Source organism: Lacerta agilis, chromosome 4 (assembly GCF_009819535.1).
Source record: "Lacerta agilis isolate rLacAgi1 chromosome 4, rLacAgi1.pri, whole genome shotgun sequence".
Lineage (NCBI taxonomy): Eukaryota > Metazoa > Chordata > Lepidosauria > Squamata > Lacertidae > Lacerta > Lacerta agilis.
The window spans coordinates 18,438,772-18,503,999 of record NC_046315.1 but is presented as its reverse complement, the minus strand read 5'-3'; the positions used below and the strand labels follow the sequence as shown (position 1 = coordinate 18,503,999).

At 43.0% G+C, this 65,228-nt stretch overlaps 3 protein-coding genes across 3 annotated transcripts in view; all 3 read left to right on the top strand.

Moving 5' to 3' along the window:
• The window catches only part of LOC117045282 (stromelysin-1-like), a 9,500-nt gene extending 5,972 nt beyond the window's left edge, over window positions 1-3,528 (top strand). Inside the window, exons 7-10 of the mRNA XM_033146192.1 lie at window positions 145-278; window positions 1,113-1,272; window positions 1,697-1,800; window positions 3,335-3,528. Coding sequence (XP_033002083.1) covers window positions 145-278; window positions 1,113-1,272; window positions 1,697-1,800; window positions 3,335-3,438 — 502 coding nt within the window. The 3' untranslated portion in view covers window positions 3,439-3,528. The remainder of the gene's footprint in view (window positions 1-144; window positions 279-1,112; window positions 1,273-1,696; window positions 1,801-3,334) is intronic.
• Window positions 3,529-18,719: 15,191 nt separating this feature from the next.
• LOC117045280 (stromelysin-1-like) lies at window positions 18,720-31,731 on the top strand. Its single transcript, XM_033146190.1, has 10 exons — window positions 18,720-18,955; window positions 20,601-20,845; window positions 20,951-21,099; window positions 23,020-23,145; window positions 24,183-24,344; window positions 25,325-25,484; window positions 25,990-26,123; window positions 27,540-27,699; window positions 28,599-28,699; window positions 30,451-31,731. The coding sequence occupies exons 1-10, from the start codon at window positions 18,857-18,859 to the stop codon at window positions 30,555-30,557; spliced, it is 1,443 nt and encodes a 480-aa protein (XP_033002081.1). The 5' UTR covers window positions 18,720-18,856; the 3' UTR covers window positions 30,558-31,731.
• A 17,524-nt stretch (window positions 31,732-49,255) lies between these two features.
• On the top strand, window positions 49,256-59,066 carry LOC117045281 (interstitial collagenase-like). The gene is made up of 10 exons (XM_033146191.1): window positions 49,256-49,430; window positions 50,521-50,765; window positions 51,971-52,119; window positions 52,227-52,355; window positions 53,671-53,832; window positions 55,204-55,315; window positions 55,846-55,976; window positions 56,710-56,869; window positions 57,770-57,873; window positions 58,703-59,066. Exons 1-10 carry the CDS (start codon window positions 49,311-49,313, stop codon window positions 58,804-58,806), a joined length of 1,416 nt encoding a protein of 471 aa, XP_033002082.1. The 5' UTR covers window positions 49,256-49,310; the 3' UTR covers window positions 58,807-59,066.
• Window positions 59,067-65,228: the final 6,162 nt, after the last annotated feature.

Sequence of the window (65,228 nt, the reverse complement as noted above, 5' to 3'; positions counted from 1 at the left end):
CCTGCATGCTAAGCTGGTGATCTACCACTGAGGTTCCTGCATTGTAGGGAGTTGGCCTAGTTGGCCTAGATGACCCTTGGGATCCCTTCCAATGCTGCAATTCTATGATTCTGTGTTTCTAAACATTCACATTGTCTCCCCCAGCTTTTTCTGGAGAAAGAATCCCCAAAGAAGAGATGTTGAAAAGGATCCTATTTCTGCTTTCTGGCCAGCTTTAAGCAAGGGCATAGATGCTGCGTATGAAGTCAAAGCTGATGACACAGTGTTCCTCTTCAAAGGTAAATGTTCCGAGTCCCTTGTGAGTGTGGAAGAATGGCAAATAAAGAAGCTAAGAAGGAGTTGAGCAGAGGGTGTCGTGTTATTAAGCAGAAATAGCTGTGTAAGAGGCTACAAATGTTACTTACCAAATCCTAAGCTACAAAGTGTGGCTGTTAGAATGCGGTTTTAAGACCTTGGGAGGCTAGGGATGAAGTCCTAACTCAGTCCTAACCTATCTTACAGGACTGCTGTCAGGGTATTAAAACTCTTGGAAGTAAAAAGTGGAATATAAACACAATAATATATGAATAAAATAAATTTTGGGATGCTGTTAGTGGAACTACTATGCGTGTCTTAGAATATCAGTCTTATTATTATTATTATTATTATTATTATTATTTATTTTTTGTACTGCACCCATCTGACTGGGTCACCTCAGCCACTTTTTTTGTTTACTAAAACCACGTCATTGCCAATTTTGACATACCCATCATGATGTTTTGAAGAAACATTACCTCAATATGACCTCAACATGTAACTTGCAAAATAAATAGATGAGCAGCCAGCATTAAGCCAAAAGAGATGTATTATTATAGTCAAGTGGTATCAATATCCTGGAAATCAATAGGTTTCTACCAAGGTACACAAATACCACCTGTATTGGGGCCTGCCTTGATTCAGGGGGAGGATGATTCCAAACAGGATCTTTCTCGTGTAAGCCAAGAAAGGCTAGTAGATCGCAGGGTGCTTCACAGCATCCAGGAATCCTGGGCTCTCTCATTCAGACTTGTTCCATCTTCATGCAAAGCTCTCTCTCTCCATCATTTTCTTTCTGTCTGTCTTTTGCTTAACAGGACACAAGTATTGGGCCACCAAGGGGAATATTATACAGAGAGGCTTCCCCCAGAATATTCACAGCCTGGGCCTCCCCCAAAGTGTTAAGAGCATTGATGCAGCTGCTCATGACAGCAACTCAAAGAAGACATATTTCTTCTCTGGAAACAGCTACTGGAGGTAAGGGGAACTTACCTAGCTCACGTGGAGCGATCCGGAATGTTCATTGAGAAGCTCTTTAAATCAGAAATGATGAACTAGTGGTCTTCAAGATGCCATTGGACTCCAAAACCCATCAGCCCCAACCAAAATTGCCAGTGAGCAGGGATGTTGAGAGCTGTAGTCTCAGTGACATCTGGAGGAGCAATCCTCCTTTAAATCCTTTGCAACTGAAATGCAAATAATGTATCACGTGCTTCTTGCTGCTTTGCCACACATCCCAGAACCAATGGAAGACACCTTTGTTTAAAAATCCCCAATGAAGGAAAGTCCTTTCATAATGCTCCCCACTGTACATATGTAGCTTCACATATAAGGAGTTTTCAATGTTGCTATTTCTGCTGGTGCAAAGAGCAATGAATTCTCAACCCATTCATTTCTTTAGATATGATGAAGCCCAGAAGTCCATGGAGAAAGGCTACCCAAGAAAGATAGCAGCTGACTTCCATCAGGTTGGCTCCAAGGTGGATGCAGCTTTTCTGAATCATGGTGAGCAGATGACCATCTTCATGGTGCTAGCCTATTAAACAATGTTTTCTTCAGTGTGATGGTGAGATCATAGGAGGACTTGACCACATCTGCAAATGTGGCAAGTTGCTCAATGACCTGAGCATCTCAGGACTGCTCCCTTGCCCATGGTCGATGTCAGGATCTAAAAAGCAGGTCCTAGCTCTCAGAGCCAGGTTGGTAGCTGAGTACCAAAGTTCGCAGGTCCAATCCCTGGTGTCTCCCGTTCGGCCTGGGAAAACCTCCTGTCTGAGACTGTTTTCTTGCGCACAAGGATAATTTTCAAAGTAACAAGAAAGAAATGGAAGGGGGGGGGACATTATCTTTTGAGACCAGTTCACAGACCCCCTGAAGCCCGTCCATGGACCACAAAGGACAGGTTAAGGAACCCCTGTCATAGAGGACTCTGTGCAGACTACAGCATTTGCTTAGCATCAGTGCTAGTGCAACTGAGTGTGAAAGTTCCCCAGAGGCAGAAAGTTTCCCCAGAGGCAGTACGTTTCCGAGCACAATTCAAAGGGTTGGTGCTGACCTTTAAAGCCCTAAACGGCCTCGGCCCAGTATACCTGAAGGAGCGTCTCCACCCCCATCATTCAACCCGGACACTGAGGTCCAGCGCTGAGGGCCTTTTGGCGGTTCCCTCACTGCGAGAAGCAAAGCTACAGGGAACCAGGCAGAGGGCCTTCTCGGTAGTGGCGTCCGCCCTGTAGAACGCCCTCCCATCAGATGTCAAGGAATAAAACAACTACAGTGGTGCCCCGCTAGACGAATGCCTCGCTAGATGAAAAACTCGCTAGACGAAGGCATTCGTCTAGCGGAAGCCTGCCCCGCTAGACGAAAAAGTCTATGGGGCTGCCTCGCAAGACAAAAAATTTTCGTCTTTTTTTTTCTTCGTTTTGCGGAGTGCGGCTGTCATTGCCGCTCTGCAAGATGAAAAACCCGCGAGACGAAAATTTTCGCAGAACGAATTATTTTCGTCTAGCGGGGCACCACTGTATCTGACTTTTAGAAGACATCTGAAGGCATCCCTGTTTAGGAAAGTTTTTAATGACTGATGTTTTAATTTATTTTTAATCTTTTGTTGGAAGCCGCCCAGAGTGGCTCGGGAAACCCAACCAGATGGGAGGGGTATAAATAATAAGTTATTATAAAATTATTATTATTATTATTATTATTATTATTATTATTATTATTATTATTTTGAAAAACGACTGATCAGCAGAATATCAGCTTAGGGGAAACTCAAGGTTTGTAGAAGTACAAAGGAATAGTTGGAGGTGGGGGGGGGGAGGATACAGAACAGCCCAAGGCTGAAATGGGAAAGGAGGAGAAAAGGAAATTGGCAGGGGGAGGTTGGGTCGGAATGGAGCATTGTGGTGGAGCAGAGCAGTCGGGACGCATGTATTCCTGGAAAAGTGAGTAGACTCATTCTGCACTGAGGTGTTTTGTAGGGTTTTGAGAGTTTCCATCATCCATTAGATCCACAGTTTTCACTCTCCCTCTTTTTTCTTTTCAGGACATTTCTATTTATTCATTGGCTCAGAACAATATGAGTTTGACAGCAGAACCAAAAGATTTATCGGCATCAAGAAGAGCAACAGCTGGTTCGGGTGCCAATGATACGGGACAAAGAGTGATGCAACCCAGAAGAAGGGAATCTCCTGGGCATTGTGCTTGTTGGCCTGTCCTGTGGTTGCATGAGCCACGGAACAAGCTGCGCTTTGAATAAGGAGCTTCTAAAATGGAAATTCCCCACTGTAACTTACCAAAGATCTTATTTTATTTTTTAAAAATAATAATCCTGTTTCTCTCTTTGTCTTTTATATCAACGTTCATTTTACTTTTTGTAAACTGTTTATAGGTTTTATTTAAAATCAAGAAGTATATAACTTTTGTTACATAAATTAATAGATGTTTAATATAAATTATTGCAGTGAAAATATGTATGTTGTATGCTACATTGTAATAAAGTGAATTTTTATTACTATTGTTGCTGTTGCTATATGATTATTACTGTTATTGTTATTCGTGGTTTATCACGAGGTCTTAGGGCAAGTTGCAATTATTTAAAATACAATTTGAAAATCAGTTAAAATTATTTCATTTGTGAGAATAGGGTGGAATCTGAAATACGTATCCCAGGTGTAACGGGTCAGGGTAAGGTGGGTCTTCAGCATATGACAAAACTACATAAATGAAGGTGTCAGAAAGATTTCTGCCCAAATGGCCAGCGCTGGCTCTCCTCAGTCTCTTGATGGGATCTAAAATTAACTCAGATTTCTAATCTTAGTCTTAGTCTAATTTAGTCTAATTTAGTCTTCCACATTCCTGATGTTAGCTTGACTGTGTGACTTCTCCTTCCCTGTAGGGTCGTGGATGAGCTTCTCCTGAATCATCACTTTATCTTTTTGCTAAAAGAGGAAACTTTTCTTTCAAGAAAAAAGGAAATGTCTTTAAGTTAAAGAAGTAACCCATGAGACCATACCATTTATGGATGTATGAAATATATTACACAGAACAGCCCATAGGCTGTACCAACAGCTACCAGTTACACATATTTTTTACATTGGGAAAAAAGGTGTTTTTCGTAATAAAATTTCATTAAGTTCATTTCAAGCAGATGCTCTACCACTGAGCTGTAAGCAGCTAGGAAGAACGGATTAAAACTATGTCATCTTTCTAAGCAGCTGGTTAGGCTTGTTTAGAGAATAATATTTTTCGCAAGTGCCGACAAGAGGTGCCTGCTTGATCTCAATAGGCAGGGAGTTCCAAAGTGTAGGCACTGCGACACTAAGCAATCAAGCTCTTACAATGCAGAACGGGTATTATTTGTAGTAGTGCCAACTCTGCCGATCGAAGTGATCAAGAGTGGCACATGTGGGCGTAAGGCCTTGCTTTCCGGACCAGTGACAACACATGGTTCCACCAGGCGACCCCACTTAACAACCTAGCAGCCGTGTTCTGCACTAGTAGCAGCCTCCAGACCACCTTCAAGGGCAGCCCCACAATACAGTAATTCAGATGGGAGGTCGCATAACATGAACAGCTGAGGCTGGGCATCAACATATGTGCACATGTGTTTCTATTCTTTAGGTTTTCATTGTTCAGTCACATTCGGCTATCTTCTAGGAAGTCATTAACGAACTAAAGTAGACTTCTGCATCCTTTCATTACATCTTTTTCTTCCACTTTACTATGAGTCTGAATTTGCCCCTGTGCCTGTTGAGTTTTTCTTCAATTAAAGTTGCTACAGAAATCTTTTTTTTTTTTTTTTGGTCACCCCACCCCAAGCTTTTGTTTTTAGGAGGGATCGTTCCAAATAGTCCATTATTGGCAACTGCAAAGTTTCCACATGACCTGGAAGCTGTACGCCAGCTCCCTCGGCCAGTAAAGCGAGATGAGCGCCGCAACCCCAGAGTCGTCTGTGACTGGACCTAATGGTCAGGGGTCCCTTTACCTTTACCTAAATAATATCTAAACACTGAACTTTTTATGTTCTAATTCAAAGTCAGGCCCCACCTCCAAGAACAATTGTACTCAAAGAGTACTCTGCAAACAAAATGAATCAGCAATGACTTTTCCCTTATGATGCAAATAACCATCCATACTAAGCTCAACATACTGCTCATTAAATTCATTCAACATGCCCTCCTTGGCGGGTAAGGTAAGAACAATTGCAAATAGTACTAGTCAGTATTGACTGGGCATCTTGTAGTTTTTTGTGGTGGTTCTGGAGATGGCTTTGTCTAGGGTGACTCCCAGATTATTGAATGCTCTCCTTTCCATGGCACATTTGACTCCATTTTTGGCTCTCTTTCTACAGTGGGTCAAGATGCATCCTTTTTTACCCAGGTCCTTGAGGCTGGAAGATGATTTCTAGATGCTCCCTCTTCCTTTGCTGGTCTTTTTTTTTTTTTTTGCTATTTAAAATAGTTTTAATTGCTTAGTTATAATAAGCATTGTATGGCTTCTTGTGGGTAACCTTCCTTGAGACTGCTAACAATATGCATAACAAATAAATAGGCCCAAAGGTAGAATGTAAACCTTATACACAAAACATTACCAAGAAAGAATTTTGATATAGTGAAAATAAGGAAACAGAGGAAATTGTCTTATACTAATTCCAGTCATTGGTCCACATAGCCCAGTATTGTCTACATTGACCACCAACCACTCTCCAGTGTTTTATACAGGAGGAGGGTCTTTTCCAGCCCTACCTGCATGCAAAGCTGATGATCTACCATTGAGCCACTGCCCTTCTTCTGTAAACATTCATATTCTCTTCCCCAGCTTTTTCTGGAGAAAGAATCCCCAGAGAAGAGATGTTGAAAAGGTTCCTATTTCTGCCTTCTGGCCAGCTTTGAGCAAAGGCATAGATGCTGCATATGAAGTTAAGGCTGATGACACAGTGTTTCTCTTCAAAGGTAAATATTCCAAGTGTGAATGAACAGCAAGCAAAGGAGCTAAGAATGATGGAAGGAGTGTCTTGCTATTAAGCAGGATGACCTGTACAAGATGCTGGAGTTACAGAATGTCAATGACCAAATCCTACCTGTTCCAGTTCAATAAGTTACACAGTATAGCTACAAAGTCTATTATTATTATTATTATTATTATTATTATTATTATTATTATTATATTGAGAACTGAAGCTACAACTGGGGTGTGGGTGTGTGAAACTGGACAGATTCTCTCATCTCTATCCAAACAGATTTTTTTATTTCCTTTATCTATTTTTTCTTCCATCATAGAACTCAAGGTTCTTTAAATAAGTTTGCCAGGTAGTTCCCCATCAAGGCACTGACCATACCTCAACTTGCTTAGCAGCAGCAAAGTGGTCACATCATGTGCCCTCAATGTGCAGGATATTGCTTCCAAATCCCCATTATCCTGAGCAGAAGGAATAAGGTGGATTAGGAATGGCCCTGCCCTACAATTGTCTCTGCAGGGCCTGGGCTTTCTCATTCAGGTTTGTTCCATCTTCATGGAAGGCTCTCTCAATCTCTTTTTTCCCCTTTTTCCCTTTTTACTGTCTTTTGCTTAACAGGAAGCAAGTATTGGGCCACCAAAGGAAATACAATACAGATCGGTTTCCCCAAGAATATTCACTCCCGAAAAGAGTTAAAAGTGTTGATGCAGCTGCTCATGACAGCAACTCAAAGAAGACATATTTCTTCTCTGGAAACCGCTACTGGAAGTAAGGGGAACTTACCTATCTCATGTGGGGCAATTCTGAAAGTTCATTGAAAAGTTCTTTAAATCAATGAGTTCTCAACCCATTCATTTCTCTAGATATGATGAAGCCAAGAAATCCATGGAAAAGGGCTACCCAAGAAAGATAGCAGCCGACTTCCAGCAAATTAGCTCCAAGGTGAATGCTGCTTTTCTGCAACATGGTAGGTAGACAACCATCTTCATTAAACAACCCCCCCTAATCCAGTATGGCCATATATAGTTGTAATGGTGAGATAGAAGGACTTGACCACAGATGTGAATGTGGCAGGTTGCTCAACCACCTGAGCATCTCAGGACTGCTACCATAGCCATGGTCCATGCCAGGATCAAGAATGTAGAAGATGGGACAGACCTTAACCCCTGCCATAGCTCTGTCCAGGGTACATATAGATTTGCAGAAGCAGAAAGGGAAATGTGACGGAGGGGGTGCAGAACAGACCAATGAGGACTGAACATGCTCAGTGGCTTAACTTCAACAGTGGGGGAATAGGATATCTGGTGTGGTTGGGTGTGGAATGAACCATTGTGGAGGAGCAGGGGTGCTTGACTTAATGGAACAGTGACTAAGAGCATTCCACACTGAGATATTTTGTTGGTTTTTGAGAATTTCCTTCATGCATTCGATTCACAATTTTTACTCTCACTCTCTATTCTTTTTAGGACATTTCTATTTATTCAGTGGATCAAATCAATATGAGTTTGGCAGCAAAGCCAAAAAAGTCATTAGCATCAAGAAGAGTGACAGCTGGTTTGGGTGCCAGTGACACAATACAAAGGAAAAAGTGATGAAGCGCAGAGGAAGTGAATCTCTCTTGGTCTGGGCATCGGGCAATGCCCACTGGGCACCATCTTTGTTGGCATGACTTGGTCTCTCCATGAGCCATGGCATTTTGAATAAGGAAGTTTTTATATATTTGTTATTAACCGATGGTAGATTGCAACTATTCAATGATTCTTTATTTCTATTTTTCTATTTTAAATTATTTTAAATATAATTTTTAACTCTGCCTTTATTGATAGTCTTAATGTTTGTTTTACTTATTTGTAAACTACTTGAGGATTTTATTTAAAACTGAGCAGGACACAATTTTTTAAAACAAGAATATATATATAATATAAATTATTGCAGCAAACCATATATTTTTGTACAATACTGTGCAATAAAGTGATTTATTAATATTACAATCAAAGTTGCTGTTGCTATTATTGTTGTTGCTATCATTATCCACACTTCACCATGAGGCCCCAGGACAGGTTGCAACCATTTAAAAATACAATATTTAAATCAGTTAAAACAAACAACAATCAAGGAAATAGGGTGGGTCCTGAAATATATCATGTGGAAAATATATCTCTCATGTGCAAAAGACCTGGGTAAAGTGTGCTTTCAGCATATGAGAAAACTACATAATGAAGGTGTCAGATGCACCTCTGTGGGAGGCACAATCTGTGGGAGGGAACTCCACAATTTAGGGGCCACCACAGAGAATGCCCTCTCCCTGGCTGCCACCCTGTGAACTTCTGAGGGCTGTGGAACTGCCAAGAGGGTACCCGATGCTGATCTTAACACCTGAGAGGATCCATAAAGAAGGAGGCAGTTTTTCAGATGGGGCATCAACTCCAGGGGACTGATTGTTTTTTGGGGGGGGCCTCCATAATTTTGGGGGGAGGATCCCCCAATGTTCCTTACCATCAGTGAGTGGAGTGCCAAGCACAAGAGAGGAGGAGCCCCCACCCACTGCATTCGGCTTTGTCCCTGGCTCCTCCCGAAACGTCACATGACATTGCATGCTGCACACATGACATCACCCGGTCACCTCACTCTTCGGTGTAAGTTGGCACCTGTGCTTTCAGATATGTGGGGCCTAAGTCATTTAGGCCTTCAAACACTAACGTGAGCACCTTGAGTTGTGCCCAGAATGATAATCAAACACTGTAACTGTTTAAGAGCATGCATTATATGAGTTCTAGATGGAACCCAAGGCAGCAATCTGGCTTCTGCATTTTGGGCAAGTCCCATGTAAAGTGTTTGTAGCAATAATCCAGTATGGAAGTTACTAGAGTACAATGGCAGCCATAGTTGGAACTAGGCACTCCAAAACACCAAGACCACCTGAGCCTGGATCCAGGAGTTTTCCCAAGCTGCGAATCTGATCTTCCCAAGGGAGTGCAACTCATGATCCTTCCAGGGGAGTAGTATACTGCTACTGTACATGGGGGGGGGTCCATTTAGCAAGCATGGATTTGCCTGGTCCTACACATTATCACATTGAGTAGTACTGAATTCGGCAATTGCTCATTTCATGTTCTCAAGCTACTATCAACAGCTTCCACTGCTTTTGTAGGAACCCAGCCATGGAGACATAACTGAAGAGTCAAAACAAAATAAAAAAAAATTATTTCCAGTAGCACCTTAGAGACCAACTAAGTTTGTTCTTGGTATGAGCTTTCGTGTGCATGCACACTTCTTCAGATACCTTCACCAAAGCTCATACCAAGAACAAACTTAGTTGGTCTCTAAGGTGCTACTGGAATTTTTTTATTTGGTTTTGACTATGGCAGACCAACACGTCTACCCACCTATAACTGAAGAGTGTAAGCAAAAACAGCTCTGTGGATTTCTGATTTTATTGCCAACGATAAAATCAAGTTCTTCCATGCCTGCTTTCTCTTAATTCGCAGGTTGCATTTCGGTCTCTGTTTACTGATCTTGGGTTAAAGTCTAAGAGACCATGCTTCAATGCATAGAATAATCAGTCACTCCTGCAAGATAGGGGTATCATCCTGCATGAATGAGTTTCACCATTGGAAAGGAAGAACTACATCTGGTTTGGTTATGAGCAAAGGGAAAGGGAAAGCGTAGTCAAGAACAATAGTTTCTGTATTTCACTTTGCATCAAACATTGGTCATTTTGTCCGTCCACAAAAAGCTAAAACTTTCAGTGGAAAATATTCTTTTGAACTATATACCTATTGTACGGAAGTTAACAGGACAATGAAAATGGATTCTATGCATTCTAATGGTAGACAAGAGATTGATGCTGATGAATTGGAAGAATAAAGACATGGTCCCTTTTAATAAATGGATTGACCATAAGATAACACACACAACTTATGAACGGACAGCTTACAGATGTAGACTTTGCTTGGATAAATATGACAATATTTTGAATGAGTTTATACAAAATGCAGCAGGCTATCAATATTTACAAGTGTATTAGGATAATAATATGAAATTTATATGAGAATGTATGGGTTAGGGTATTTTTCGTATTTGGTACATCGTTTCTTTCTGCACATTTTGTGCCTTTTAATTCTTCTTTGCTTTCTCTCTTTTTTTTTCTTTGCCTGATTTCATTTCTTTAGAATCGAAACCTTTTGAATAAAATATAAATGGCAAAACAAGAACACTGGTCATTTCGTTGCCTCGAGGCATAACTGAGTTCCCTGAGTTCTCCTGAACTACAGGAAAGCTGCATTGTACATTGGAGTGCATTGACGTGCTAGCTTAATGGATATGTTAAAAACAAGATATGTAAATATATATAATGATTTATTTATTTTTTGCTGTGTTTGCTGTATAAAGATTTAGAAGTGCTCTTAGTCCTCCACAGCACTGGAAAACTGAAGAGACAATTTTTCTAAAGCTATTTGGTACTTAGCAGCTATGGGATTGGTTATTGGTGGGGGGAAGGGGGCTTCACCCTTCAAATTTGGTTCCCCGGTAAGCTGTTTCGTAAGCTGTAGTGCCGTCCACACTAAACATGCTTTTTATTGGTCTTAATTTTATTGGTCCTGTTCAGGCATTTGGGGTACGATGATACCCACACCTGCATTAGGGTTACGGGTAGACCATTTTATGTCCTTACAGGGACTCACCTGCTGCTGAGGGCCTGAAGGGCCTTGCCTGCCTCCTTCCATCTGGGCAGAGAGGGCTCTGTTGTTGTTTTTTAAACTGCTTTTATATTTTATCTGTCATTTTGTTTTTGTTTTGTTTTTTAATTAAAGATATTCTTGATTTACAAAAGTGTGTGCAATGTCTCTCTCGTATTTTTTTCCATGTAACATTTTTACAAATCAGATTTGGTTGTTGAGACATTTGGGAGAGAAGGCGGGAAGGAGGTGGGTGGGGTGGGGGGATGGGTGAGGTGAGGTGAGGTGATGATGTTTCTATTTTCCTTAATATGTGTAGGGTTTGGTGTCAACATTGATTGTGTAGGTTCTCTGTTGTTCACTTGTGTTTCTTTAGCGATGAGAGAGGTCTGTATTGGCGTAGGGCGTGATTATTCATTTGTGGTTGGCTGTGGTGATCTTTGGTTTTCTGTGTGAGTGGGGTTGTTGGGTGTTTTGGATCAGGTTAGCCATACAAACCTGTCATTTTAAATTGTAATTGATATTAATGCTGTATTCTTAGTTTCAGATTTTATGATTTGTGTGGAAATTGTTTTCCATTTGGTTGTATACCTTTTGATGTGTTTTATTTATTGCTTATGAATATTGTTACATTGGCAATTATGTAAATCTTGTCATGCATTGCTGTAAGCCGCCTTGAGCATTGTTTTAAATATGGAAAGGCGGCATACAAATAAAATGATGATGATTACAGGATCAACACTTTTAGTCAATTAATGCTCTTTTATCTTTTCAGTATATAAGCAAACATGATGCAGAATTTAAAATATAAGTCACTTTGAGATATTTTGCAGTAAGTGCCAAATAAATGCTAATAATAATAATAATAATAATAATAATAATAGTTTTGAGCAGGCATAGGCAAACTCGGTCCTCCAGATGTTTTGAGACTACAACTCCCATCATCCCTAGCTAACAGGACCAGTGGTCAGGGGTAATGGGAATTGTGGTCTCAAAACATCTGGCGGGCCAAGTTTGCCTATGCCTGGTTTTGACATTAGTAGCAGGGCAAGGATATAAAATCACTGGAAGACCCAGATGTATGAGCTATGGCTCCTTTGTTATCACATTGACCTATAATTGTTATTGTGACATCACCAATCAGAGACATGGATGGAAAATGCACCCCTTTGTGGGATGTGATTGGGCTAGAAGGATCATGAGACCTCACACCATTTCCTACAGGCTAAAATCTGTTCCTTGAGGATGGCAAGTCATGTTCCTAGAGGGGTCAGAGAGGCCAAAATATCCACCCACACAACCATCTCTGATTGGAGAAGGGACTCAGAGCCAATCCCAGGTTGGCAGAGGAATTCTGACCCTGGCACATGGATTCAAGGGTGGGCTTTCTGGTGTCACAAGGGCCATGAATCATCCTTTAAGGTTGATGTTCCAGCAGTTGGACATAAATTATCCCATCTCTGCTACTCAGATTCTATCTCTACTTCATGCTTCGTGTGTATAAACAAATATTATTTATATGCTATACACAATCTCTTGTCTTTTCTTCCCCTCACCTTTCTTTGTTGTTGTTGGCAAAATTAAATTACAAATAAATTCCAGTGGTGCAAGTCATTAACACCTTGTTGCACCACAAACCTGGATGATATTCCCGTTTTAAATGAGAAAAATGGCTGTTCCATGTCTTGAAGCATAAACCTTCCGTCTTTATCCCAAGATCAGTTACTTAGTCATAGAAGATATAGATATACAACCTAAGGGCAATTGTATTGCAAAATACAAGGAAGCAGGCATGAAGCCAATGGTCTCCAGCCCTGCAGCTTATCTTCGCGTTAATTAAATCTGAGATCCTTGACACACTTTTTAAAAACAAACCACTGAGCCATGTGCTAACATTTCAGTCTGTTGTGGTGGTGTATTTGATGCCCAGCTCGCCATTTTGCTTTGCCAGAAATCAGCACATCGCTCCTGGTTCCTACTGTGAAAAATGAGTCTGTTGTTTTATCTGAACATTGACTTTCATGTGCGTCCACTCATCCTCTTTAGCAAGACAGGTTTTATACAAGTACAGAACAAATGAAATGGTTGCAACCATAAAACAGAAAAGTGAAAACAATTAGAAGCAGTTTGTTTAGAAAAAATATTTCTATACTGCTGTATCATAGAAAGGTATTCCAGTGGTTTGCAGCAACATAAAAACATAAAGTTCCATATATAAAACAGCTAAAGGCAATGTGATCCTTTAAAGACACAACACAAATGCTTCTATATATATATATATATATATATATATATATATATATATATATTTAAAGAAACAGTTTAAAAATATTTCCAGTACAGGTGCAGACTGGGATAAAGATCTCCACTTAAAAGTCTTGGTGACTCCAGCGGGCGCCAGGGAGGAACAGAGACGCTACCTGTAAATATTGATCCTGCAAATATGTGGATTTATTTTTTTACTGTAGTGATTGCAAGCTGCTTTGTGGAGGGATTTTCAATAAAATAAAATCAACAAAGGCAAGGACGAGGGGAAACAATTTACGTCAAGTTCACTGTAAATACACCAGGTATTATTAATGGTGCAAAGCAGAGTATGGAGGAAGGGAGGTGTGGGGGAGCGGAGATCAGAGAATTTCCCAAACAGATTGAAGAAAAAAAATTAAACAGGGTTGCCATGCAAGTGATAAAGAAACCATATAGAAACTTGGTACAGTGTTGTGTCGTGGTTACAGTGTCAGACTTGGATCTGGAAGACCAGGGTTCAAATCCCCACTCAGGCATGAAGCTCACTGGGTGACACTGGGCCTCTCAGCCTAACCTACCTCACAGGGTTGTGGAGATTAAATGAGGAGGAGGAGGAGCACGTATGCCACCTTGAGTTCCTTGGAGAAAAAGATAGGATATAAATGGAATAAGTGATAAATAATCAATGAATTTGTAGGAAAAACAAACTCATGGCACATTTCGCATGGTACATTTATATCCCACTGCTCTTCCATCAAAGAACTCACTGATTCCCAATTGGGCTCCTATACAGGCACTGAGCAAACCCAAACCAGCTTGGCTTCTGCAAGCATCATGAGCGCTTCTGCCATGCTCCAGAGGGTAGGATTCAAGAAGATTCTGATGAAACATCTGGAAGTAAGAGCTGTTTAACATTGTAGGTTTTGAAGTAGAGGTGGGGGTGGCCTTCTGTCACGGATGCTTTGCTTGAGATTACTGCATTGCAGGGGCTTGGACTAGAGGACCCCCAGGGTCCCTAGCTTCTGCCAACCTAGCCCAGTGCTGTCAAGTATCCCGTTTTCCCCGGGATTCTCCCTTATTTCAAGCAGTTTCCCGCTGCTCTCCCTTATTTTTTATTTCCCTTAAATTTCCCGTTTTTAATGGAAGCAGCTCCTCCCCTGCTGGCCAGGGATTGGGTGGGAAGACCTCACCTACTTGGAGAGAAAAGCCTCAGCCCTCAAAGCAAGTGGGAGCCATTTCCCGTGCTTACAGGGGGGTGTATTCCTCCCCCTGCATCAGCCCCTATCCGTTGCCGCCGAGCCCCTCAGCTGGCCAATAGGGTTAGCTGGCGGGCGGAGCCTGGCTGCCTTTGAGCAGCTGCTGCTTCCTGTCCTGTTTTGATGGGATCAGACAAGAAGACGATGGGGCTCCATCACGCAGAGCACATGGCTGCCCTCCTCTTTGCTGGCTGCCCTCCTCTTTGCTCTGCTCTGAGCCCGAGCCCGCTTGGAGTTTACATTGCTGCTCCGCCCACTTTTGCTTCTGGCTCCGCCCACCACTGATATGTGACTGTCCCCGGGATAGGTGAGGCTGCTGATCCCTTATTTTCAAATCCGAAACTTGACAGCTATGACCTAGCCGTTTGAAAGCACACCAGTGCAAGTAGATAAACAGGTACCGCTGTGGCAGGAAGGTAAACAGTGTTTCCGTGCGCTCTGGCATTCATCACGGTCCTCCTTGCGCCAGTAGCGGTTTCGTCATTCTGGCCATATGACCTGGAAAGCTGTCTGTGGATAAACACTGTCTCCCTCAGCCTGAAAGTGACATGAGCACTGCACCCCATAGTCACCTTTGACTGGGCTTAACCGTCCAGGGGTCCTCCACCTTTACCTTTTTACCAGGGTCCCTTCCAAGTCTACAATTTTATAATTCCACGCCATTGACAAAGCATGCAGTATGCCTTTACTGTGGAGGCTGGTTCATTAGAACAGGACACTGCCACCACCAACCTCAATCTGCCCACAGTAAGTCCCCAGTTACCTGTCTTCTTACTTGCATCCAGCAGTGGTGACCCTGTCTGTCATTGGCTCTGGCTCCACCTGCTGTCCCCTTCTCTGCTTTACAGCCTATCAGTCCCAATGGGTACCAGCCATAGCTGCATGCTAATAATAATAATAATAATAATAAATTTTAAAAATCCAACCCGTGCCATCAAAGTGCTGAACACATTTTTACTTCAGCAATTTGATAGATGTTGCTTGATGTTGCTCATCCAAACTCATTATCTGGGAGAACAGCTTGTGCCAGATGAAACAATGTTTAATTTATTGTTGGGTAGGTGGGCTGAATCAGAGAACATCAAAAGGTGTTACAGGAAGCTCATGGCACGGAGCAGGTCCCTGCTTGTTAGTAACTATTAGGCATACCCTGTTGTATAACTAAGCCACAAGTTCTTCACTCTATTGCAGTTTTTGTAAGCAGGCATTTTTATTTAAAAAAAATTGGCACAAACCTCCCATGTGAATGAATAACAGATTTACTTGGAATGCTTACAACGCAAAATGTCTATTTTAGGGACATAGATGGGAACATCATCAAACTATGACATGTCGGTTGTTTCCAGCCTCTGTCATGTAGGGGTCCACATTGCCTGGAAATTCAGGATTGATCAAGTTGCTAATTTTCAGGATTGAAAGGACAAATTCTATAATGAGTCACCCGAAGCCCCTCTTAGCTATGATTGTGCTATGAATCATGGCCATCCATGATGCTTCTAATGGATCACTGAGTCTCAGCAACAGCTTCCTAGTTCTTATAAATGGTAAGGAGAAATGACAAGGAGTAAGCAAGCAAAAAACAACAACCAAAAAAACAAAACAAAACCCCAAAACATCTGAAGATGACAAATACAGTTATAAGGAAACATTCCCTGAAGATTCATGTTCTGTCACATCATTCTGCATCTATTCATCACACGATGATCCACTATAGGGAAGTGTCCTAGATGGATATGGTCAGCTCTTTTTTCTGGAAAAAGTGGGGGAGGTCACATGAAGTTTGTTTGTTTGTCACGGGCCCAGTTGCAGTGCCATACACACACACCCTGGGCAGTGCCCAAATGTAATATGTGATTAATAAACTCAAGCAGACAATGATCTGGATTAGAAATGGCCACAACTTTATTGATTACAGACATACAGGAGAAAAGCAATGACAAACCTAGACAGCATCTTAAAAAGCAAAGACATCACCTTGCCGACAAAGGTCCGTATAGTTAAAGCTATGGTTTTCCCAGTAGTAATGTACGGAAGTGAGAGCTGGACCATCAAGAAGGCTGATCGCCGAAGAATTGATGCTTTTGAATTATGGTGCTGGAGGAGACTCTTGAGAGTCCCATGGACTGCAAGAAGATCAAACCTATCCATTCTTAAAGAAATCAGCCCTGAGTGCTCACTAGAAGGACAGATCCTGAAGTTGAGGCTCCAGTACTTTGGCCACCTCATGAGAAGGGAAGACTCCCTGGAAAAGACCCTGATGTTGGGAAAGATGGAGGGCACAAGGAGAAGGGGACGACAGAGGATGAGATGGTTGGACAGTGTTCTCGAAGCGACTGGCATGAGTTTGGCCAAACTGCGAGAGGCAGTGGAGGATAGGTGTGCCTGGCGTGCTTTGGTCCATGGGGTCACGAAGAGTCGGACACAACTGAACGACTGAACAACAACAACATACAGTGGGTGGATTTTTGGCTCAGGTATTGGGTATATAGCCATTCCAGCCCGCCCACCCCCCTGCAGACAAATAAGAACAATAATTTCATTTTTAAAAGGTTTAAAAACCCTGGAGGTTGTGAATGGCTCAGATGTTTACCCACCTCATATTTAGCCATTCAACAGGGAACTGAAGTCTCCAAAGAAGGCCAGAGGACTTAACGTAAGGTGTCCTTGTAGCTATTAAGTTATATAAACAGAGCATATTGCAGTGGTGTCAGACTAAGATATGGTTACCAGACGTCCCCGCTCCCCAGGGACAGTCCCTGGATTTACAAATCTGTCCCCGGACAAAATCCATCCCCGGAATGTCCCCGGATTTCATTTAATGTCCCTGGATTTATATTTTAGGTGTTGTAGATTTATTAGTAGGGAATGAATGTTGTGTGATTGGTTCAACGGCACAAGACACATCATATGGGGAATTCCAGTGAGGCAAAATGGCGGGTGCCATGGCAGCGAGCAGCTCCTGAAGCCAGCCAGAGCCAACTGCGCTATCAGTCTGGCTCCAGGCTGCTGAGACTGCCGCTGCCACTGCCAAGGGGGAACCGGGGACACCCGGCACGTCAACAGGCGGAACCGCTGACACACACACACACACACACACACACACACACACACCGCGACCCAAATCGAGCCAGGTGCGAGAGCGCCCGGCCGACTGCCTGGAGCCGATACAGGGAGAAGGAGGAGAGGAGAAGGAGAAGGAAGAGAGAGAAAGAGGAAGGACAAAAAGAAGGGAGCCCCGAGCTTGCCGCGCTGCTGCTGCCACTGAGGAGGAAAAGTAGGAGAGCACCAGGAGGGCAAGGACATGTGGCAGAGCCCAGGCCCGACCCAAGCCTACTCCACAGTGGCTAACGCTCCAGGAGAGTAGGCCAGGGCCCAGAGGAAGGCCACGCGACAGAGGAGACCACAGAAGAGAAGATACTACTTCTTTTTTAATAATAATAATTATTATTTTTAATAACTCCTCCCCCCTCTTTTTTTTAAAAAAAGTGTCCCCAAATTCTTTGAAAAAAGTCTAGTAACCTTAGACTAAGAACCAGGAGACCAGGGTTCAAATCCCTGCTCACATACCCTCCAACATTTCTCCGATGGAAATAGGGATGTCCCATTCCATAATGATAAATTTACTATTTATACCCCACAACATCTTACTGGGTTGGCCCAGCACTCTGGGCAGCTTTCAACATATACAAAGACATTAAACATTTTAAAAAACTTTGCTATACAGGATTGCTTTCAGATGGCTCAGGGGTTGGATAACTCCATACTCAGAAACCAGGATGGCTTCTCTAATCATGCAGCAAACTTAAAACAACTCTCTTTCTTTCTTTCTTTCTTTCTCACTCTCTCTCTCATTTCTGAATTCACTTGATTATATTTTGGTGTCATTTTGACAGCCCTTTTGAGCTTGAAATGCATTTGTTCCAGCAGTCTGGATTCATCTGATTGTGTGTCATTTTAAAACAACCAGTCATTTCAAGCTAGGAATTGGTCCGAAATGAATAGAATCAAATAAATGTATATGCCTATTTCTGGATTATAAACAAGAGCCACCTTGTCTGTGCCCCATGAAATAAAATTAATGAAGTCTCGGATAAAAAATGAAGAATGATTTGTCACCCTGAAGCATGCTGTCAGCATCCTTGCGGCTAATCGACGGACAAACGTAGGCAACGGTTTCCTAAAACAAAATTATTTAAGATTGCAACATCTGCCAAGGTGAAGAGTGAAGCAACTATCTCCAGGCCAAAGCATACTCTCTCTTTTTCCATGCCCTCTCCTGCTGATTGGGTAACATTCTTAACTGAGTCAGAACGCAGCTTATTTTATGAAGCCTCAAAAATGCTATATAAGCAGGGACGGACAGTAAACAGGAGCAAAGACTGAGCTTTGGAAACTGAAACGTGCGTAAAGGAGCAACTGGATTCAGAATGAAAACCATCTGCTTTATGCTGCTGTGCCTGGCAGTGGCATATGCAGCGCCAGTCAGTTCGCAAGGAAGAAAAGAAGGAAACCTGCAGCTCGTTCAGGTAATGGTGGCTAGGTGATGGGATAGAAACAGAGCTTTTTCTGGGGGGACACAGGGGTACGCATACCCCTAAACATTTTCTGAATCTTTGTACTTTTGTCCATTTACTGTATCTATTTTTCCCGATTTGAACTATAAAATGGTGATTTCCTTGAGTCAAAATGAGAGTACCCCTAAATTATTATTATTTTTTAAGGAAAAAAAGCACTGGATAGAAATTATTTGTCCATCAATAACAAGGAGGAAAGCGGGTCTCCCGAGAATCCTATGCATTGTGCGCTCTGTTGGACTTAGGGTGGTCTTTAACAAAGTTTTATTCAGAGCAAACCCACTGAAATTAATGAACATGGCCTCATTAATTTTAGTTACAGGTAGGTAGCCGTGTTGGTCTGCCATAGTCAAAACAAATTTTTTTTAAAAAATTCCTTCCAGTAGCACCTTAGAGACCAACTAAGTTTGTTCTTGGTATGAGCTTTCGTGTGCATGCACACTTCTTCAGACACACTGAAACGGAAGTCACCAGACCCTTAAATATAGTGAGGGAGTGGGGAGGGGTATTACTCAGAAGGGTGGTGGGAATGGGTGATTGGCTGATAGGTGTGGAAAACCTGTTGACGACTGTTAACGGCTGCAATTGGTCTAGCAGGGAAAGGCAGGGTGTGAGATGGCTAAAGATAGCTTTGTCAATGTCTTTGTTCAGACCAGGTTTCTCCATTAATTTTAATATGTCTACTCTAAGTAAAACTTTGTTGTTTATTGTTTAGCGTTATGGATTTACTTTACAGTCAACAACAAACTTTATTATGGTCGCAGACCAGCATAAGGTGCTTTAGAATCTAGACTGCAGAATTATAAGGAAGTTTCTGCATTTGTGATTTCTTTTTTTTAGGTATACTGGCACGGAGAATTTAACCAGATATCACTGCATAGAATTGCTATGTTTCAAAAATGAAATGGACCTTGCTAGCATGTAAAACCTAGCAATGGAGAAATATGTCAATTTCAGATTTCTCTCAGTGCATTTTTTTCTTTCATTTCTTTCCAGTCTTAAATTCCCCTTCCCCGCATTTTCGCAACAATTTATGACACTTTAAAAAAAAATCATCAAAATTTAAAATTTCAGTGTGAATTTCACATGCAGTCAAGCCTTGGTTGTTGAACGTAATCCGTTCCGAAAGACCATTCGACTTCCAAAACGTTTGATAACCGAGGATCAAAGGGCGGTTGGCAATGGAGAAAAAAGAATAAAACTCCCCAGAAGCTGTTCAGCTTCCAAAAATTGTTCAAAAACTGGAGCAGTTACTTCTGGGTTTTCAGCATTTGGGAGCCGAAATGTTCCAAAACAGAGGTGTTCGGAAGCCGAGGTTTGACTGTATACACATCTTTGTATGCAGTTTTGAACAATATGCACATCAATCAATTAGCAGCCAAAATTAGAAAACCGCCCGGCATCATGTATGGAACATCAATTTTATATGTGCAGAAGCTGTTTGTTCCTAGCATTTCTTGAAAAGGTTTTTATTGTTTCTGTGTTTCAATCTGTGTATCTTGTACACCACACCAGTGGCTTTATGCTATGAAGCAGAATATACATTTGTTAATTAAAAATAAATAAATACATGTGCGCGTTTCTCATTCTTTATCAGAAGTACTTGGAAAAATATTACAACTTCACATCAGATGGGCAACCAGTTTTTAGACAGAAAGCCAACAGCCCTTTGGTTAAAAAAATCAAAGAAATGCAAAAATTCATGGGGCTCCAGGTGACGGGCAACCTGGATTCTAATACGCTGGAGGCGATTCAGAAACCCAGGTGTGGAAACCCAGATGTTGGGGGTTTTGGCTTCTTTCCGGGACAACCCAAATGGGAGAAGACAGACCTGACCTACAGGTAACCTTTCAGCATCGGGTCTTAAGGGTGAAATCCACACATTTTATAGTGATTAACCATGATAGCCCGCTTCTGTTTTGATTTGTGCTGCCTTCTTTTTCGAAGGATTGTGAACCACACGCCAGATATGGACTCAAGCGATGTGTACGAAGAGATTGCGAAAGCGTTTAAAGTGTGGAGCCGAGTTACACCCTTGACATTCAAACCCGTTCAAGCCGGCGATGCAGATATTATGATCACTTTTGCTGAAAGAGGTAAAAAAGGGGGGAACAGGTTGACCCATTAAATATATTAAGGGCAACCTAGAAACTCTGGATGCATATGACAACAACAACAATAATAATAATAATAATAATAATACCCTGCCAATCTGGGTGGCTCCCAACAGAATATTAAAAACACAATAAAACATCAAACATTAAAAACTTCCTTAAACAGGGCTGCCTTCAGATATCTTCTGAAAGTCAGATTGTTGTTTATTTCCTTGACATCTGATGGGAGGGTGTTCCATAGGGCAGGCTCCACTACCGAGAAGGCCCTCTGCCTGGTTCCCTGTAACCTCACTTCTCTCAGTGAGGGAACCGCCAGAAGGCCCTCAGAGCTGGATCTCAGTGTCCGTGCTGAATGATGGGGGTGGAGATGCTCCGTCAGGTATACTGAGCAAAGGCCGTTTAGAAAGGAAGTTGCCATTTACGGAGTCTGACCATTGGTCCATCTAACTCAATGCTGTCTATACTAACTGGCAGCCGCTCACCAGGGTTTCATGAAGGAGTTTTCCCAGCCCTACCAGGAGCTGTCAGGGATCGATCCTGGGAGCTTCTGCATGCAAACCAGTTGCTCTATCACTGAGCTATGGCCCTTCCTCTTGAACCAATTGCTAACAGTACTTCTGAACAACTTGTGATGCCCCAAACTGAAGCATCTTCCAATGTAGCTTTTCTAGCAATTGGACATCACATGCAACACCTTGTTTTTGCAGTGTTTTTGCAGTGCCGGGGGGCAGGGAGAAGGCAGGAAAAACTGGAGGTGCCTGGTGCTCCATGTTGCATTAGTGTTATGCGATATCTGGTTTCATGGGTTACATGTTGGTTTTTTTATTTATAATTTTTATTAAATTTTCTGTTTTACAATTTAGAATATTCATTTAAACAACCTTAAAATATCAATGACTTCCCTTCTTCTCTTTCCATCGTTTATTTTGCATAACATAAATCCCTGCATATTTTATATAAACTAAATCATTCAGCATTCCATTATTACAACCATCAAAACTTATTTATACTGTTGACTTTACCTTAATGCTGTCACAACCCCCCCCCCATATATTCAATAAACATTTCGCATTCTTCTTTAAACGTACAGTGGTGCCCCGCTAGACGAATGCCTCGCTAGACGAAAAACTCGCTAGACGAAACAAAATCGAAAATTCTTTCTAGTAGCACCTTAGAGACCAACTGAGTTTGTTCCTGGTATGAGCTTTCGTGTGCATGCACACTTCTTCAGATACCAAACAAAATCGAAAATTCTTTCTAGTAGCACCTTAGAGACCAACTGAGGTTGTTCCTGGTATGAGCTTTCGTGTGCATGCACACTTCTTCATAAGGCATTCGTCTAGCGGAAGGCAGCCCCGCAACACGAAAAAGTCTATGGGGCTGCCTTGCAAGACGAAAAATTTTCGCCTTTTTTTTTTTGTCTAGCAAAAACGTGGTTTGCATTGCCACTTCGCTAGACGAAAATTTTCGCAGGACGAATTATTTTCGTCTAGCGGGGCACCACTGTATGTTCTTATTCTCTTATTCTGTAAGTTAGGTCCACAAGCTGTGCATATTCCACCAGTTTAAGTTTTCAGTTGGGGCCTCGCTCGTTTTCCATTTTTGGGCTAACAAAACACGGGCCGCAGTAGTGGCATACATAAATGACCTTTTTTGACATATTTACTAGCATGCTAGAAATAGTTACAGCGTATTTCACACATTCTTGTTTTGTAAAATCCTGCTTCATGTTTTGTGAAGCTTCAGCAGAGTTTTATGAAGGAAGGGGGTTATCAGTGTGTTGATGATGTTGCAACTGGAAACTCTGGAACGGAGGCACAATTGCTGAGTAATAACTGTAAGTGCAGCTCAGCAACTATGGCCGGCCAATGGGCAACCAACTGTTTCTTCTTGTGTACTTAGAGCATGGCGATTTCAATCCCTTTGATGGTCCTGGCGGGACTGTTGCCCACGCCTATGCTCCCAGCAGAGGTATTGGAGGAGATGCTCATTTTGACGAGGACGAAAAATGGACCAACAGCTTGGAAGGTAATTTTAAAGAATGGAAAACTTTTTAAAAAAAACAAAAAACCACACAGATTTGCCATGTCATATCGGAGATCTAGTGTGATATCCCTATCTCCAATTGCAAACACAAAAGTATGCGTATACATCTAGAGGGGGAATTACGTGGTGTCAGCTGACTCAGACATGTTCATTTGCTACTAAGTAAGTTCATAAAAGACCCTGATGTTGGGAAAGATTGAGGGCACAAGGAGAAGGGGACGACAGAGGATGAGATGGTTGGACAGTGTTCTCGAAGCTACCAACATGAGTCTGACCAAACTGCAGGAGGCACTGGAAGACAGGAGTGCCTGGCGTGCTCTGGTCTGTGGGGTCACGAAGAGTTGGACATGACTAAACAACTAGACAACAACAGCAAAGTTCATAAAGGAAAGAGAGACCGCTGTCTTACATTTTTCAAATCTCTGTGCACCAAACAAGGTTCAGGAGGCAGGGAATCAGTCAGCCTCTATGCTCTACAGAGTGCTTATAGATAACTGTGGTTTGCATGGGGATGGGGGATTTTTTAATCACATCTTACTTTTGCCATCTGCTTGCAGAAATGCGAAGTTACTATAGTGGACAATATTTGAATCCGTATTTCCCTGAAAGCTCTCAGTTGTTATAAGATATCTTCTGAGCAACACTGGGAGACAGAGTGTGCTTAGACAGATTATAACTGTTAGAGGGGGAACAAAATAAAAAAGTTCCTTCCAGTAGCACCTTAGAGACCAACTAAGTTTATTCTTGGTATGAGCTTTCGTGTGCATGCACACTTCTTCAGATAGAGGGGTGTGTTTTGTTTTGTTTTTTAAAAAAGCAACTGTGTTATTATTTTAACATTTTAATCTACAAAGGAGTGTTGATTGCTGCAGTAGGTGCTGTTGCTACCAGATTCTTCTTGCATGCTTACCATAGGAATCTGATTGGCTACTGTGAGAGCAGGATGCTGGGCTATGATGGGCCATTTGGCCTTGGAGATGCAAATCTGTGACGTGATGCGTTTCTCTTCTGCCTTTCAGGTTCCAACCTGTTTTTTGTTGCTGCTCATGAATTTGGCCACTCGCTTGGGCTCTACCATTCCCAGGACCCCCAAGCCGTGATGTTCCCAGTGTATAACTACCCCCAGCTCACTCAAGATGTTCTCTCCCAGGACGATATCGAAGGCATTCAATTCCTCTATGGTAATTTATGTTCAGTTTATTAACTAATTAAGGAATTGGTAATACCTTCTTCGAAAGGCCACAGGATGACTGACAACGTAATAACCTTAAAACACACACACTCACAAACCTCAAGCAATTATTTCAGTACAACTCCTAGTAAAAGCATCATCATCAAACTATTCATAAATTACGAATCACAGTTCCCTTCACTCAGCTTGCTGGAAAAGGTGCATCTTTACCTGTTTCCTAACAGAAAACAATTATATGACTAGGTGTACCTCATTGAGGTACAAGCATCACTCACTCTCTCTCTCTCTCTCTCTCTCTCTCTCTCTCTCTCTCTCTCTCACACACACACACACACACACACACACGGCTGTGTCCTGCTTACTTCATGCATGAACCCCACCCTTTATACCTCACCAACTCCACCACCATAATCCTGTGGTTTGTATGGATCACCCACCTGCTTGTGTCTCCATCTTCTGGTCCCGTCCTTCTCACCTTGCCTGAGCCTGCTGGTCCATCTTCTAGAACTCTCCTTCCCTTCTCTCTTTGGCTGGGCTGCCTGCCCACCCACTGGCCCAGCAGCGTGACATGCTGTAGATCTCTGTGCCACCTATCTGTGGCTAAGCAAACTGCAATGTGACAACATCCTTACAATTTCATATATGAGAGAGAGAGAGAGAGAGAGAGAGAGAGAGAGAGAGAGAGAGAGAGAGAAAATCTAAAATAGTGTAGCCTCTAATAACTTTTGGGAAATGAAAGTTGACTGGTGTTTATGTTGGTCTTTGTAAAAGCCACTCTTTAATGATATGTTACAAAGAAATACATTCTTCTTGGTCCTGCTAGCTAAAAACTTTGTTTACACATGCTCTGTGCAAATTAATGTCAACACATAATTAAGGAAGTGTTCTTTGTGCAAATGTTTGAGTATTCTTATATTCAGACAAAGAAGGCCGTGCTCTACTAATTTCAGACTATTCAATATCTTTAAGGATCAACACCTAACCCACCTGAGGAGGACCCAGTGGAAGACGATATACCAACAGTACCCGCCAGGCCAACCCAACCTGCAATACCAACTGCCTGTGATCCTCATTTGACGTTTGATGCTGTCACTAACTTTCGGGGAGAAATGTTGTTTTTTAAAGACAAGTAAGACAGTAATCTTTAAGCCCCCTACCATCCAAAGAAAGTAAGTTGTGCCCAAGTCCCATAGAAATGAATGGGGCTTAAGGTGGCCATAATGGACTTGGCCCATTAATTACAATCAGATCTAAACGCAGGTTTGTTGAGTTGGAAGGGTCATCTAGTCCAACCCCCTGCAATGCAGGAACATGACTCATAGTTCAATCCTAGCCATGTCTCTCAGAAGTAAGTCAATGTGGCTCACTCCCAGATTAGTGTTGGTTGGAGTGCATCCTAACAGTACAATCTTATACATGTCTACTCAGAAGTAATTTCAATGGGACTTGCTCCCTGGCAACTGGGTTCTTCTATCACACACACAAACAACTTTCCATTCCATTTCCTCTCTTTAAGCCCCTCTCCTCACTTACCGGGGAAAAGTTGCCATCATCATGCTGTCTAGATGGTACAAGTACAAAAACAGTGTGTCCCCAGGCACATTATATAAAATAAATGTATATGTTTCTTTCAGGTATTTCTGGCGAAAGCACCCGCGTTATGCAGAGCTTGACTTTAGTTTAATTTCCACATTCTGGCCATTTTTAACATCGGGAGTTGACGCCGTTTCTGAAAATAGTGATAAAGATGTGGCGTTTCTTTTTAAAGGTAAGGATGCAAAAAATAATGATGATGCTGTTACACATTTACTATTTAGAGCTTTCAGCCCAGACCACTATAAGCAGATGAAAACATTAGCAGGATTTTAATTGCACTTGTAATGTAAAAAATACGATGGATAATATGGATAGATATGAAACATAGACTATGATGTAATACACAATTGAAAACGTTGGACATTAGGACCCACTGAGGAGGTGGGTCGCGAGATTCAGAGAAATCTCTGTATATGTAAATGTATCTGGTTTTGTTATAAAGCTATATTTGAAAAATCTAATAAAAATGATTGTAGAGCTTTCAGCCCACTCCATCTTGGCGATTGCAGATAGTAGCAAAACGAAGATGGGCAAGCAAGTGGCGCTGCATTGATGGCATGCGCTTGCTGTAGCGAGAGGATTAGCCTGCCCATTTCCCCCCTCGATCTGATGCAAAAAAGGGGACAGTGGTTTCAGTCCCTTTAAAAGTTGTAGCTGTTACAAGAAGGGTCATAACTCAATGGTAGAGCATTTGCTTTGGACACAGAAGATCCCAGATTCAATCCCTTAGTTGGGCTGGGAGAAAACCATGTCGGAACAAGACAAGAGCCAGACCGTGTAGACAACTCTGAGGTCTATAGACCAAGTCTGACTCAGAATCTCCTTCTGGTCTTAATTCAGGGCCGGATTTAGGTTTGATGAGGCCCCCTAAGCTACTGAAGGTAATGGGGCCCTTTATATGCCCAGCTGTCCTTTGTCAACAACAAATTGTCACTGTTTTTTGTGTTGAATATATGCTATATGGTAATTTATGGACCTAATAGGCACCCTATATATAGAAATGAGCAAACCAGTGATATTTTAGGGAGCAGGCTAGCAGGCAGGGTCCATTATTTACATCATAGGAGCCTACACTGTTGTTGTATGTTGGTTTTATTTTATTTGTTTTTTTATTTTATATTTTGGAAATGTACGTCCAGTTTTTTCCCTTTAATTTTTGGGGGGTGTCCCAAGAGAGTGGGGCCCTAAGTTATAGCTTGTTTAGCTTATACATAAATCTGGCACTGTATAGACCAAGTCTGACTCAGGATCTCCCTCTGGTCCTAATTACTTTTTCTTCACAACTACTAAAGGTATGGGAGCCTTGTCTCCTTTGGCATCCAATCCCCCCTATTTCTTCCACATGTGTAACTGGTATGAGCAATATCAGAGGCATGCAGGGATGGGTGCTAATGCAGTCCCCCCCTCTGCCCACCCTGTTGCTGAACCCCTGCAGTTATTGGAAGGGAAGGCACATCTCACTCACGCACTGTCCCCCACCCTAAAAATCACTTTCCACCTCCTATGCTGTCCTCAGCGTTGTTTTTCTTCTATTGCCACCACTGAAAAGCGTTGGCTAAACTATGTTCCCTCACCTGCTTCATCTCAGGCAACCAATTTTGGGCCGTGAAAGGAGACTCCAGGCTTCCTGGCTACCCCAAGCGCATCCATACCTTGGGCTTCCCAAAAGACGTCAAGAAAATCGATGCAGCTTTTTACAATAGCAATGAAAAAACGACATACTATTTTTCATCTGACAGATACTGGAGGTAAGAAATCGTGTCAGATGCAGTTGGTAGATACTCGTCGCTGGTTTGAAAAGAGCTTCAGAAGAACCACATGATCAAGCATGTTAGATGATAGATGATAGATAGATGATAGATAGATGATAGATCGATGATAGATCGATAGATAGATAGATGATAGATAGATAGATTGTTGTTGTTGTTCAATCGTTCAGTTGTGTCCGACTCTTCATGACCCCATGGACCAGAGCACGCCAGGCACCCCTATCCTCCACTGCCTCCTGCAGTTTGGCCAAACTCATGCTATTCGCTTTGAGAACACTGTCCAACCATCTCATCCTCTGTCGTCCACTTCTCCTCTGTCGTCTCCTTCTCTTTCCCAACATCAGGGTCTTTTCCAGGGAGTCTTCTCTTCTCATGAGGTGCCCAAAGTACAAAGGATAGATTGATAGATTGATAGATTGATAGATTGATAGATTGATAGATGATAGATAGATTCAAATATATTGCTCTCTTTTATTGTTCAAGTCCCATTTGTTTTGGGAAGATTGACAGAATTGAATGTTCCTCATGGGCTGTCCCCAGGATTAAGTTCCACACATTTATTTGAGCCGGTTTAGACCCTTGGGGTGTCTTCATGAGGTATGGCCTGCAGAGGAAGTAGCATTGAATGAGACCCACCCACAAAAACAGCCAGTGCTTTCTAGCAGTGATTTGCATGAGTGTGACAGCCAGAGATCACATGGCTTCTTCCCACATGGCTGTAGGAAGGAGCAGTTCTAAGATGGGTGTTGCTCAGGGATTCACAAATCACCCCCCCCCCAAAAAAAAGAATATTAGATGATGGGCAAAAAGCATTGCTATCTCAAATAGTGCTTTGTTCGTGTACAAATGCCTTCCTTATTTATTTATTATTGACTCAGATACGATGAAGCTAGCCAAACCATAGACAAGAAACCCACGAAAATAAGAGATGGCATCCCAGGTGTTAATGGGAAGGTTGATGCTGCCTTTCAGCATAATGGTAAGTAGCACCTGTCATGATGTCATATGAAGTGATTCCAGCCTGGTGTGAACCTTCCTGTAGAAACAGGAAATTCCCATGCTCTGGGTCAAAGTACCCATATTTTATTATTCATTTTTTAAAAGGGGGCAACTCCATCCAGGGGTGTAGGAAGCTGATTCAATGATATACCCATTGCATCTGGGCAACCCAGTCAGATGGGTAGGGTACAAATAATAATAATAATAATAATAATAATAATAATAATAATAATAATAATAATAATAATATTTATACCCAGCCCATGTGGCTGGGTTTCCCCAGACACGCTGGGTGGCTTCCAACAGGATATGAAAAACACAGTAAAAGATCAAACATTAACAACTTCCCTAAACAGATCTGCCTTCAGATGTCTTCTAAAAGTCAGATAGTTCTTTATTTCTTTGACATCTGAAGTGAGGGCATTCCACAGGGTGGGCGCCACTACCAAGAAGGCCCTCTGTGTCCGGGCTGAATGATGGGGGTGGAGACACTCCTTCAGGTATACTGGGCCAAGGCTGTTTAGGGCTTTAAAGGTCAGCACCAACACTTTGAATTATGCCCGGAAACATACTGGGAGCCAATGTATTATTATTATTATTATTATTATTATTATTATTAAGCTAAAAGTTCTTCACACTCCCTCCTCTGTCTATATCCAAATCCAGAAGTTCCAAACCACTTATGGTTATCTCTGTACCCCTTTATCTGATTCTGATGGAGGTTGTATTCCCAAGAGATACTGCAACATTAAACACAATCAAAACGCTTTTTAAAAACATCCCTGATGGCCAGTCAAGCATCCCATAACTCAGAAGTGGAGTATCTGTCTTGCATGCAAAAGATCCCAGGTTCAGAGGTTCATTCCCCAGCACAGGATTGGGAAAAACTCCTACCAAAGATGGACCAAAGTTCTGACTCAGTACAGTGGTACTTCAGGTTAAGAACTTAATTCGTTCTGGAGGTCCGTTCTTAACCTGAAACTGAAGCACCATTTTAGCTAATGGGGCCTCCTGCTGCCGCTGCACCACCAGAGCACAATTTCTTTTCTTATCCTGAAGCAAAGTTCTTAACCTGAAGCGTTATTTCTGGGTTAGCAGAGTCTGTAACCTGAAGCGTCAGTAACCTCCCTCTGTTCCCAAACTAAACCATAGAATAGGCCCCTAATTGCTAATCAAGGTCTAAAGGGCACCATAATAATGAGTAACTCCCAAGGCTGGATCTTCAAAATTTATCTATGAAATTTTAATACTTATCTGGATCATGATATGAAGTTTGCTGTGCATATAAGTTGCAGCTCTAATTATGCCATTTTATCCCCTTTCCACGAGATTAACAGCAGATCTATAAATGTTGTGCCTATAAGATCATAGAATCATAGAATCATAGAGTTGGAAGAGACCACAAGGGCCATCCAGTCCAACCCCCTGCCAAACATAAGATAGTGCTTATCGATGGCCATTGTCTTCCAGGAGGCTCCTCTGAGCTGTCACCCAGTGCTATGCAGATGTAGCAGTTAGTTTGACAGCAAACAGGGTCAATAGCAGGAAATTATCCCTTTCGTGTTCACCATCTCTCCACCCCCTGCAGGACTATTATGCCCCATGAAGCCAATGTCCCAGCCATTGCATTTTGCACTAGCCAGAGTTTCCCAATACCCTCAGCATGTTTTTCTTTTCATATTTTCTTCCTGCATGTAACTTATAGTAACTTGACTTTGTGTTGTTTTATAGGATTCTTTTACTTCTTCAGCGGAACAAATCAACATGAGTTTGACCCTAATAGCAAGAGAGTTACACGGATCACAAGGGCAAACAGCTGGTTTCCATGCAGAGGTTAAACCACTGACGATACAGAAAGCAACTGTTCAGAAATAACCATATTAGCACTGGTCCACTGAAGCTGGTTATATATTTATAACACATACAAATGGCAGCTACTTTTTATGACTACATGTGCAGGAGATCCAAACAGATGCAGCCAGAGCTGTCCTTGAAATTTCAAACTTGGAAACTGGCATACCAGTTAACTTGGACTCCATTATCCATATTCTGGTTGCTTCCAAGTGATTTAGACTACTGTAAAGTGCTTTGTGTGGGGCTGCCTTTGAAGACTGTTTTGAAACTGCAGTTAGTACAGGACCCAGATGCCATATTACTGACTTGAGAATGTGTGTTAAGGTGATATTATACCTGTATTGGGCCAATTGCACTGGCTCCCAGACTCCCAGTGCTGAAATGTATATCAGTACTGTCTTTTCTGTATTTTTGTGATGACCAGTGTTTTTTTATCAGATAAACCTGACTGACTTTCATCTATGTTAAGTGCAGCATAAATGTTCAGTCTGTGAACTTTGTGCCTGAGACTTGCATAATATTCTCATCTTTGTTATTCCATATGTTGACCACTGGCGTTCACATATACAAACCTTCGCCAACATGGTGCCATCCAGATGTTTTGGACCACAGCTCCCATAAATGACAGCTGGCTGGGGCTGATGGGAGTTGTGGTCCATCCAGGTTGGTGATGGCTGATCTATACTAATAGCAATTTCAATTCTCCCCATAGCCAGAACAGTACCATCCATACAGCAGAATGGTTTTAAACACGTTGGAGTTGATTTCCCCATCCCCTGTTAACCACTTGGAGATCCTGGATGGGGAGCAGTCTGTACATTATTTGAGCTACTTAAAAAAAGCAATAAACCCAAATTTTTGCAAAAGGACAAAAAATGTTTTTGTTTTTTTAGGGGGGGGGGGAGTTGAAGGGGAGAGAAACCCCCTAAATGAAGACTGAGCAATTTCAGTAGCCACAAAATGGGGGAAATGGAAATCTGGGTTGAGAGGGGAAACAGTAGCCTGGAACCAAGGACAATCCATACTGCAACATTTTGTTGCAGGCCCCATTTCTTTGTTTATCAGTGGACATGTGGATTTAGCCCAGCTGTTTGTATGTACTTCTTTCTCATGTGATGTTTGATAATTCATGAATAAAGTATTTTTTGTTCCCACATATTTTTGTTGCTGTTAACTACAACATGGCCATTTCTGCATATATTTCGGAGTTTATCAAAGCAACTGAATATATTACCCTAAAGAGCTGGGGCCTCACGGGATGTTTAAACTTCCATCCACTCAAAGCATTAAAAAGCATGAGTTATTTTCAGACACATAGATTATGAAAACCAGAAGGAAACACTAAGGCCATCTGGTGTGATGTTCTTTTTAACATATTCATAACATTTTGCCCACTGTTTCCTGCAGTGAATAGAGATTAGTGCCCCCCCATATTCATAAACAAATTATTTCAGACCCAATAAACTTGGGTGAAAAGCTAGAACATATAATGTAGAAGGGTATCTTCACTTCATCTAACAATTTTAAGTTAGATGAAATGACCACTTCCGCAGTAGAAGTAATCCAGTAAATAATTCTTCTTCCTTAATAAGCAAAGTTTAATACCAACATACTGCCAGAGCCACAAAACATTATACCAAGCAGAACTTTCCATACGTCAGTTGTGTTTGTTTGTGCTGACAATTAAATGCATATTTTATTATTGGCTTGGTTACCTTCTATATGGGAACTGTAGTTTGCTAAGGCTCCTGGGAATTGTAACTCTGCGCAGTCAGCACTCTTAACGAACTACAGCTCCCATGATTATTTGGAGGAATCCATGACTGCTAGCGGTCTAGGAGTGTTTTAAATGTCTGGTATCAGAAACAAATTTAACCATATCTTCCCCGTTGCTATGTCCCATTATTTCTCATGAGAGAAAGAGGAAATTTGTGGTTTACGAAAAGCTATTTCACTATTTGTTTTGAGGAGACTCTTCCTGAAGGCAGCTTTCGATTACGAAATCATTTCTTCAAAGTCTCAGGCACCGATTGCATCCTGCCATTTCTCTGATTCACATAGCTGTCACTTTTCTTCAAATATGAGTTGATTAGTTTATTTCTCAGACTTGAGCTTCGGATGAGAAAGTCAAAGTGCAAAGGCAATCCACGCACCCAGAACCTCTGGGGACATTTCATTCTAAAAGCATAGGATTTTCATGCAGAATCTTGGAGGGCGAGCCCTAACCCTGCAGGGTTCCAATCACAGCAAGTGTCTATGTGCTTTCCTCTCATTTCGACATTTTTTTTGGTTTTTGAAATGAAAAGACACAGCAGGCACGTCTGTTACTTTGGCAGGACAGAAGCCGCTGCAAAATGGCTTCTTGCACAGAAAGAGATCAATAAAAGTAGCATTTCATAGCTTACAAGGAGCTGATTATTGGGAGTCAGAGACCTTTATCAATTGATACAGAATGATGCTGTTGGTCAAGGCTGCCTACGAAAAGAAAGGGTGTAATGAAATGAGTCCTTGCAACACAATCTTGCAGCATAGAAAGATATACAGTGGTACCTCTGCTTATGTGCTTAATTTGTTCCAGAGGTCCGTTCTTAACCTGAAACTGTTCTTAACCTGAAGCACCACTTTAGCTAATTGGGCCTCCCGCTGCCGCTGCGCCGCCAGAGCACGATTTCTGTTCTTATTCTGAAGCAAAGTTCTTAACCTGAAGTGTTATTTCTGTGTTAGCAGCGTATGTAACCTGAAGCGTATGTAACCCAAGGTACCACTGTATATGTACAGTATATATATATATATTAAAACCTTAACCACTAAATTAAAATGTGCATGTTAAGACATTGGCCACTAGATTCATTCAGAGCTTGTCTCCTTGGTTTTATAGCAGCAGCCCAGAATTTAGCCACTTTTAAGGTAATCTCTGATTCCCTGTCTTCTATTAGATATTTTCATCTGCTTGGTTATTGTGTGTGACATGAATGCTTTAAATAAATAAGAGATTTGTTTTGAGATTATTTCAGGAGGGCGACAACGTTATTTCCTCAACGTTTCAGAAACAGATGGCTACATATCGTCTCCTCCATAGCATGTCCCATCAAAATCTGCTCATGAGAGAAAGAGGAAATTCGTGGTTTACGAAAAGGCTATTTCACTGTATGTTTTGACTGTTTCTCGGAGCAGCTTTTGATGAGAAGATTATTTCCTCAAAGTCTCAAGAACAGATTGCGTCCTGTCATTTCTCTGATTCACATAGCCGCGAAGTGGGTTGAAGTATGGATAATGAGTTCGTTTCTCACACTTGGGCCTTGGGTCTCATTCAGCAGGGCTCTCCTCGCATTCTTAGGAAAAGGTCAAAGTTCCTAGGTAGTGCACACTCTCGTGACCCTTGACCCTGCAGGGTCTGATCACAAGGAGTGCCTAAGTGTAATTACCATGTCTTGTGTAGGTGCATTCCTGTAATGCACGGGGATCAAGGGACGTACCAATGGTATCATGCAGTGATGGAGGAAGAGCCACGAACATGGCCCCATTTCTAATTACATGCATGGAACCTTTTCATGTGAAGAACACATGGTAGAGACTTAGTTTGGTCCTTGAATTATCGACTCATCCAGTTTGCCCAACTTCCGGTTCTTCAGTCCTCCATTTTTCTTTCCCCAAGGGTAGAAATGAAAGATGGCCATAGAAACAATGGAGAAATCTGGACTTTTGATTTATCTGTGATTGGGCCCCAGCATGCTAAAAACAAACAAACAAAAACAAGGCATACATAGTAACCACTTTTGTTTGCCAATGACACAAAATCCATTCCCCCCAAAAAGAAATGGGTCTGACAATTTCAGGTTCTCTCCGGTTCTCATTATTCCAATTGTAACTTTTATTGTCCGTGTTTCCACATCAGTTTGCAAATTTTAAAAAGGCAAGTCCCCATGAAAATTCATTTTATGTGAATTTCTCCTAACATTCATATTTTTGCAAAGCAAATTCCCCTAATATAATGAAATTGTGGATTTCAGTCTCTCTCTCTCTCTCTCTCTCTCTCTCTCTCTCTCTCTCTCTCTCTCTCTCTCTTAGTAGTTTGTCGGAAGATGACTATGGAGGCCAATTCTGGATCCGCACAACCTTCCACAGTGAGGACATAGGTTTCTGGGTGGGAGTTGATCACAGTGAGGATTTTCCAAATGTGCCTTCCTCTTAGCTCGTTATTCCCGTTCATCTTGAATTTGTGCTACTTCAAAATCCATGATGCCTTTGTAGAGGCTATTCTCACTAATTGTGCACTGTACCACAGTATATGCAAGCAATCCAGCTTCTTTCAGTTAATGGTGCCATGACTGGATGCAAGTGACTGATGCAAGACACGGTGTGTAACATGTCAGAAGATGGTCAGGTGTTGTTTTTTTCCCTGACTACAGCAGATTAATTATGTTGACAACAGTTTGTATAATAACTCAGTGGTGTATTCTTTGCCCATGGGCAATACTGTCTCATTGTAAAGGTGTGACTACTCTTAAGAACATCAAAAACAATAGTGCCTTGTTTTAAAAAAGAAATTACCCAATTAATCATTTTCCTAAAAATAGAATCATTGGTGTGATTTGTTTGGAAACATAATGAATCATTTCTTTGCACAAAGGTACCCAAGGTTTAATACAACAAATTATATCAAATAACCCTTTTCTTTAAGAGAGAGAGAGAGAGAGAGAGAGAGAGAGAGAGAGAGCGCAAAAGAAAAACCCTCCCGGATCATGCCCATCTAGACCAGCATCCTGTTCTCATGGTGGCCAACCAGATGCCTGTGGGAAACCTGCAAGCAGGACTTAAGCACAAGAGCCATCTCCCCTCCTGCACTTTCCAACAACTGGTATTCAGAAGCCTGAGACTGATGGATGCCAACATCACTGCCTCCAACTGTGAAGGCAGAGCATAGCCATCATGGCTAGTGGCCTTTGATAGCCTGGTCTGCATGGTTGGCATCCGTCTGTCTCAGGAGACAATACAGGAGTGCAGCTTTGCGGCTGAAGTCAAATTGTGGGAAGGTTGCTGTGCCTGCTGTGGCTGGAGAGACCAATGCGGGAGAGAAATGTTTTGTTGCAGCTGGGGCAGATGAAGGCGTTCGGTTGTGCTGATGCAGGTGCACCATGGCCTTTCTTCTCACTGCGCTTCTCTCAGTGGTCATTCCTCTTCTGGTCACTGCTGTGGACACACAACCTGACTGTCTGTCTCCAGGCACTGTGGTCACCTGCAAGGGATTCCCACATGGTTGGTGTTGCCAGCCTTCACGCCACATTTGCAGACATCTTTGTAATGAAGAGTTGGTCCGCCAACAGGCCTAGCGTCTGATTTGTCGTTCAAGTTGGTTGGCATCATTGACACCTATGGAAGTGAGTTCCGTAGTTTAACTATGGGCTGACGCTCACACATGATTATTACATTTCTATGCTAGCTTTCTTCCAAGGAGCTGGATCAGGCCAAAGATATGAAGGTGCACATTCCAATGTAAACCTCTAGCTTTCCTTGTGATGGTGCATTATGAAGCACATTTAGCTGTGTGGCAGGATTTGCACTGGGATGTAGAAATGATGCTCATCTTAGTGAGTGAAGACTTCTTGTCTCTGCTCTTCTTGTGCCCATGAGAAAATAAGGTTTGCCCTTGCCTGAATCAGACCAAGAGTCTACCTAGCCCAGCCTTTTGTGTTGAACCATAGTCAGCCAAATGTGTCTCTAGAAATGAAAAGCAATCCTATTGTCTGCTCCCAGCAGCAGCTGCTTTGGAGAAAAGCTCATCATCCTACAATGCCTTACCCAATAATGAATGCTTCAGCTTCTCACATTTTGCTATCTTTTAAAATCCAGCCTCAGCCTGAACCGATCTTTCCAATGGACGCTGGCACCAGACTTCCCCACAAGTCTGGGATATGTCACAATGATGTGTTAATGCCTACAAAGATAAATAGCACATATTTCAGTTCATCCGTCCCGTGCTGTCTGTTCATGCTTTCCAAAAGCACGAAGGGCTTATACATTGGCCGGGTTCGGATGGTGATTCAAGACTTCATAAGCCATGATTTATGAAGCCTTAACCATTAGGGCAGAGTTGCTCCCCTTCCCCCTCCTTCCTCAGGATTTCCCTCCCACCATGTGCTGGATTCCATGCCAAGAACCATGAACCTTGGTGAGCTGGATGTCGTAAAAAATGAGCTCTGAATCTACTTGTACTTGTCCCCCACTCTTCCTCAGTAGCATGTTGGATGCCTTCCGACCTGAGGGGCTCATCTTCCAGCGTCATAACTTTTATATGCCTGTTGTCTTTGTCCATGGAGTTTTCTTGGCAGGGATACTGGAGTGGCTTGCCAGTTTCTTCTCCAGGGGGCTCACATTGAGCCTAAACTCTCCGCTATGACCTGTTCATCTTGGGTGGCCCTGCATGGCATAGCTCATAGCTTCCCTGAGTTATTCAAGCTCCTTCGCCACGACAAGACAGTAATCCATGAAGGAGTATAATGTAGTATAAACACTGACAAGTGGGAAACACTGGCCTGTGAGTGCTCCAGTTGGAGAACAGCCTCTACAAAAGGTGTCATGGACTTTGAAGACGCTCGGACTCAGGACAAAACGGAGAAATGTACTAAGAGGAAGGCACGCTTGGCAAGCTCTCACAGTGATCAACTCCCACCCGGAAACCTATGTCCCCACTGTGGAAGGATGTGTGGATCTAGAATTGGCCTCCACAGTCATTTATGGAGTAACTGCTAAAATCGTGTTTATGAAAGACCATCTTACTCGGCTACGAGTGATCACTAAAGAAGAAGATAGGAACATACGTAGGAGCTGGCCCACGTGCCCATGGGAAGCCTGCAAGCAGGACCTGAGCAGAACAGGACTCTCCCTGCCTGCCATTCCTAGCAACTGGTATGAAGAATCATGGCAAAACTTGTGCAAAAGAGGAATGCAGTGTAGGGTTAAAGTAGAATATAGCACTCCTGCCAGAGCTAGGAAACTTGTGAGAGAGTGCACCCCCCCAAAAAAACAACAACACCAGGTATCTTTGTGGGGCATGCTCTTGTGGGAGCCAAAACAGGACATCCCAGGATCCAGTCGGAAGCTTCTGTAATTCTGGGGTGTCGTCATCATCATCATCATTATCATCATGTATTTACAGTGGTGCCCCACTAGACGAAAATAATTCGTTCTGCGAAAATTTTCCTCTAGCGGGTTTTTCGTCTAGCAAAGCGGCAATGACAGCCGCGCTTTCGCTAGACGAAAAAAAAAAGACGAGTCTTGCGAGGCAGCCCCATAGACAAATTCGTCTTGCGGGGCAGCCTTCCACTAGACGAATGCCTTTGTCTAGCGAGTTTTCCGTCTTGCGAGGCATTCGTCTAGCGGGGCACCACTGTATATGGCACTCATCTGACTGGGTTGCTCCAGCCACTTTTGGCTTAAAACGAAACACTTGAGGGGTATGCTCTATCTGTCTCTTGGAGCTCAACCAAAGGCACACCCTCTCCTCAGGCCACACCCCTCACTTGGCACCTGCCATGAGCATTTCTCCCTGGCCGGTATTTGCTAACGAGCTCTGCTCAAGTCTCTCGCTTGCATGGATGGAGGATCGAAAGGGCTATGTGAATTTACAATCTTTGCTCTGCTCACTTTTGTCTCTACTGCAGGCTTTCCCGAACTTGGGTCTCTAGCTGTTGTTGGACTACAACTCCCACCATCCCTAGCTAGCTGGACCAGGGGTCAGGGATTATGGGAATTGAAGTCCAAAACCAGCTGGAGACCCACGTTTGGGAAACCCTGCTCTACTGGCATGTGGCCCCAAGAAGGTTGCACAGGAGGAAAATTGGCCCCTGGGTTTTACAAAGTTCTCTCTCCCTCCCTTGCATATAGTTGGGGGGGGGATATTTTGCTGAGTCAGAGAGCAACAGCGGGATGTGTTCCAGTGCACGTAGACCTATTTTTATTGATTCATAAAGTGTCACTGAACGAAGAGGGGATTTAAAGAGCTTTTTGGGGAAATGGAGGGTATGCAAGGCCATGATGTGAACATACGTAATGATCTACTTCTGCTTGTTCCCAGAAATTTAAACACAAGGTTGTCATGGCTGTTCTCAGGCATCCTTTCCTCTCGTTATTGCTCAGAGGAAAAGTGATGAAATAAATCAGGATACTCTTAGAAATTTGTCACCCCCATTTATGGTTTTAATGACTGATGATTGTTATCGCATGAAGTCTGGAGGAAGCGGAGTTAGTATAGTCCTTGTGTGGTCCAGTAATGGGGATGCTGTTCCCTGGGTGACCTAGGTTCAAATCTCCCTTCAGCCACAAAGGGCTCCTGCAGATAACCAATCAATTGAACATTCACCCTGATTTGCTTACACAAAACTTATGCAGAGGTAAGGTTATATCCAGACTTCACTGAGCATTTGCTCTGATTGCTTTTGCAGGGACCTTATGTGGCAATGAACATGCATCCTGAATTACTTGAGGGTGTTGGTACATTTCCTGTTAATCACTGCTGCTTCCCACACTTTTCAATGCATTGCCCCATCTCTTGCCTAACCACAAAATGTCTGTTGCTTTTTTTGAAAAAAAAGTGGATTTGTGATGGCACAGAATGTCTTGATCCAAACCAAAATTTCCTAGTACGTGCCTGAATCCCGCAAAATACCAACAGTTTAGATGTACCCAAAGTCTACTGCTGATTTGGGACCTGTCACTATCTTTCAGTCTGACCTACCTACTCCACAGGGTGGTTTTGAGGATAAACAGGGCAGATCCTGAACTCACTAGTGATGATGATACTAATACTAATACTAATAGTTACCAGTAGGTAGCCATGTTGGTTTGGCATAGTCAAAACAAAATAAAAAAAGATTCCTTCCAGTAGCACCTTAGAGACCAACTAAGTTTGTTATTGGTATGAGCTTTCATGTGGTATCTGAAGAAGTGTGCGTGCACACAAAAGCTCATACCAATAACAAACTTAGTTGGTCTCTAAGGTGCTACTAGAAGGAATCTTTTTTTAAAATTTTGTTTCTACTAATACTAATACTAATTTATTATTTATACCCAGCCCATCTGGCTGGGTTTCCCCAGTCACTCTGGGCAGCTCCCAACAGAATATTTAAAATAGAATCAAACATTAAAAACTTCCATAAACAGGGCTGCCTTCAGATGCCTTCTAAAAGTCAGATAGTTGTTTGTGGGAGGGCGTTCCACAGGTCGGGCATCACTACTGAGAAGGCCCTCTGCCTGGTTCCCTATAACCTCACTTCTCACAGCGAGGGAACTGCCAGAAGGCCCTCGGCTCTGGACCTCAGTGTCCGGGCAGAACGATGGAGGTGGAGATGTTCCTTCAGGTATACTGGGCCGAGGCCATTTAGGGCTTTAAAGGTCAGCACCAACACTTGGAACTGTGCTCAGAAACATACTGGGAGCCAATGTAGGTCTTCAGGACTGGTGTTATATGGTCTCGGCGGCCACTCCTAGTCACCAGTCTAGCAGAAAGGCAGAGTTAAAATATGAATATTTATTTATACACAATTTCATATACCACATGATTGGGTTTAAAAAAAACCAACCCAAAAGCTTCTAAGCAGTGTACCAAGACTACACACACACACACACACACACACACACACACACACACATATTATTTGCCATAGATCAGATCTGGGAAAATGAAGATCCCCACATCGGCATATGTTGAATGGTCTTCATGACATAGGAAAGCAATTAAATTTACATACTTATTTCTACAAACTATATTTGTAGGTGACAAGCTTTTCCAAGTCAGGTTTTGAGCCCAACTTTTCATTCTCTAACTTGGAGGAAAGTTGGGCTCATGGAAGGATGTATTCCGCGAAAGCAACTCTACTTCTTGGAACGGAGCAAAAAGTTGTCTGGAAAAACAGCCACGCAAACAGTTTTCTAAATAAAGGAGGCATCAATCTGTGGGGATATAATTTCTGGGTGTGATCCCCCCCCCAAAAAAGATGGTGCTATTTTGTAAAAGGCAAATGTTGCTTGAATGCTCCCCAAATCCTGAAAGCTGTCTTTGCCAAGATATCTGTCTTTCATTAGTTTTCCAACTGTCTAATTTCCTGCACCAAGCAACATTTCAGCTGTCTCATTATACTCTAACAACCATGCCTCTCGATTTCATGATCAGCAATTATTGCTTCCATGGAGGGGCTTTTTAAACGGAGGGAATAGCAGTATTACACTCATTTCCATAGTTTTAACTGGTAAAAGAAGAATAATTGGTGATAGGAATGGAAGGATCTGTCAATTCAAGTTCTCTCAGTTTTCTTCTCATTTTTTCCAATCTTAAATTCAGTTATCCGCATTCCAGCAGCAATCTGCTTTACAAAAAACAAACAACTTTGTAAAAATTAACCAGCATCTTAATACCTTAATTGTACCTAATAAAGACATATTTATACACAGTTTTGGAAAAAATATATACACAATTTCACAAGCTACCATATTTCACATAGTACAGTGCATTTTAGATGTTATTTCCACCAATACCTTCCTTTTTATGCACCCAAGCACAGTGGTACATGTTATTTGGCTGGAGAACTACATTGCAAAATTCAGATAAGTGCAAATTTCAAAGGATGGCTGTGTTTCAGTTTGTGTGTGTTGTTTTGGAAAGTGCAAATTTGATAGATTTGCCTTAAAATGCAAACTGAATCGAAGTTCTTCCCCACCCCAACCTAGAAGGCTGATGGACTTCCCTCATTAAGGGTTTTCAAGGAGAGGCTGCACTAGAAGATGCTCTAGATCTGGATTTCCATCATCATTCAGGGGGCTGGAGTAGATGGCTATGCAATGCCTCCTGTAACTCTTCATAGATTTTTGCCTACTCTAGTTAAAAGGTCCACTTCGCAGGTCGCTGGATGAGTGCTCTTTTAAATGAGAACTGAATTGAAATTCCCTCCCACCTTCGCTTGTGGACACATGCCTGCGTTGCAGCTGGTGTTCTTCACGGCAGAAACAGGAGAAGAGTCCTTAAAATAAAACAGGGGGAAGCCAACATGCTGCCCTCCAGGTGCTGTGGTCTCCCATCAGCTCTAGCCACCACTGGCAATGAAAGTGGGGGCTGACGGCTGATGGCAATGTCTGGTGGACCACAGATTCCCCATCTCTGGCATACAGGATATCAACATAGAACAAAAGCTACCTATCAAGAATTGCATCGGAAAAAATAAAAGAATCCAAAATTATACTTGAGATTAAAGGCAATGAGATGTCAGGCCTATAAATGCCACAAAAACTAGTTGGCTAATTGTGTGTGTGTGTGTGTGTGTGTGTGTGTGTGTGTGTGTGTGTGTATCTCAAAGGACATTTATTGAAAAATTGTCTTACAATGCATTTTTTTCCTTTTTGGAAACTAGCTTCCTCTTCAGCTGATATTCAGCCAATCTAACTAACAGAAACCAACTGGATAAAGTTTAGTTGCTATTTCTAAGAAAAATGACTGATCTTTTTTTAAACTCACACACACACAAATAATTTTTTTTTGGCAGCCCTTTTTATATATTGGAATTATTACGCTTTCTTCCCATTCTCTTAAATCATGGTGCTATTCAGGATTATTACCCCAGTTTACCTGGAGGCAAGGCAAGGGGATAGCAAGTTTTGGGTTCTCTGGACAATCTGGCGCCAACCAAGGAAGCTGCAGTGATTATGCTTTTGGGTGAGTGGCTCCGTGGCTTTTTCCTGCAACACCAGCCACTATGGCATTTGAAAACACAAGTGAGACCTGCAACTTAATGTGGTATGGACAGTAGGTGGCTTCTAGACACTTCTTTCCCACGTGTTCTCAATGTTTCCTCCTCAATACCAAATGAGGCTATGCAGAATGAGCTCATATCTGCCATGGAATCTGATTGCCTGAGAGGTGACATCACTGCCGTATTTTGGGGAAGAAGGCTGATTTGGGGGTGGGAAACAATGCTGAAACAGCAACTTTTTAGGGTTGCAAGAAGGCCAACTTGGTCAACCTCACTAACCTCCTAGCCCCCATATAGCCCAGTCCCAGTCTGGTCACTGAGGTCATTGGATGAGGCCCTCTGAACGGTATTTCTTTATAGATCTTTCATATTTATATACAGTTTTAATTCTATTAATGTTTAATTGTATTTTTAATGATTGTTCTTAGCTGTTCCTATTTTATCAGTATGCCACCTTGAGTTCCTGTCAGGGGAAAAGTGGGGTATAAATAAATATATAACAATTAATAATGGTACCTTCCATTGCTGATGTTCACCCAGCAGTGGCATGGCCCTTGATGCAGCAGAACTCACCACGTAGAATGCTTTTCCTGCCGACAACAGATACATGACATAAACCTGTTGCGTGCTAAAGATTAGGACCGTGCAACTGCTCTGGCTGAATCTTGAAAAGAATTGGGTCATGTCAGGTCAACCCAAGATTCATCCAGAATAGGTTGCAGCAGGTCAGATCAGGTCCACCTGGAGAGATCCAGAGATGTCAAAAGGGGGCGGTCAGGTGGCAAGGGCAGGGAGAGTAGGAAACCCTGATTAAACTTGCATTCAGAGAAAGAGACATGTAAAATCTTAATTAGACACTGTGGAAGGTCCCTGGTTCAGTTTGGGGCCCACATCCAAGTTGCGTCATTCCTGGGCAATGCTATTTTCCTTGGGGGGGGGGGGAGTTGCCTGAACTCACCATAAACAACTCCCCCATTCTCTTAGAATGGCAATGGCGCCCACCTGAGAGGTGCCAGAACTGGGATCTGGCAAATTCCGGTTGAAAAAAGGCCCTGCTCCTAGGTCAGGGCAGCTCTGAATCACCAGATTTGGACCCGAAACAAATCTGGGAACTCTCCCTGCCATCTTGCACTGAAATGAATGGGGTGGAATAACAAATACATATCCTAAGAACAAACCAGTTTAAAACCAAACATGTTTCTACAGCTTCACCTTTAATTGGTAAATGTACTGGTGAGGTAACTTTTCATCTTTATAATCTTCCTAACAACTACATCTGCACAGCAGTGGCTTGGCTTGGCTTGGCTGTCCAAATGCAATTTGCTGGAAGAAACTCTCCCCACTTCCTTTCATTTAAGTCTTTTTCTATTACAAGGATACATCTTATTTCCTCCACAGTGATCCACTGTGACTCTTGCAATGAAATAATTGTTTAGGGTGGTGCAACAACTGTCTGGACTGATAAAACTTCCAATTAATATTACTCCTCAAGTTTTCTTGGGTGTTCAAAGATGACGCATGGCATGGTTTGCTCACCCACGTTTTCAGACATTTCGGCGGAATAACACCCAAGTGCTAGAACACGCATTTGTAATTTTCTGTGTTGAAACTAGTTCAGATCTGCCTATTCAAGAAAGTATTTTTTTTTAATTACTGGTGACAGGACAGTGTCTGCTTCTTTTATTATTACTTTCACACCAGGCTCCATTGCCCAGGCAGGTGCAATCTGTGGTCCTGTGTTGGCTAAGACTCAGGCCAAATCTTTATTGTCTTCAGTGGAAAGCAGGGCTGGCATGGCAACGGGGCAAGGATCCTGTTTCACAATCCACACACCCTTGCTGATGGAATGGCCCTCCGCCAGAGTTCAGAAGTGCCCAAAACCCCTTTCATGGAAATCAGGCAGTGTTGAGTATTGGCATGGTGCAAGTCAGGTGTCCAGGGTCTCGCTGGGTGATCAGGGGGAGAGATCCAAGCTATACAAGAGCCCTAACCCAAGCTTAGGGCATGCTATGGTCAATCCTTCCCTCAGGTCCCTTGGGGGGCCTTTACAAACCTGCCTAAAGGAATTTCAAGGACACTGTTGGGTCGGAGGGGGAAGAAGACGATCCCCCAGGCATAACGCAGGAACGTTTTCAGCCTCTCTCCCATCAGGCAGTTCCAAAGCAGTGTCCCAACGTTTAATGACCCATGCCTTGCTATAGACACCAGGCACATTCTCCGACATCTTGCAGAGTCAATTAAAAGCAGAATAAGGCAGCGATATGTGCTACAATCTACTTTTATTACTAACTAAAAGGCAGAGTAAAGAAAAGTCCGAAGAAGAAAGAATAATAACAGGAAGCAGGTACAGCAACATCCATTCCCCGTGATTCCAACAATCTGTGTGGAATGTATAAACACGGTCTCGTGACTGCATAGTGAGAGGCAGTCTGAAGGCAGTGTTGGAAGCAGTTTTGCCCACCCCCCACCCCAAAAAAGCTCAAGAACTCTGCCAGAAAAAGCTGAACCAATTGGGACTAAGGGACCAATTAAGGTTGGGAGAGAAAAATATTTTCCAGCTCTGGCTACCAATAGCCCAGTGAGGCTCTAACACTGAGGGGAGGACGGACGGTTGGGATGCCACGTGGACGAGGCATTTTAAAGGCCTCACGCCTCCCTCCTCTCACAAGATCTTGCAGAAAATGCCACCCCACAAGAGAATCCAACAAGGGAGATGCAACTGTGCCTCCTCACAACTCTCTGGACCCCACTCTGCCAGTCGTCCCACGCCTAAGTAAAACCCAGAGTGAGGCTAATCACAGTCACCTCATATGTGTTGAAAGAGTGAAAAACATCCATCCTTTGTCACTCATTTTGCCAGTACATCTATTCCTTTGTTTGTAGAGTTCTTTCCGTTTCTATGTACTCCAAGTAGGATTAGCATTGGATACAGCCCAATATTTTAAAGGGGGTGGTGTTCTTATCTTCTCTCATACGTATATTTTTATACTAGAATGAAAAACAGAACAGTTGTAAGTCGTGTCCTTAAAGTGCCCCTTAGAATATCTCCCTACAGCCACATTCCACTGCTTGTCCCAATCTTGTTAAACATCCCCTTTAGTTCTGCTCTTTGACCATGTTGGCGTTGCTTATGTAGGCTAAATTGCACAACCCCACACAAAGGAGGCATCTGAAGACTTAGGAGAATGCCAAGCATCTTGTATATATTTACAAGGTTTCTTTTAAGGAATAGAAAAGTGATGGGGGAAACTTCAAAATAGCCCACTTGCTTACTGAATACTGTTGTATGCAGGGGGAGGGAATATCGTGAAGGATGCCTCGGCACAGCAGCAGTTGCAGCCAGATCATATGCATTAATGCTTCATGCTTTCTGTGCATGTAGAAAGCAAGCATGTTAAAGCAGGGCTCGCCCAGGACATTTTGACACCTGAGGCAACCCACAAAATGATGTGGGGGTCCGCAAGGAAGAAGGGATGAATGAAGATCCACATCAGGAACAAGGGGTGGAATCAAATCAGCTTTACCAGATGGTTGCAGTGGGAATCAAAGGCTGTTGTGGAGGGGAAAGGGCCCCACAAGACCTCCTCCCTAGGGATTAGACCAGCAGCATTGTGATGGCCTGGGATTCGGACTCGGATGCTGAACCTGAGGGAGCCCAGCCTGCACAGGAGTCCCCGCCTCCATAACCAGCTGAGCCGGGGCCAGGGCTCGAGTCTGAAGGGTCCTCACCTGTGCTGGGTCCTCAGGTGCAGGCACCAGTGGAGTCTGCTCTGGCTCCTGATGGGATGGAGGACCCATTGCCTGCAGGTGCCGCACTCTCAGCCCCGTCAGAGGAAGCTGAGGCTGCCCCTGGTTCTGGTAACCCACCAGCCTCTCCTGAGCTGCGGAGGCTCAGGGCAGAGAAGCTCAGGGAACTAAGTTCCTGCAGGAGGAGTGCTCGCCTCCAGGCCAGAAGGAGAGGCGAGTCACCAGAGGATCGGGGCTGCCCTATGCTTCGGGCCAGCCCCAGCCCCAAGTGGCGTGAGCAACACAGTTGCTAACATGTGCCTGCCTGTGTCCTTGTACCGGACCCCAACCTGTACCTTGCCCTGCTTCCTGCCTTGCTCCTTGCCGGACTGACCCCCGTTGGACTCCTGGACCTTGGACTGGACTTTGACCCTGCTTCACGGATGGACCCCTGGCGTGTTCCTGATCTCTGACTACCCAGCTAGACCCACGGACTGTTAACCTGACCCTGCTACCACCCCGCCACTGGACTTGGTTGCCACGCTGGTCCTGCTGCTGTTGTTCGGGACTGCTGACCGCATCCCCACTCAGCCCCGGGTGAGTTTCTGTTCTTCCCACCCGGTGTCCTCTGGTCAAAGCACCTCCTATTCACCAAGAGGCCTCTGTAGATGTGGCATTGGTGGGGCTGCTGAGCAAGCAGCATATCCAACCTCCAAGGAGTGCACCAAAGCCATCGCTGCTACCACAGCGGCAGCAGGAGCACCAGGCAAAGCATTCCTTGGAGGCTGGATTGGCTGCCCCTATGGAGCCTGCCGCCTGAGGCAGCTGCTTCACCTTGCCTCATCTGTGTGCCGGCCCTATGTCAAAGATGAGAGGTGAGGCACGCCAGTTCCTATCATGAAACTTTCCTATGGGAGGGGACTTCCGGCTGGCGACGCCATAGCGGGTGGTCGGGGCTGCTTCGGCTGCGAGGCGCCCGATCCATCCCGGGGGTTAGGAGCCCCGCAACCGCAAAGCGGGGCTCCGGTTGGGGTGCGGGAAGAGCGTCCCGCACCCTGGGCTCCCCGGCTGCGCCCACGGAGGCTCCGAACCCTTCCCTTGCCCCCCCTGTAAAGGGGGAGTGGGGGTGAAGGGACAACGGAGCCGGGCTTACGGGGATATGCCCCAACCGGGATGCAAATGCGGCGACAAAGCCCGCGGTGAGCGTCTTAGTTCTACCTTTGAAGAATGGAGCCCAAGGAACCCGGTGGTCGTGAGTAACTAATTTGACCAGAAATCGAGCTTTTGGAACGATCCGGGGGGAAGGAGAAAGGCAGCCTGCCTTCTTCCCTTCGAGTTAAAGAAGCTAACCAATTTGAGCAACTGCTGCTACAGGACTGCTACAATGTGCTTAAAATTGATACATGAGACTGGCAAACTTTTTTCTTGGGAAGTAAATTAGTGGAAAATATCTCCATTTAAAGTTGCGGTATCTGCGCTCCAGTTTAGGAAAATGGCGATGAACAGAGAGGCAGGAGTAGAAATTTGATACCCACTTCCTCCCCCTCTACCAGTATGCTGGGCTTCGTCCTTGAACTGGTACTGAACTCTGGATTAACGGACGAACAGAGGCTCACTGCTTTGAAGGTGGAACTGCTGTACAGGAAAGTCAAAGTCTTGTGTGGGGGTCTGAAAGAGAACCAATTGCCCACAGAGGAGGCTTTTAAAACTTTTAATACTTTGGAAGAAAGTCTTGCCAAAGAGCTGAGAGGATGTCTGGGAAGATGGAGAGAAATGAGTGAGCTACTTCGGAGAAGAAACTCGCCTTTTGGGGGTGGCAGTCCCAAGGCGATGGTAAGATTTGTTATATCCAGTCCCCGAGGTGTGAGCTCGGGGGCCAGGGACAGAGAATTATGGTTTTTACAAGAAGAAAAGGAATGCTACAAAGAACCGGAGAAGCTGAGAGACGACGAGATGGACATCCTGGAGCTCGTGGCAAGGAGAGTTTTGGACTGTGCCTGGATCTGTGGACGTTTGGAGAGGGAAGCCACAGGGAAATTCAGTGTTGATGCCACCAGGAGAAGAATAATGGACAGAGGGGGTGTGGGGTGAAACACTAAGTAAAATTTGAAGCAGCCTGTCATGGAATTTTGAAATCGGAGGGTGAATACTGTCAACAATCTTTCTGTTTTATTTTTTGTTTGAATATGAAAGGAGATATTTTGAGTTACTATGTTATTAGCAGCAGTTTAAAGGATAGAAGAGATAGATATGATATAAATGATTGGTGAAGATTTTAATGGAAGAAGAATTATGATGAGATATTGCTACGATGATGCATTGTTAGTTAAATGTTGAATATATAATTGTGTGTAACTATATAATTAAATTTGAATTTTAGGAGAAATGGTTATAAAATAGATTAAGGATATGAACTCGAAGGAGAAAGGGCAGGGGAAGTCAATGGTCAAGATATGGAAATAGAAATTTTCTTTTTTAAAGAAAAGATGCAACAAGAAAACTTGACACTGTTTGTATTTGTTTTACCAATGTATTTGTTTTGTATTTGTTTAATTGTAGGTGTGGGTGTGGGTATATGTTGTTATAAGAAAAAGGTCAATAAATTCTTATAAAAAAAAAAAATGAAACTTTCCTATGGGAGATGGGGAATTTAATGCAAACTTATCTAATTAATGTCTCCTGAAACTGAAATGCAACTGGGTTTTTAGTTTTTTTTAAATCTGCACTCATCCGAATTTTTCATTGCAGTTTCTCCAACAATGAAAATGTACACAAAAATGCATTGTCCATGGGGAAGTGTGATATGCACCTGCAATGAACATAACGTGCAAGCGTGCATTATGGTAGGAACCATATTAGGAAAAATGTGGGCTAAAATGCAGTGAAATATCTGTGGTGACTTTATATATATATATATATAAAATGCAAACTGATGCAGAAAGAGGCGAAATGACCTTGGCCGGAAAAATGAGGAGTAAAATGAAATACAAATATCTGATCATCACAGCATGTTCTGACACTGAGCAAAACATCTTCCCTTTTCTTTTTTATTTTCTTTTAAATTACCCGGTCTAAGGCATTGTGAAAACAGTCATGATGGTACCATTGCTCAATGATGAGCCTTTCTCCGGTTGCTAATCAGAGGATGTTGTAGCAGACGATGAGTCAGAGCGGAGGGAAGTTGTGAACTGCTATATAAATCGGGGAGATCCCGCTAATAATACAAACAAACAAAGGGAAACAATTTACTCTACAGGCAAGGAAGACACCACCATGGCTGCAAGGATGAAGAATCTATTTGTTCTTCCATTCCTGCTGCTCATCATTATATCTTCCACTTTTGCTGCTTTACTGGATCGAGGCAACGAAGATGAGAACACCAGGCTTGTTAAGGTAAATATTCACTTCGAAAGTTTCATTGAGCAAAAACACACTTTTCTGTGCTATTGCTTCTTGTTGTCGTGCCAGGACTAATTCAAAAGGGAGGGCTCTGTTTTATTTATGTTCGAATCTAGCCCTTCTTCTAAGGCTTTCAGGACAATATGCACATAGTTTCCTCTATGTGTGCATGGAATCGTAGAGCTGGAAGGGGACCTTGACAGTCATCTAGACCACCCCTGCTCAATCTGGAGTGCCAGATGCAACAACAGCATCCCTGACAGATTGCCACCTTACATTCCTCCAGTGATGGGGGCATTTTACCCTTATATCCAACCCTCCCCTAATGCTTATGATAAAGGTAAAGGGGCCCCTGACCATTAGGTACAGTCGCGAACGACTCTGGGGTTGCGGCACTCATCTCGCTTTAGTGGCCGAGGGAGCCAGTGTACAGCTTCTGGGTCATGTGGCCAGCATGACTAAGCCACTTCTGATGAACCAGAGCAGTGCGCAGAAACGCCTTTCACCTTCCCGCCAGAGCGGTACCTATTTATCTACTTGCACTTTGACATAGACATCGGGATTTGGGGGTCTTGCCATTGGTTGTCAGCAGCAGAAGGACCACTGGCAGTGATTTGTCACCTACTTGGGTGGATCTGCAGCACCCACAATAGTAGAGTGTGCACACACACACACACACACACACACACACACGCCCCATGAGAGAGTACACTACACAGCATCTGACACTCCCATCATCGACATACTACTTGGGAAAGTCAGGTATTGGTTGATTCTAAGAGGGCTATGCCATACCTATTTAGCTGGCCTGGATTTTTACTGTGCATTTAAAAAATAAGTCTCTGGGCTTAAATGGTAGGAAGGAAAATGTGCCAGCGATATCAGGAAACATTCTGTTGTCTGCATAAAAGACCAAGATTGTGTGCCGCTCCCATTCCACATCTAGAACCTGACTGAATTGGCTGCTGAATATTACTTCCACTATCTCATGGTTTTTATCTCACATTGGAAACACAAAGAGTCTAAAAGCATCTCTCTCCATCCCTCCCTCCTTCCCTCCTTTTCTCTCCCCCCTCCCTCCCAGTCCTATTTAAGTAAATTCTACAGCCCTGAAGGTGAAGCCGTGGCCACAATCAATATGGATGATGATGTCGCTGTAACAGAAAAGCTCAAGAAAATGCAGAAATTTCACGGGCTGCGAGTGACTGGGAAGATTGATGCCGAAACAATAGCAATGATGAAAAGGGACCGGTGTGGCGTCCCTGATGTGGAGCAATTCACCCTCAACCCAGGGGAGCCCAAATGGGACAGAAAGAACATCACATACAGGTAAAGGTTTGTGAGTTTCCCTTAGGAGTGGGAGGCTTCAATAAGGAAATGCTCTAGTCCGCAGTGTACTTGCTCGGGAGCAAATCCTATTAATATACTTAAGACTTTCTGCCTACTGTTCTATGCAGAGTTCAGCATGCCTGAGGTTATAGATTTCACTGGGCTCAGCAAGACCTGGTTTCTCATAGAACCATTGCAGCACACGTATTAGGATGATAGCCTATGGCCATGGTTGTGAGAGCTGTGCAATGAGGCTTACCAACATGAATGCATGAAAGTACACAATCACTCACACTACCACTGCAATTGAGAGCGGGGTGTGTTAGGGATGTGCATGTACCCTGCCTCACACACACAGCAAATCTGGAAGATTTGGGCTCTGCTGCCTGCAAATTCCATCCACTTGTGTGAAAAGCAAGGGGAGGTTACAGCCATTCTTAGATGCATCATTGCAGTCAGTGGGGACAAAACTCCTTCAGATTAACAGATCAAGCTGGGTTCCAAATAATGAGTCAAATCTAAATGACACAGAGTGGATTTGAAAATAGATTGGGATGCTTCCAAAGGCTACAGGTATAGATACAAGGTGATTCTTGTGTTCACTGCATGTCCCTAGTATATGCAATTAGCAGACTTGGGTGATAAATCTTTTCTTTTTTTCTTTAAAGTGTGCGCATTAGGTGCAAAGACATGCCTGTCTTAGGGCCAAAGTAAACAGACATGTCTTTGCAGTGTGTGTGTGTGTGTGTGTGTGTGTGACCAGACTCCATTTGCTTGACTCATCCACTGGGCTGCTATTTGTATTTGCTTCGCTTTCTTTTGATGTACAAATCAAATGGAAAGACATATTCAAATGTGTCTCTACACCAGCCTTCCCCAATATGATGCCCTCCAGATGTGGCTGGACTCCAGTTCCCAACAGTACCAGCCAGCATGATCAGGGGTGATGGGAGTTGTAATCCAAAACCACTGGATGGCACCTGGTTGGGGAAAGCCCCCCACCTCTGGGGATTGTGGTCTGTCTGTCCAACACACTGTTTCATTCTATATTCTGGTTGCCTAAGCAGTGTTTCCCAAACTTGGGTCTCCAACTGTTTCTGGACTACAACTCCCATCATCCCTAGCTAGCAGATGGAGACCAACATTTGGGAAAGACTGGCCTAAAGGAATGACCTAGCACCTTTTTGTTGTTGTTGTTTTGAAAGGATTGTAGGCTATACTCCAGATATGCACGAATTCTACGTGGAGAAGGCAATCGAGGCAGCATTTAAAGTTTGGAGCAAGGCAGCACCCTTGGAATTTGAAAGAGTCAAGGATAAAGTAGCAGATATAGAGCTCTCTTTTCAACGTGGAGGTAACTGTACAGTGCAAGAACAAAGTCACCATATGTCCAGTTTTAATAATAATAATAATAATAATAATAATAATAATAATAATAATAATGTATTGTTTTATATTCAGACCACTATGATAATTCTCCTTTTGATGGACCTGGTGGGACACTGGCACATGCCTTTCAGCCAGGGAGTGCCATTGGAGGAGACGTCCATTTTGATGAGGATGAAACCTGGACTGCAGGGGGGCTACAAGGTACCATTTTACAACACTTCCTTTCTCAGCACTGAACTGTACAAAAAGACAGCGCAGCGCATAGGTGATGCAAGGCTATAAGCAGCTGTTTTATGCTGATGCTGGGTCCACAAAGGCAGGCAAAGGTGATTGGCAGAACAGATGATATCCTTCCAGAGCATGGTGTGTCCTCATTCTGAACTCTTCACTACATAAAGCATTTCTATGAATGCCTCCTATGCAACTTACCTATCCGCAGCAGTGAGAGTCCCATTGAAAGAAATGCAAGTGGGACTTAGCTGCACTTATTCACATCCCAATAGGACTTGAGGCTAAATTACACACAATGTTAAATGCATTCGTGAATGTAATGTGTGCAGGACATGGCTTTCTCTTCTGTCTGAAAACAAACTCCCAGGACTAGCGCTGGGGCATGCTGGAAATTAAAGTTCCCCACTTGCCTCATCTCACCCCCAGCATTCTGATGAATATCTCCTCCCTGTTAACTGCCCTACAATCAAATTTTCCTTTCGACCAAACACAATTTTTTTTTATTTTTTTTATTGAATACGTCTACCGCCCTTCCTCCAAAGATCATAGGGCGGTTCGCAGCAGGAGATTCCCTCTTCTGCCAAATAGTGATTTTCATCAAGACTGTGGAGCAGGGAAAGGGTCAAAAAGCAACTCTATGCATCGTGGTGCCCAATCCTGAACACTTGCCACCTCACTGGGGAAGCCAGACATGTTAAATGTAACTTGGCCTTTCCTTCCTTCCTTCCTTCCTTCCTTCCTTCCTTCCTTCCTTCCTTCCTTCCTTCCTTCCTTCTTTTATTTTTCTCCAAGGAGCTCAAGGTACTTTACATGAATCTTCCCCCCCCCCTCATTTAATGCCCAAAGTGACCCTGGATTAGGGTGAGACGCAATGACTGGCCCAAGGATTCCAACTCCCATCAGCCTATCAGTGAGCTTCCTGGCCAAGTGGGCATTTGAACCCTGGTCTCCCAGGTCCTGCTCCAACACTAGCTCAGAGTTTCCCAACCTTGGGTCTCCAGCTGTTTTGGACTACAACTCCCATCATCCCTAGCTAGCAGGTCAAGGATGGTGGGAATTGTAGTCTGAAAAAAGCTGGAGACCCCAAGGTTGGGAAACACTGCTCTAGCCACTAGACCACAGTGGCTGGGTCACATTCTGCAACCCTAATATGCACAACCTGTGCTCATCCTCTCAGCAGCAGCCCCTAGTTAAAGCAGCTCATTTTATTTCCATGCCTGCAGTCGATATTCCGACCCTTTTTCTCCCAGTTTCCCCCCTAATGAAACCATGACCTCCTTTTCAGGCCACAACTTGTTCATCGTCGCTGCCCATGAGATCGGACATGCGCTGGGTCTGTCTCACTCCACCGACCAGGGGGCACTGATGTATCCCACCTACACATACTCGGACCCCCGCACATTTCAACTCAACCAGGACGATATCGATGGCATCCAAAGCCTCTATGGTAAGGCTAAGAGAATTCACCATAAAGTTGAAACGAAGGAATTTGTTTTGCCTGCCTGTACCTTAAGATGAGAGTGTGGGGAACATTTGCCACTCCAAGGATGACATTTCCTTCTTGGCAACCTTGGGGGGTGTGGGGCAGCATGGCACTGGTGGCCAGAGGTGAAAGAATGTAAATTTCCACGGCGAAGTAGAATTGATCCTCTCTATTGATCCTCTCTAAATTTCCACTTGGCGAAGTAGAATTGATCCTTTCTATCTTCTCATCTAGGCAAGCGTGAGTCCCTGTTGCTCAAGGAGGTTGTGAAGCAATGTCAGAGGAGGGGTCTGGTCTAGGGAGAGAGGAGGTGGCTTGGATGGGGTGTAGCTTGTGGGGGGGTGGGAGAAGTCCCAAGAGTGGGCTGGAAGGCTGTGTTTGGCCTTCGGGACTGAGGTTCCCCATCCCGGTCTTCTGGTCTTCTGGAGAGGCACTGCTGCTCTCCTTTGTGAAAGTGTGACATAATTCTCTCTGCAAAAGAGGGAATGATAATAGAATCATAAAATTGTAGAGTCGGAAGGGACCCAAGGGTCATCTAGTCCAATGCAGGAATCTCAGGGAAAGCATCCATGACAGGTCTTGTCTTGATGTTGTGCTCCATCTATCTTGATGTTGTGCTTCTACAAAGGAGAAGGCCTTTTCCACTCTTGTTTTGGAATGACTTTGGGCACATCTGCTGCCAACACTTCAAGTTTCTCGGTGGTGCATGAAGATTTTTTGTAGGCACATAGGCGTCTGAGTTTTGGAATTGTGCTCTTTTTTAATAGTTTTTTTTTTGTGAGAGGTTTAAAAAAACACCTTGAATTTTGCCAAAAAAAATTGGTCAGTGGTGGTTTAAAATTGGATCTATATGTTGCACGAGTTAATTTCATTCACCCTTCCGTAGATCGCCCCTGGGATGTTTTGATGAAGGGTGGTTGCGAACATATTTTAAATAAATGAATAAAGCTGATTATTAGATGGGTGGGTGGACCACAACCTACTGGAATATGGATGCACCTTTCAAGGCAAATGGAATGCAATTCAGAGGTGCTTTGCCGTAGGTTCTCTTCATTTCAATAGGGTTTGCATAGATCTCTGACAAATTGGGCCCACATCTGAAATATGCCTTGTTGCATCAAAATGAAACTTGCTTTGCAATAAATAAATAAATATTTGCATTATAGCAAAAGGCTTTTTTTTTTAGTTTAACCTTCACTGAATTGTGCTGCTCTGAACATCACCTTGCTTTCTTGCTTACTTACTTAATTACTTACTGACTGTATTTCCATATGCTTAAGATTGCCTAAATTATCTACTTGATGTGAGGCTTCCTTTATTTTTATTTCCATTTAGGAAAACCTGATATCCCAGTACGCGGACCCAAAACACCAGAAGCTTGTGCCCCCAGCACCACTTTCGATGCTGTCACCACCTTACGTGGAGAAATGTTGTTCTTTAAGGGCAGGTAAGTTGCTTTCTTAAAAAACACCAATTTGAACAAAATTTCCATCCCCAAACAGGACTTACATCTCTAATGCCTTCATCCAGAACCCCGCCTGTACCAAAGCATGCACTCAGGCTCTTGGCCCTGCATTTTGAGGCGAGGTAACAACAAAATGAGCCATAAGAAGCCATAAACAAATGACATTTTAAAAACCAACACACCACATACCTATCGGTTCAGTTGTATGCGTCATGTTGGATCAATTCAGTGTTGTGTGACTCTCTCTTACACAGACAGATGACAGATCACTCTATGGCGGCTTCACCCCACAACTCACAAAATCCGGCTAATGGTCTGGATTCATTTTGTCACAAAAACAGAATCATAGAATGCAGAGAAAAGCATCAGGACTGAAGTCGGAGCCCTGGAGCATGTAGTTCAGTATTGTCTTCATTGACTAGGTCGCCAGGGTTTGAGACAGGAGTCTTTCTCATCCCCAATCTGGAGATGCCACTTACCGGTATGTGTTTCCATCTACGTTTTCAAATTAGGTATTTATGGCGCAAACACTTCCAGTCAGGTGTTCAGCTCGAATTCATCGCTACCTTCTGGCCAGATCTGCCATCTGGAATACAAGCCGCCTATGAGAATTATGAAACTGATAACTTTGTTGTTTTTAAAGGTGAGTGGTGAACTTCGATTTCCTTGCAAAATTGCTGGGACTAGTTTATGCTAGCGCGCGCACACACACACACACACTGACAACAAGTTTGGAAGGAAGACGATATGCTGATACTGTAGTGTGAGTTTTGCTGTGTCAGAATTGTTAATTACTGGATTGAGATTATACTGTGCTGGAGAGATAAAGAAGGGATGTAAATAGCTTGTATAGAATAGTAACAGAAATGCTTGTGCAACCAGTCAAGCAATAAAGCTCTTGACTGTGAATTTGAGTATGACTCTGGTTCTTGTCCTCTGCCTCTGGGGAAAACTCTGCTACAAACAATAAGAAGTGGTTTTACTGAGGTGCCACCACACAGGCAGAAAAGCACAGCAGGAGAGTGTGGGTTGTAACCTCTAATATTTGACACATCTGCTTAGTAGGACAGAAGATTCCATGCTATCTCTCTCACAGGGAGAAAGCAGTAATTTAGCACTCGATTTTCAGATCACCTTTTAATACCAAGCCACTTTGGATACAATTATTATGAGCATAGCCAGCAGTAACCATCCATCCATCCATCCATCCATCCATCCATCCATCCATTCTTAAAATATTTATATACCCTGATTCTCTATCAAACCTTCCTGAGGCATCTAACATAAAACGGTTTCCCTATTTAAAAAAAATTATTTAAACAAAACTGTTTCTCTTGAATTACATGGAATGTTAACCCCTCTTTTTTCCCCGCCAGGAAACAAATATTGGGCTCTAAATGGATATGCCATTGAATCTGGCTACCCTAAGAGCATCTACCAGCTGGGCTTCCCAAAAACTGTGAAGAGAATTGATGCTGTGTTTAGCGATTCAGAATCTGGGAAGACATATTTCTTTGTAAATGACAAGTATTGGAGGTATGGCTTGACTATTCTGAAGTTCCAAGTCTGTTTTCAGTCTGGTCAATTTTGCCAGCATTTATTCATGAGTTTGTCCTGTCCCATTTCCACATCAATGAGTGATTTTTTTTTAATTTAAAAAAATGCATACATACAAAAAAATACATTCAACTACAAACTTAAATGTGTATTTTATTGCAAAATGCATATTTAAATAAGTATTTAATAATAACACACATATTTAAATATAGATTTAAAACAAATTGCAGGAATGGGAATTGCAGTGTACACTTTTCTAACCCCATTTTGTCCTAAAACATGCATTTTTATGCATTTTGGTACATTTTTTTGAGCTGAAACTGTATTGAAAAATGGTAAAATATGAAAGATAACAATATTCAGATCTGTATATCAGTCCAGGATGTACAAATTAGGTTGGGGCCTGCTTAAAAATACAAACGGAAAACTCTCTTTTCCTAATGTGTCACTCTTAAAGTGTGGCCACTATATATTAATTTACTTGCATTTATATTTTTTCTCGCTTTCATTGAGGAAACCCAAGGTTGCAGGTTCGATCTATGAGACCATATCCTGGTATTCAGGAGGAAGCAATAGAGGCTGCATACATGCCATACATTTAAAACACATGTAAAACACATAGATTCCCCCAAAGAATCCCAGGAACTATAGTTTGCTAAGGGTGCTGGGAATCATAGCCTATTTTCATAGTCACAATGTTTTCCGATACATTATTTTCGTACGTCAACCCATTTTTTAATGGTTCTTTCCATCAATCCAGTTGATGGCCTTGTTTATAGAAATGAGGAGTTTCCTTAGTTTCGTATTTCCATGAATTGTGAATAAAACCTATGCTAAAGGTTGTTTTAGCTTCAAGTAACAATGCTTGTCTTTGATCAGGTATGATGAAATTAGACAATCCATGGAAACAGGTTACCCAAGGCCGATAGCCCAAGATTTCAAAGGAATTGGGAAAAAGATTGATGCTGCTATACAGCAAAATGGTAAGTAGAGGAATAAATTGGTGCCTTTTTAATTTTAGAAATTAGAGTCACCTGGAACTCAGCAGGTGAGTTAAAGAATATTCTAGGATTTAATATATTGTGTTATTAAAATGTATTAATTGCTGTTGTTTTAATGGATTTGTTTTGATGCATATTTTAAAGTTGGTTGAGCTTTTTTTTTTTTTTGTAAAATCACTGCCGACGTCCAGATTTTCCCAGACATTTTTAATGATTTCCACTTTGGCAACCCTATACTTACTCAACTGCCAATTTGGGCATTAAGCACTACCAGGGCCGTCTCGTCATAGGGCCTGGGTGGCGCGGCGTGCCAGGGGCGCCCCTGCAAGCCCGCCGGCATACCAGGTGCCCCCTCCCCAACCCGCACCCGCCCCCACGGGTGGGCTGCAAGCCGGCCGCCCTCCGGAGCCCCAGCTGGAGCGCTGGGAAGGGCGCGCAAAGCCCCGCGCCGCTCCAGTGCCACGCCCCTCATCCCCCGCTCGCCCACCCCCCCTGAGGGACGGCCAGTGCGGGAGGGAGGCGGGCGGAGAGGCGGCATGCCGGGGGTGCCGAGGGATCGTTGCGCCACGGCGGCCGATCCCTTTAAGATGGCCCTGAGCACTACATTAATTTAATAACAGCAAGAACCATTGTAGGCATACCCTAAGACTGGACTTACTCCAGTTTTACAATTTTGCCCGAACTTGGATACAGTCATCAAATCATAACTTTCTTTTTTTATTTCCTTTGCAAGCCCAGCTCACTTATTCTGAAAGAGATTCGTTATCCTTTTTTTCATTTATCCCTATCTCTTTTCTCCTTTTTTTTTTAGGGTACATCTATTTCTTCCGGGGAAAACGGGTGACTCAGTTTGATCCTCGGAGGAAAAGCGTTGTTCCGCCCATTCGAAAGAGCAACAGCTGGCTGAACTGTTAAAACATTTAATAAGTGCTTTCTAATTATTAATTAGCAGTCCTGTTGTGCCTAACCTTAATTTATAAACAGCAATTCCTCCTTTATCTACTGTCAACTGATGAATCAACAATGGCACGTGGAATTATCCTCTCACCCAAACGTACAGAAATTTTGGCTGAGTACAATGTGCCCTAAATATGCTTATGCAATCCACTATGTTGTAACAGATTTGACTCTGCTTCTTCTATAAAAGACTTGTTATGAAGAACATCACTGTGTGTGTTTCCTTTGTGGTTTTCTGAATCGAACACCACATATACGGCTCTGTTAGATTCACAACCAACCTATTAAAACCACTTCTAACTCTCTGAAGTCAGAGAGGAAGAAATTCACCCTTTTGCAACTCCTTGACCTGATTCACACATTTATGTTCTTCACTTGGATTAGTCATCACTTGACCATCACTGGATAACTCAATATGGAATCACCATCTGTAGTGTTATCTCTTTGATGGCTCATTCACTCGTGAAAGTTTTTGCTTCCTGCAGCCATAGGGATGGGGGATAAATTCAATGCAGTTCACATTTGAAGAGGAACCTACCTAATTTGCACTTTGTGAAACTCACAGTTCCCTGGATTTCGCAACACAGTTCTCCAACCAAGTAATGTGTACAAAAAAATGCATACAGTGGGGTAAAGTGTGCAAAAAAAAGAATTCACATACAGGTGGAAATGTGCATGTTTGTCCAAACTGCATACAAAAACGTGCTTATTAGGAGAAAATTGTGTGACTGCGGGATACATCAGGCTTCTCCACAACTGAGCAAAATGTGGATTCACACCTGCCTGTCTCCCCATTGGTGTAGAAGTATCCATATGACTTTCTCTTCATCCCATTGCTTCCTCCTTTAAATGTGGGGTTTCCCCATTGTTGCAGAGTCCAGAATCCAGAGTTGCAGAATCAAAAAACAACCCAGCATCTAAAGGAGGAAAAATCTGGGACAGCAATGGAGTGAGACCCACATTTTCTCCAGTTTGATCAAGGCCATCTCCTTCTTGAAGCCTTTCTCCTTAACCCCTACAGTTTGATGACACCCTGTGGATATTTGCTGGAGAGGGAGACGCCCCATGCAACTGCCCTGCAGTTTTTTATTCTAACTATGGGATCTTCAGGGTTGATTCCTCCTACAGAAAAATACAGCATGGCTAACTGGCACAAATTAACACCTGGTCATCCCCACATACATAGTTTTCTTCTGCAGGGGCGTTCATGAATTGTTGGCTGAACTCTCCCTATTATCGAAGTACATTGGCTCCCAGTACGTTTCCGAGCACATTTCAAAGTATTAGTGCTGACCTTTAAAGCCCTAAACGGCCTCGGTCCTGTATACCTGAAGGAGCGTCTCCACCCCCATCATTCTGCCCGGACACCGAGGTCCAGCGCCAAGGGCCTTCTGGCGGTTCCCTCACTGTGAGAAGTGAGGTTACAGGGAACCAGGCAGAGGGCCTTCTCGGTAGTGGCGCCCGCCCTGTGGAACGCCCTCCCAGCAGATGTCAAGGCAATAAGCAACTATTTTACTTTTAAAAGACAACTGAAGGTGGCTCTGTTTAGGGAAGTTATTAATGTTTAATGCTGTATTGTTTTTAATATTTGGTTGGAAGCCACCCAGATTGGCAGGGTATAAATAATAAATTATATCATCATCATCATCATCACTATTTAATATATCCATTTTCCACAGACCCAGAGGCTCTGGGAGATGGGAGGTGAACCAGTCATACAACACCCCCCAGTTTAGCTGCTCTATCTCACCGGGTAGCCAGAAGGAGCAATGGGGTACAAAGGATTGGTTTCCCCAAAGCACACCATGGCTGTGTATGGTGCATGCCATTCAACCCAGGAAAGCCCTTGATAATCCCAGACTGCACACACTGAGCCGTGTGTGTGTGTGTGTGTGTGTGTGTGTGTGTGTGTGTGTGTTCAGATCCTGATAACACTTTTTTAAAAAATTACCGGCCTAACCTTTTTTTTTTTTTTTTGCATATGAAATTACTATAACAAACAACAACATTGTTTTGAAGTTCAGGATAGAGGGACAAACATTTGACAGGGAAAAGCCAAAATATGAATTCACCTCTCATGAATGGGGTAGGGTTGCCATATTTCAAAAAAGTGAAAATCTCCTACCAAAACAAAGCTTTTAAGCGATGGAAATTCGCCCCAAAAAATCAACACTTCCAATATGGTCTGCCATACGCCCAGGTTTTCCCAGACATTTAAACCAATTTCCAAAAAATTCGCCCAAACACCATTTTTGACAAACAAATCCTGGCTATGTCTGGGAAATTCCGAACATATGGCAGCCCTAGAATAGGGTGGATCCAATTCAGAACTAGTAAAGCTCCCTTCATATATGACCAGATTCAAATTGGGATTCACACTCTGCCTCCACCGTCTCAGGGCGGGGTGTGTGTTAAAAATTCCTACCTTAAAGAGGCAGGTAAGAGGTGACAGAGTGCTCTCACCCTGTCTGGAGAGATCCTGAAGGATCTTTTCTTGGCTGCAGATAACAAGCAGAACATAATTTGTAGCTGGACTGCATGGGAAAGGGAAGGGAGAAAGAAAGGTGGAAGAGGAAACATGTGGGCAAATCATGAATTTCAGGAGTTCCAACTGAGCACTAAAAATTCACCCACACCCACAAAGGATTTCATATGTTTGAACAAACAGCCCCGGGAAGGGGGTGGGGGGAATGAAGACATTCCTCAGTCCCAGTCCAGCAATTCTTAAAATAATGGAAATGTGGGGCATAGGAGATGCTTACAGGGGACCATTTGAAGGTGAGCAAGGGAGGCCTCACATCTCCTATATCCACTAGATCTACTTTGCAAATGCTCTCCAAGGACCCTGATCTCCCTGTTAGGTTCATTTCCAGACAGATTTGGAGACTGGCTCAACATCTTAGAAAAGAACCGGGGGGAGAATAAGAAGGAAGAACAGCGCGGAAGGGAATTTGGTAACGCAAATTGTTTTCCTTCTGTATTTCAGTAGGAAGGCGATGTCACAACATGAAGCACTGGTGTGTAATCTTATCTCGTTTACAAGCAGCAATTATGACATCGCTCCATGTCAGTGGCTTACATTCTTTGCCAGTTTCCACTGTGGGATAAACATCAGTATGGAGCGCACACCTTCTCTTGAGGCTATGTGCTTTCCAACATGCATCCGGCATGCCTCTCTGGTGACCTGAAACTAATGAAAAATTGCAAGAGCGGATACCTACCTTGGGAAGGGAAAAGTAGAGGAGGAGTCTTCATGGAAGAGAAGGCTATCAATCATTACAAGTCATGATGGCTATGCTCTGCCTCTGTGGATGGAGGCAGTAATGCTTCTCGGCACCAGCTGCAAGGGAACACAGTGCTGTTGTGCTCATTTCCTGCTTGGTTTCCCACAAGCATCTGGTTGGCCGTTGTGAGAACAGGATGCTAGACTAGATGGACCATAGACCTCATCTGGCAGGTTCTCCTTATGTTCTTATGGAAGATCCAGTGGAGAATGAAAGGTTGGCCAGGGTCAAGCCCAGAAACCCTAACAAAATATGATGACACTGAAGCAAGAGCTAGGGGGAACAATGGCTGCCAAAAGATCGGGGAACACACACAAACACATATATTTCAGAGCATTTTTGGTCTGAAAATGTTCATGGGCAAACACAATGTTCTTATGCACTTAAAGGCCATTATAATATCATATATTAAGATGTACATTTTGTGATGTTCTAGAGGGGACCTTTCCAACAAGAGGTGTGTAGGGTGCCACATGGGAACGGGCCATATAGCAACCGAGGAATTTCGTTGTTTCCCACAAGGAGACAATGACAATAAAGATCTATTCTATTCTATTCTATTCCATTTAAGTGGTGGCTTTCGATTTGTGGAATGCTCTCCCTGAGGAAGCTTAAAGCCTAAAGATATGTAATGAAGGCACCAGGCAAAAATGTGTCTCTTCAACCAGGCATTGGGCTGGTTAACATTCTATGGCATTTTAAATGTTTTTTTCTTTCTGGGAGGGGACTTATTGTTTTGTTTTTGTATTATTATATATTTTGTGTTTTCATTTTGCATTTTTTATGTTGTGAACAGCCCTGTGGTCTTCAGATGAAGGGCGGTATACAAATTTAATGAATAAAATAAAACAAAATAAAAAGTCACAACAGGGCGACTTTTTCATTGTGCCACCTTGATTCAAAATGGCGCTGGGAATCCAAAAGGTGAGGAAGTCTGCCACCCCAACTTCAGGACCCCTTGTGCTGAGTTTGGCAATGATAAGAGATGTCCAAAGCTATGGAGAACAAATGGAGAAACCAGTTCCCAAAACATGTTACTACATATAAACAACAAGTCACATTCTGCTGCTAAATTTGTGTTCTACTCCGTGGGAACAGGATGGTGGTGAAGAAAGAACCATAAAACAGAGCACAGATGTTGCCTCATGGTGATGAAAGTTGCAGCAAGGAAATTTAGTAACAGGCAATTTTGCAGACGATGGTGAACCTCCTCATCCTTTTGAGGTTCTGAGAAATTCATCTCCTCCTAGTTCCTATAGGACCTTGAGAGGAGGCAGGGATGAGGAACGTATAGCAGTGGGGAAGAGCAGGGAAGGTTGACAGCTATGCGGTATGGCCCACTGGAAGTTGTTGGAGTACACCTCCAATCAGCCCCAGTCAGCATTGCCAATGGCCTTGTCTGATAGGAGTTGTAGTCTAACATCAAGTGGTAGGTCCTCTGCATGGGGAACATGGAGAAAAAGGCAGGACTACTCAGCACCTACTTTGCCTACCTTTCTTCACCCAAAAGAAAAGTGATGCCCAACCTGGTGATAACAGAATAAATTATTTAAGGAGGGAGCTGCAGCCCAAGATAGGAAAAGAGGTAGTAAGGGAACACCTAGGTACTTTAAATGAATTCAAATTTTCGAACCAATGGCTTCAAGTTGCAAGAGTGGAAATTCTGACTAAAAATTCGGATAAACTTTCTGACAATAAGAGCTATTTAACAGTGGAACGATCTCCCTTGGGAAGGTGGTGGGCTCTCCTTCCTTGGAGGTTCTTAAGCAGAGGTTGGATGGCCATCTGTCATGGATGCTTGAGTTGAGATTCCTGCATTGCAAGGGGTTGGACTAGATGATCCTTGGGGTACCTTCCAACTCTATGGTTCTATGATCATTTGGAGGGCCTCGGGTTCCCCATCCCTGCTGTATAGGAACAGACAACCTTCTGCTGACAACAACTTGTTATGGAATATATGATTTTTGAAACATGTTTTGCAAACTTACTCAACAGAGGAAATGTCAGCAATTTGTGGTTGGAGGATTTCCAGAAGATTAGTACCAGCTCCTGGAGTAGGAGGTGAGCTGGACAAAGGTTTTCTCTTCCACGGGGCATACTGAGGACACCTAGTTAGCTTCTGTGGGATTAGATGGACTTCTGGTCTAATCCAACATGTCTCTTCTTATGTAAAATTAGCTACCTTTGTCATATTCCTTCCCTCCCTCTTTTGGTCTCAGACCACATACAGGCAGCACCCAAGGCCAAGCAGGAAAATGTCTGAGGAGCCTCTGCAAGAATAGCAAATCCAAATCCAGAGAAACTGTTCCATATGCACCTGGTGACCCTGTTCGCTCAGCATGCCATCATTAATTTCTGATATGTGTCCCTGGTTAAGAATTCTTTTTCCTTCTGGAGAAGATTTCCAGTAATCGTTTTTGAATAAATTATTTATATACATATTCATAGGCCACCGTTTGTGGAATAGCTCACACAAGGCAGCTTACATATAATAAAAACACACTGCAATTTTACCCAAACAAACAAACAAACTAGGCAACTGGAATGACAAGTGGACAAAATTATTTACAACATTTGCCAGTTAGAACTAATTTACAAATTAAAAAAAATCCAGCAATCTGGATTCCAGAAGCACAAACTATAAATGCTTACATTAAGAAAAAGGAGTCCAAAATAACAGGGTTTTTTAAAAACTGCAAAATGGAGGCCACCACACAGAAGGCCCCACCTGTTGTACCCATCAATCAAATCAACTTCGCAGGCAAGTCTATGTACAATGAACTTTTGGTTCGATTCCTCTCTCTCCCTCAAGGTATGAAAGGTGCAGTCCTATATACAGTTACTCGGGAGGCTTACTTCCTTGGTCGTTTTGTGGTTTTATTTTATGATTTTGATTTAAATTGCACTTGTTTTAATTGTGACATTCTGGGAGGCCATTTTACGATGATGATGCAGGAACAGGAGAAGGAGAAAGTGTGCTTAGATTGCTTATGGGTTAAAACAGCCACTCAAGAGTTGCAAAAATGTTTCCTGTTTTGAATCTTCATCCCAAGCATGCCTTCTTGTTAGCAAGTGTCACAAAAACTGGACCCAGTT

What these genes read in the sequence shown, in the direction of transcription:
- LOC117045280 (XM_033146190.1), top strand. Translation starts at nt 18,857, where the DNA reads ATGAAAACCATCTGCTTTATGCTGCTGTGCCTGGCAGTGGCATATGCA. An exon ending in TGTGGCGTTTCTTTTTAAAG is followed by an intron (nt 26,124 to 27,539) that starts GTAAGGATGCAA and finishes GCTTCATCTCAG; the next exon opens with GCAACCAATTTTGGGCCGTG. An exon ending in TCATCTGACAGATACTGGAG is followed by an intron (nt 27,700 to 28,598) that starts GTAAGAAATCGT and finishes TTATTGACTCAG; the next exon opens with ATACGATGAAGCTAGCCAAA.
- LOC117045281 (XM_033146191.1), top strand. Translation starts at nt 49,311, where the DNA reads ATGGCTGCAAGGATGAAGAATCTATTTGTTCTTCCATTCCTGCTGCTC. An exon ending in ATGTTGTTCTTTAAGGGCAG is followed by an intron (nt 55,316 to 55,845) that starts GTAAGTTGCTTT and finishes TTTTCAAATTAG; the next exon opens with GTATTTATGGCGCAAACACT. An exon ending in GTAAATGACAAGTATTGGAG is followed by an intron (nt 56,870 to 57,769) that starts GTATGGCTTGAC and finishes GTCTTTGATCAG; the next exon opens with GTATGATGAAATTAGACAAT.